Consider the following 72,089-nt stretch of genomic DNA (forward strand, 5'->3'; position numbering starts at 1 on the left):
AGTGTTGCAGTTGCAACTTCAGAGATGATTCGTATTTATTGTTCTATAGCAGTAACCATTTTATTATTATTGTCATATATAGGATTTCCTATTCTTGGCAGATATATTATAAAGAGTATCATACTTTTTAGGCCACTATGTCTTATTCTGGTCATTAATATATCAATTGTGCTGGTTCCCCTTCTTCTAGATGATAACAGGCTATTAAATTCTAGTGCAGAAGCAAGTGGAGCATCTCCATTAGGTGCATTTGAGTTTGGGAAAGCTCTGGAGATTGGCTTGATGCTGCAGTAGTTGATCAGCAAGGTGTAGTTTTGAATTCTTTGACAAAGACAGATGGAATCCTTGGGCTTAGTAGGGCAAAGGTCAACTTGTCTTCGCAATTGGCTAGCCAGAAGATCATAAAACCACTATAGGTGGTCCAAATCTGCAGCACTCAGCTGATGATTTTCCGTAGCATTGTCGTGGACCACATTAGCTGCAACACTCAGCCGATGATTTTCCGGAGCATTGTCCTGGACTACATTAGCTGCATCACTCAGCTGATAATTTTCTGGAGCATAGTAGTCAATATTTTGTGAGTGAATTTCCAGAGCATTGTAATCAATGTTCCCGACTGTTTGTTCAACCGCATTAGATGCAGCATTCAGCGGATTTGCCAGAGCAGTGTACTGAATGTCCGGGACTTGTTGTTCAGCCTCACCAGCTGCTACAACGAACTGATTTTCTGGAGCAGAGTAGTCAATGTGGTGGACTGATTCTTTCACCACATTATCTTCAGTTCTCTGCTGATTTACCAGAGCATAGTAATTATCATTCCAGGATGATTGTTCAACCATATTAGCTGTATCATTCTGCTGATTGTCTATATTAAAAAAATCATAGTACATAATTGATTGTTCCCTACGCTGATCAGCTACACGATTAGTCTGATCATCCTGAGCAAAGAAATCAATATACGAGATTGGTGATTGTTCCACCTTGAGCAAAGAAAATATGGACGCTATTATGGCAAAGCTCATACATTTTGCTTCAGACTTAAATATTCAGCGGTTCCAGTGTGCAATTTCGATCAAGGTGAGTTAAATTTGGGCAGTAACAGATGGTTTTAGCATTTAACCTGGCCACAACTTGTTTTTTTATACGAGTTTCTTCCTTTATTTGTTTCGTAACTTTTCTATTTTAGATTGTTTTTCATTATTTATAAGCTTTCCTTTTGGTAGAATTTGCTAATTGAAACATTGCTTATAGAGGATCTTCTGCTGAACAAGATATGACAATTATCGAACTCGAGTCTAAGGTATCATATTTTTGTCATCTTTGTTATCGAAGTATATAATTTTTAAGGCACTTAATCTTATTACCAGTACTTTTGGGTTTTTCATATAAGCTGTCCATTTACATGTGTGTTTGTCATGAATCTCCTCTTTACATTTTGCGGATTATAAGTTTTTTTGTTATTTTATGCAGGTCGTTTTATTTGTTATGCTTGGAACTTTGTTCTGCTTGTGATTGGTTGTGTTCTTCTACAGATGAACTATTTGAATAAGGGAAGTATAAAAATCACTTATCAGGCATGATGTTTCTACATCAGGAGTTAATGAGATAAAACTTACAAGTAGGCCTGATGACTTTAAAAATGAATGCATATATGTACTTGGCCTTTCATCAGAATTCTTACAGGTAAGCGATCTTTTGCTTTTGGTAATATAGCCAATCCAAACTAGAGAATTATGCGAGCTGTGCTATGTCATGAAGAATATTTTTACAGATTACCACAGTAGCCGACTCCGTATACTGTGTTTGGGCAAAATATCGTCTTCAAATTACAGGTACATTATCTTCATACATGCGTTCAGACTGTTGGTGATGTGCGAATATCTACAGGTGGAATGTATCGTTAAACCAATATTGTCAGGAAGATAACTATGAATTTTGATTTCTGTTTTTGTTTGACATGTGTAGTCCCTTCATTATGCATCTTGATTATGGCGTTGGTGATGTGCGAATGACTGACACTCGTGCAGATGAAGCTGACCATAGTATAATATGTAGTGATTATGTAGTACTTTGGTATTCAGTGCCTTGATTATGTAGTACTTTTGTCGTAGTTGTGATATGTATTGGTTTGGAGAAGTTGATGTTGGCGTAGTTTAAATGTTATGTAGTAGTATTGGTTTGGAGATCAAGGTTGTTATGGATTGGTAATGAAACTGAGTTTATATTTTAAAATTTTTAAAATCAACTGTTACATTTACGTATTCTACTGTAATGTATGTTTTATATACTGTGTAACATTATAAATTTTACTATTGCAAAATTAAAAACATGGGGTTATAATATATAAAAACATTGTTGAAATAGAGTATGTGGGTCCCACTTATGTAATCTTGATCAAGCTATTGTATCATTCATTTTACGTTACATTTGGGCCTTTTAGTGTTACAGTAGTTGCCTATTGTAACATTTTCTTCCTTGTTACAATAGATCAATGAAGTGTTACATTAGGGTGTCTATTATAATGCTCGTATACGTAACGCCCTCTGGTGTTACAATAGACCTAATATAACGTTTTTTGGGCCTATTGTAACACCATTTAGAAAATTACAATATCCCACTTATGGCGTAATGTCTATTTTTAGTTAAAGTTGTTTTGACTAATAGTTTATATCAGTAGTTAATAAATCCTGATACTAGGTATTAAGATACTAATAATGGTCAAACCATGATTGACTGTTATACTTCATTAATTATTTCGAATTTATTTGAAATAAATTGTTAACAGTATTTTTAATTAATCAGTGAGTGAGTGAAATATCTTTTAATTGCTTAAATGGGTTAGCTACTTACTTTTTGCTTGCCTAGATACGCGTAATCGTGTATTTTTATTATGTCTAATTATTGCATGGTCAATCAAAGAGTCACTTCAGTTTCTACTTTCTTTTCTATAAATACAACCTTTCACTCTCAAAGCTTCGCATTACCGTTTCACTCACAAATTCCAAAATACTCATATTCCTCATTGAGAATCTATGGACATCTACTATCTTTCACATGGAGTCTATCGTCCAGTAGCAAATCTTGATTACGGGGGATTGTATTTCGACATTGGTCGACTCAGAGTAGTCTTCAACGACTAAGACTATCATATCTCTGAGATTCCTTAGTCGGTTCTTGATCGACTGAATTCATATGACACTGAGTCCCTTCATCTCTTTAGACTAGACGTTCAGTTTGAAGAGATGAGACGAGCTGATGTGGCTGCACAACGGCGTCTCGAGGAAGAACAACGCCGCCTCGTATGGCTGGCGTTGCAAGATAATATTATTTCTCTTGGAGGTTCAATGTCAAGGATCTCCCATCGTAGGACAATGAAGAAGTTATAAGAAGAAAAAAAGAAGAAGATAGAATAGATAGATTATTTAGGGTTTTAATTTTAAAATTCTATGAAAATCTTGTATTCTACTTCTCTTATGAATGAAATTATTCTATCTTATTTTGCTTCATTAAATGACTTCTTGATTACTTTCTTGTATGTGTGCTTGAATGTTCTTAAATGAAAAACCTGTACTGCATGCTAAATATCAGATATTTTTTATAGTGCATGTGAATAAACTAATCTTTGTTTAAGTTTCATATGATCACTATAGTACAGATTGAGCACTACATGAAGTAACTGTTGTTAAAGAAGAAAATTTAAGGAAAATTTAATTCTTAATCACTAAGAGTTATATCTTTGAGTGTTGCTTACAATTCATAATCTATTAAAACTTTCTTTTCTGATCAAGAAAGTTATCCACATTCAATCTCAAATTCCATATATCTTATATCTTAAATTTCTTCTTACAACTGAAACACTTGAACTCTTTTCTCAAATATTGCCAAAAATCAAGTGACATAAATCTTGAATTATGTTCACCACTCAGAAACAACATTTAGTTGGTTAGAGACTGCTTGTTGAGGTAGATCTTGATGATACTAACACAGAGGTTTCATCTGTCTTTACTGAAGACTCTGTGATAGCTTTCATTAAACACTTTCAAGTGTTAGTTATTTACAAGAAGAACAAAGGTTTGTTTAAGGTGTTCCAAATGGATGTGAAGAGTGCATTCTTAAATGGAGAACTCAAAGAAGAAGTTTATGTTGAACAGCCTCCAGGGTTCATTGATCTAAAGTATCCAGATCTTGTCTACTTACTGGATAAAGCACTCAATGGACTGAAGCAAGCTCCAAGGGCCTGGTATGAAACCCTTGCTATATTTCTGCTAGAGACTGGTTTCACAAGAGGTACAATTGACAAAACTCTATTTTATAAATACCATGATAAGGACTTGTTGTTAGTACAGATAAATGTTGATGATATCATTTTTGGATCTATTAATGATAAACTCTGTGAGAGATTTTCAAAGCTAATGCAGTCCATGTATCAAATGAGTATGATAGGAGAATTGAGTTATTTTATGGGTTTACAAGTTAAACAGACTGATGAAGGGATATTCATAAATCAATTCAAATACACCAGGAATTTACTCAAAAGATTTGGAATGCAAGACTGCTCAACTACATCAACATCTATGACCACTGTAACCAAGTTAGATTTAAATACTAGTTATTTAGTAGATATAACTAACTACAGAGGTATGATTGGCTCACTCCTATATCTGACTGATAGTAGACCTGATATCATGCTACCTGTCTCTGTGCAAGGTTCCAAGCTGATCCTAGAGAACCTCATCTATTAGTTGTGAAGAGAATTTTTAAGTATCTCAAAGCCACCATGAATCTGGGATTATGATATCCTAGAGATTCATACTTTAAGCTAATTGGATATTCAGATGCTGATTTTGCAGAATGTAAAATAAAAAGGAAAAGCAATTCTGGAAGCTGCCAACTTCTTGGTGGCATATTGGTTTCTTGGTATAGTAAAAAACAAAAGTCAATTTTCAGATCAACTGCAGAAGCATAATACATTGCTGCAGGAAGCTGTTGTGTTCAGATTCTATGGATGAAGAATCAACTACTGGATTATGGGTTAACATATTCTTCTATTCCTATATATTTTGATCATCACAGGAAATCCAGTGCTGCATTCAATGACTAAGACATCAGCATCAGGTACCATTTCATAAGGGAACATATGGAAGCAGGTACAGTGGAATTGGTCTTTGTTCCAACAGATCAACAAGTAGCAGATATATTCTCCAATTCTCTCTGTGAAGCTACTTTCACAAGACTCGTGAATGGATTGGGAATGATATCAGGACATTTCTCAAACTCTGATAATTAAGACTGCTGGTATTATTGAAGCATGGTATCTTATTATATGTAAGTACTTGTTAGATACTGATTCGTGTGCTAAATGTTGATGCCATGATAGCATGCAATTATCTTCTATGATCTTATGTGAAAACTTCATGTTGAACTACTAATTATGCTTACATGCTCTGTTATTAGTTAAACTTGTTTTGACTAATAGATTCTGTCAGTAGTTAATAAATTTTGATATTTGTCAGCCAAGTTTTGACTGATAAGTCTTGATAGTCGTGATTAAAATATTGATAATGTTCAAATCTTGATTGACTGTTATACTTCATTGTTTATTTTGAATTTATTCAAAATAAATTATTACGTAGTTTTTTTAATTAATCAATGAGTTAGTGGAATATATTTTAATTGCTTAAATGGGTTAGCTACTGATGTAAGTATCTAGTAATACTTGAGTACTTGCATTGGGAATAGGAATCTGAAGAGAGAGATTGCTTTTTGTTTACTTAGAGACGCATAATCGTGTATTCATATTATGATTAATTATTACATGGTTAATCAAAGAGTCCCTTCAGTTTCTATCTCCTCTGCTCTAAATAAAAACCCTCCACTCTCAAAACTTCTCACTGTCTTTTCATTCACAAACTCCAAATATACTCAAATTCTTCATTCAGAATCTATGGCCACTGTATCTTCTCTTTCCCATGGAGTTTATTATTCAGTTGCAGTTCCTAAATATGGAAGACAGTATTTTGACATCTTTTGCTTCAAGGTAATCTTTAATGGCCAAGATTATCCCCCTTCTAAGATCCCACAGTCGATTCTTGATCGACTTAACTCGGATGACACTCAGTCACTTCATCTTTTTAGAATGGACGTCCACTTTGAAGAGATGAGAAGAGCTGAGGAGGCTGAGCAATGATGCCTCGAGGAAGAACAACGTCGCCTCGAATGGTTGACATTGCAAGAGAATATATTTTTCTTGTAGGTTCTATGTCACGTATCTTCCATCGAAGGTCGATAAAGAAGCTGGAAGATAAAAAGAAGAAGAAGTCCGATTAGCTAGATTGTTTTTAGGGTTTTATGTTTAAAATTCTAAAAAATCTTGTACCCTGCTTCTTGATTATTAATCAAAACGTTTTTGCCTTCTTTGACTCTTTAAGTGAATACTTGTTTACTTTCTTGTGTGTGTGCTTAAATGCTTTTAACTGTTCATATTCAAATCAATACTGCATGTTTGATTTCAGATATTTTTATAGTGCATGTGAAAAAACTAATCTCTGTTTAAGTTCATGTGATCACTTCAGTACAGATTGAGCACACTACAGGAAGTAACTATTATTACAGAAGAAATTTATGAAAGATTTAATTCTTCTCCAATGAGGATTATTATCTTTGAGTGTACTTGACTATCTAAAATGTCTATTTCAGACATACTTTTGAGACTTTCTTTTTCTATTCAAGAAAGTTTTTCACACTCTTTTCATAAAATAACACATCTCATATCTTAAATTTCTTCTCACAACTGAAACACTTGAATCATTTTCTCAAATGTTGCCAAAAATCAAGTGACATAATTCTTGAATTGCAATCACCACTCAAAAATAACATTTAGTTGGTTAGAGACTACTTGTTGAGGTAGATCTTAATGACACTTGTTGTAACCGGTATTTTATTTATCCTTTTATTGATATATATATATATATATATATATATTAATTGAGCTACTCTATAAAAATTTTGTGAATATGTGTTTGTGTGATTAGAATTATGCTAAATAATTGTGGGATAGTAGTTGGAATTTTAGAAAATAATAAATGCCTTATTTTCTATTTATGTAGGTTACAAAATGTATTTTATTATCTAAGAAAAATCATTTTTTAAAATATTGTTTATTAATAATTTCCGAAATTGATCTTATTAAATTCCTAAAAATCTAAATTATTTTATGATGTCACTCTTGTAATTTATAGATTTATGTTTTATTTATAAAATGTATTCTTTGTATTTAATTAGATTAATTATTTTGTGATTACCTAGTTTCCCTTGCATGCATTTCTACCCTTAATACAAATTTAGGGCATTCATGTCATTATCCACCCCACTAACTCCTTTCTACCCGACCAAATTACCACTTTAGCCTTCCATGCATATTGTGCTAGTTTAAGGGAGAAGGACAAAGAAGTAATTACCAACACCACTACCCACTTTATATCAAACAAAATGATAAAAAGGAGACCATTCCCCACTTAAACACACCACCCACCACCATCACCTCCTCCCAACTCTCCTTCCTCTATCTCGGCCGAAGCATACACACACACACACTCCTCTTCTTTTTCATTTCAAAATATCAAGAATTATAGTGTAATTCCACTTTATCAATCTTGTTAAACCCCTTCCATACATATTTGTGTAGAGATTTATATGTTTGTTGAATGGTTTGGTGTTGCATGTAAGAGGTAAGTACAAAACTCAAGTGGAAGACCTTAGTTCTTATGAACTTAAGGTCCAAACTAGGAGTTAAATTAGCAAAAGGGTTGTGAAGGGAAAGACATGAGAGCTTCACTCACATGCAAGTGCCATTACCTCCCTTTTCCATTCGGCATTGACTCAAAAGGAGCCAAATGGAGTAGTTTTTTGTATTGTTGATTGATCTTAGTTGCTATGTGCTTAAATCATGATTTTTGGTGATATTATCTTGGTTCAAACCTTTGCATGTTATAGATTTTTATAAATATAATCATGATAAGGTTGCATGTTAATTTTATGGAATGAAATCTAAGTACTAGTAAGATATCTTTGAGTATAGTCAAGATCATAATTGCATGCTATAGTTTGTGATATTTTGAGCCTTGAATTGATTTGCATGTGATGATAAGTGCTTTATTATGACACTATATATTATGTAAAGTGGTTTAATGAGTATATTTAGTTGGTATTGCATTTGCATGTTGTGGTATATATTCTTTTTGTGCATATGTACTCGAAAATGTGATTTAAGTGTTAGTCTTGTTATTTTGTTTATATAATTCGGTCATGGTACATTAGGGTATGAATTATCTCCACCACTTATTAGTGTGTTAGATGAGAGTATTAGGATAGTAATTATGCTTGGTTGAAGATTGGGTTCATGGTTTATAAGTGGGAGTTAAGGTGGAAGGAGTTAGAATAAATTTTTAGCATTTTCCATATTTGAGGTTTGACTTGTGAGCGAGAAATGAATGAACATTTGTTAGGAATTAGAAGGCCCAAGCTACCAGGGGTTATGAATTGACCTATAGTCGATCCCAGAAGCTTTAAATGAGAGAATCAATCCATTTAGCTAGGTGCACAAGTCAAAATATGAATTCTGCCAGAATAGGGACAGTTTGAGTTAGGAGCAAGTTTGAGCTTAGAAAGTGATATCATGGGTAGGCCCTCATTAGGCCTTGATTATCACTGATACTAGGGAGTATGTGGGAAGTTTTCAAGCCATATTTTTGAGGTTTAGAGTTAAAACCAAGGGTATAAAGTGAGAGCAAAACAGGGTAGTTTGAGTGTTCCTGAACAGGGGAGAGTCAACTTTGAGAGAAGGCCCTGGGAGGCATAGGTAAGGCCCCGGGAGGCCTAGGTTAGGCCTTGGTGTCATTCCAAGTGCAATAGTTCGATTTAGGTTCTCAGATTTCAGTGTAGTAATTCAAATAGCAAACTTTGAGTGAAAGTGGGATCAATGACACTAGAAACCATTCGATGTCACCAAGATGTTGCACTTAGGAACACTTTGACTTTGCACTTAGTTTTTGAGTCCTTAGAGTTAAGGCCTGAGTTGACCCTTGAGTTCTATGATAGGTAGAGGTCAGTAGGAGGTTAAGCCATGGTTGTGGTCAAGTTAAATGAAGTTGGCTTGTCAAGGCACTTCGAGTTTGGAGAGATAGTTGAGTTGCACTAGGCTAGTTAAACACCCGAGTCATTTGTGTTGGTGGAGTGAGATCATTCAATACTTAATCATGCACTATGTTTTAAATAATATATTATATGACTAAATGTGTTATGTGCTCCTAAATGACTACTTGAGACATGATGCTATTATGTGAATACTAAGAGTTGAACGTGTAATTAGGCCTAAGTGCCACTATGACTTGAATTTTCTATAACTAGGATGGAATTTTGTAAGAATATATCATGATGAGGTTTAATATTATTGTGTAGGCTCAAGAGAAGATAGTAAGCTTGTCGTCAAAGTCGAGTAGTGCTCCCGGTTGCATCCACGATCAAGTCGAGTGTTAGTCAAGCCTTCTTAAGGCAAGTTTTTTTGCCCTCACATATCGTTCTAGTGATGATTCCTTAAACTATATATTGAAAGTGTCCTTAAACCTTCTTGAGATATGTTGCAAGTTTATTCTAAATGTTTTAAGATATATTGAAAATGTTATGCCTTGCTTATGATTATTGGAATTGCTTCAAGTCTATTTATGCTCCTATAAGATCATACCCTTATCACTGTTTTGTCTCAACTTGACTTAGTACCCATAATTATTATCCTTTGATTGCTCGTACTATACCAAAATACCCTTATAATCTCCATCATTTCAATTTCCTTGATCACAAAACCCCTATTTATTTGATACTATATCCCTATACCCTTGATAACTTGAGTTATCAACAATCCAACTTCATACTTCTTAAGCGACTTTGGTTTAATTCCAACTTATATGTGGTTTATAAGTTACCAGACTCATCCCAGGACTTTTACCACCCCCAGTCGCTCAGGCAAGTTTTCTACCCATTATACTGTTGTTGTGATGTATATATATGTATATGCATTATCTTGTGATAAATGCATGAAGGTTAATTAGCAAATCTTGCGATATATTGGAGCATGTGATATGGTATATATGCATATCTGTTTCGTAATCTTGATATATATATCTGTTGATTCAGTTGCATAATACCTATGCTAGAGATAAGCAGTAGTTGCGTATACCTTTAGTATAGGGGACCCAAAGGCGAACATTTTATAAAACCGGGAGTCGATGTTCCCGAGTATATTTATATATATATATATATAAATAGTTTTCAAAACTATTAATCGAATAAGGTTTATTCGATAACTTTATTTTTATTAATGAATATTAATTTGAATATTCATTCGAGGACTTATGACTCACTTTATTTTATTTAATGAATATTATTTTGAATATTCATTTGAGGACTTATGACTTCGCTTATTTATTAAGTAATATTCTTTATTTTATTAAAGAATAATGTTTCAATAATCAAACTTATTTTCGATTATTCAAATAAAGATCGTACTTTCGTATAAGTATATCTTTGGTTATTTATTATTCATTTCAAGTATAAGTTTTAAAACTTTTACTTCAATTATTTTTATGAAGATTATCCTTATGGGAATATTATTTAAATAATAATATTCGGATATTCTCCAACATATCGGGACTGATTTATTTTATTAAATCAGCATTACTCCAAACATTCTCAAAAATGTTTTCGAGTCTTCAAAATGATTTTAAAAGTTAGAGCGGATCCCAAAACTCGTTTTCAAATTTAAGATCTTCCTTTCGAAGGGAACTTGAATACTCGCTCAAAAATCTAAGGGATCCGGCTCTGTGGTGTATTTTATATTCGCAACGTGGTTGCTGTTTTGAGACAACAATTTGATTACTTGCCCAATGTTTGGGAAGTAAGTCCATCTGATTGAGTCGGCATAAGCGACAGGCCGGGGTACGGTCTATGAAGGTGTAAGAGGCTGGGTGACAGTCTATCCACGCGTAAGTGGTCGGGTAACGGTGGTCCTAATGCGGCCAGGGTGATGACCGGCGAGGAATTCATCCATCTACAGTAGAAAAGGTTACTTATTTGTATCTTTGCCTGATCAGCAAGATATCAGGTTTATGCCAAAATTCTTTTCTTTCCAAATTCATTGGATACTACAACTCTGTTCATACTTTACATGACAGAGGTTTTCAGGAAATGTATGAGAGATATATATATATGGATATATATCGGGACTTAATGAAGTATCTCGTAACTTCATTTCATTCAATGATATTTCAAAGATTGAATCTATTCAAGTCTTATCTTGTAGTCTCATCTGTGATGAACTTTTGAAACTGATTATAACTTGAACGGTGGTAGTTCAAGTAGTATTCGGAAAAATATAAGTATATTGGAGTATCTTGTAACTTCATCTTTTCAACTTATATCTATTTAATGATTATCTTATGCATGACAAAGATTTTCAGAAAAATGTTGAGACAAGGTTAGATATATGAGATCACCTTGCGACGATATTTTTATACAGTTATAAACTGGAACTCTGTGTATATTATACATGGCAGAGGATTTCAAGATTTTGAAAAGTATATATATACATATATACTAAATATTTTGCGACTTGGTCGCATTAAGAGATCAAACTTGGTTCATATTTGCTTGACCAAGACTTTCATGAGTACTATGAGAATGCTCAAATATTGTAAATTATATTGCATATTATTTCGGTGGGCTTGTTGCTCACTGTAACACCCCCAAATCCGGGGTCGGGGATCCGGGTTGTCACGAGTTCCATTTCCCTTAATAACACCCAATCTTAATAAATAATCAACTACTCTGTACTGTGACCCCACAATAAATACACACACCACAAGTTATAGTCTCAGAGATGAATATCCAAAAATAATCACAAGTCATTTTATTCCAAAATTATATGCCATTACACCTTAAAATGGTTTCTGAATAAATTTACATTTCTTTGCCATTATTACAATTCATAAATATACATAATCTGGTACATCAAAAGTTGAAAGCCTAGCCTATTGGTAGCTCCTACCTCAGCTACGGCGGCATCAACGCTTCCAGAAAACTGCGGAACGTTTCCTAACTGCTTGCGAATTGGAAGCGTGGTCTTGTTCATCTTTTCTATCTGTTGTTGTGTGATGAAGAAGAAAGCAAGGGTGAGCAGCAAGCCCACCAAAATAATATGTATAATGATTTACAATATGCGAGCCTTCTCATAGTACTCATGAAAGTCTTGGTCAAAAGAAATGAACCAAGTTTGATCTCTTAATGCGATGAAGTCGCAAAATATTAAGTATATATTTTGACCTTGTCCTCTTCCATGTATAATATACACAAAGTTCCAGTTTATAACTGTATAAAAATATCGTTGCAAGGTGATCTCATATATCTAACCTTGTCTCAACGTTTTTCTGAAAGTCTTTGATATGCATAAGATAATCATTTACTAGATATAAGTTTAAAAGATGAAGTTACAAGATACTCCAATATACTTATATCTTTTCCGAATACTACTTGAACTACCACCGTTCAAGTTATAATTAGTTTCAAAAGTTCATCACACTGATGAGACTTCAAGATAAGACTTGAATAGATTCAATCTTTGAAATATTTTGAAGGAAATGAAGTTATGATATACTTCATTAAGTCCCGATATATATATACACCTATATATATACATACGTTTCCTGAAAACCTCTGTCATGTAAAGTATGAACAGAATTGCAATATCCAATAAATTTGGAAAGGAAAGAATTTTGGCATAAACCTGATATCTTGCTGATCAGGAAAAGATACCAATAAGTAACATTTTCTACTAGTAGATGGACGAATTCCCCACTGGTCATCACCCTGGTCGCAATAGGACCTTATGCTGGACTGCCACTCAGCTACTTATGCATTTGATGGACTCCCACTGAGCCACTTACACTATCATGGACGCCCACTGAGCCCATGTTGCTTATGCCGACTCGATAGATGGACTTACTTCCCGAACGTTGGGTAAGTAATCAATTCATTTACCAAAACTGCAACCTTGTTGCGAATATAAAATACACCATAGAGCTGGATGCCTCAGGTTTTGAGCGAGTATTTAAATCCCCTTTTATAAAGGAAGATCTTAAATATAAAAATGAGTTTTGGGGTCCGCTCTAACTTTTAAAAATCATTTTGAAGACTCGAAAACACTTTAAAGAGTGTTTGTAGTAATGCTGATTTAATGAAGTAAATCAGTCCCAATATATTTAGAAAATGTCTGAATATTATTATTTAAATAATATTCCCATAAAGAATAATCTTTATACAAATAATTGAAGTAGAAGTTGTAAGACTTATACTTGAAATGAGTATTAAATAACCAAAGATATACTTATACGAAAGTACTATCTTTATTTGAATAATCGAAAATAAGTTTGATTATCGAAACATTATTCTTTAATAAAATAAAGAATATTATTAAATAATAAGCGGAGTCATAATACCTCGAATGAATATTCGAAATAATATTCAATAATAAAATAAAGGAGTCATAAGTCCTCAGATGAATATTCGAAATAATATTCAATAATAAAATAAAGGAGTCATAAGTCCTCGGATGAATATTCGAAATAATATTCAATAATAAAATAAAGGAGTCATAAGTCCTCAGATGAATATTCGAAATAATATTCAATAATAAAATAAAGTTAAAGTTATCGAATAAACCTTATTCGATTAATAGTTTTGAAAACTATAACCATATATATATAAAAATATATATATTATACTCGGGAACATCGACTCCCGGTTTAGAAATATGTTCACATTTTGATCCCCTATACTAAGGGTAAACTCAATACCGCTTATCTCTAGCATAGGTATTATGCAACTCTAAACATTTTAACCAACAGATATATAATCCAAGAATATGAAACAGGCATGCATATATATACCATATCACATGCTATAATATATCACAAGAATTTGCTAATAACAAATATGCATTTATCGCAAGATCATGTATATACACATATACATCACAACAACAGTTATACGGGTAGAAAACTTGCCTGAGTGCTCCCGGATAGACTTAAGCTTAGAGTGGGTCCGATAACCTATGAACAACAACATAAGTCGGAATTAAACCCCGGTCGCTTAAGAAACTAGACTTTAACCATTTAGAGTCCTAACGTTCGCTTCCGCGCTTAACGATTCACTTAAGTCGCTCGAGTACTCTCGGCTCCACCATTTTTAATAAATTAACCATTAAGGGTTTTAAGGCGATTCTTTCGCGAGTGTCTTACCAACTGCCTAACACACTTAACATAATTGTTTCATACTTCAATTAGTCTTTTAAGGTCTTTAACCTATGTTTCGAAATAAGGCGAGGGGTAATGATTCATTCGTGAAACGTCGTTACTTAAAACGGCCGTTTCTCCTAAACCGTACATCAGAATCAAACGAACCACATATCAAAACGAAGCTCGTAACATGAACTATCTAAACATGTCAATGGTCAAAACCTAGCAGGGAGTTCTCGGGTCCTAATGTTATGAACAAAAGCAGTCTAAAGTAAATCGGACATTACGATGGCTATATTTACGCGATTTCCCAAATTTAAACCATTCCAAAACAACCACCAATCAATCCCAATTCACAACCCAATCAAAACTCCATCCTTCCTACATCATAACAGCCCCAAAAACTCCACATTAACAATTTATACTTATTCCCCGCATGAACTAAAAGCTTTACTTAGGTTCCTTAACTAATTATCAAGATTTACAACCCCAAAAAAATACCACAAAACCAACTAATCTCTACAAACTCAACCAAACTTTAAACAATCAAGCATCATGCTTCACATATACTATATCAATCATATTCATTCCTAATTACTCAAAACTAAAGCTAGGGTTTGGAGTTTATACCTTCCTTGGAGAGTGGAGAATCAAGAGAATGGCTTGGAATCACCCTTAAAGTCTTTATCCAAGCTTAAACTAAACAAAACTTCAAGAACAAAAATTTTAGTTCTTGAAAACACTATTCACCATCTTCTTTCATGATTTATAGAAAAAGATTGGCTTGGAATTAGAAGCTTAAACTTATAGGAAGTATACTATCCATGGGGAAGCTTAGATAAATACCTTGCTAAATAGTAAGTGGTGGAGCTTGGATCTTCATTTTGCTAAGAAAGAAGCCGAGAGCTTCATGAAGAAATGGAGGGTTTTGTGTTTTGTTTGGTGAAAATGAAATGTTTGGCTTGGTTGGTTGATTATTGATTTGTTTTGTTTTTGGTTAATTACCTTAATAACCTTGTCTTTGTGTGGTTATCATTCAACCACACTTCCTTCCCTCCTATGTCATGCTTACATCACATTGCTATGTCATCATCCCTTTCTTGCCCTCTTCTCATTGGTTGGATGACATCATCCCCTCTAATTTCTTTGATTAGCTTCTAATTGTTTGCCTAATGACCGCTGATCTGTTATACGGTTCGCTTAACTTTCGTTCTCGTTTCTCGTTTGAGGGATCATACCCGGGATCTTATTACTTAGGTTCCCTTAACCTTTCTCAATATATTATATTCCTTTTATGATCCTGTTACCTTATACTCAATTCTTTCCGTATCTAGTGGATTTCCGGGAAAAATCAAAGTGTTTGGAATTGGATTCTGACGATCTTTACATACACTTATATACCATATAGAGTACTAATAAAATTTCAGAATATGCATAACAGAACCCCTACATAGTGTGGCATGAAAAGTTTTCTCATTCACTATAATCTGCAAAATCACTATTCATAAGGGTTTCAAAAATTTCTTCTTTCATCAGGACTAAGCTCACCCTTGCTTTCTTCTTTCATCACACAACAACAGATAGACAAGATGATCAGGACTAAGCTCCCAACTCGTGAGCGGATAGGAAACGTTCCGCAGTTTCCTATAGGCGTTAATGCCGTTGTAGCTGAGGTAGGATCTACCAATAGGCTAGGCTTTCAACTTTTGATGTACCAGATTTATGTATATATTTATGAATTGTAATAATGGCAAAGAATATGTAAATTATTCAGAAACCCTTTTATGGTGAAATGGTTTATAATTGTGGAATAAAATGACTTGTGTTATTTTTGGATATTCATCTCTGAGACTATAACTTGTGGTGTGTGTGTGTATATTGTGGGGTCACAGTACGCAGTAGTTGGTTGACTGTTAAGATTAAGTATTGATAAGGGAAATGGAACTCGTGACAACCCGAATGCCCGACCCCGGATTTAGGGGTGTTACATTATACCTTGTTGATCATTTGGCTCACTTCTTTTTATTTATTCAAGTTATTTAAGCTAGCAATTATGGTTAGAACCAAGCAGACTGCTCGTAAATCTACCAGTGGAGATACAGAGGCTTACACTATAGCTCAGGTAGTACAATTGGCCTCTGTGTGAGGACCGGTAGTTATATAAAAGTTGTAATAGTGGTAGTGCTGGACTGTTCAAACACTGAACCTTTGCGATCTTGGATTTTGTTAACAACTGTTTGTAATAACTTTATATTAATTAGTTTTATTTTGTTCGTTATATTTTGGGGTTGTGACAATACTAACAGAGACACAGAGGTTTCATCAGTTTTTACTGAAGACTCTGTGATAGATTTAAATAAACACATTCAAGTGTTAGTTCTTTGCAAGAAGAACAAGGTTTGAGATCATGGTACAAGACAGTAACCTGATCAAATCCTCTCCAATTCAAATGAAAGTTCTCATTATTGATGAACAACAATTTCCATAACCACGGTGTTAAATGTGAGCTTAATTGTGATCTTCAGATTCACAAGGTATAAATACTGTTATTATTTTATCAGCATTTATTCTAAATACTTATTTAGTCTTTTCAGCATTTTTTTCGTGATATAAATCCTATTGGTATGATTACTTCTAGACCTTATTTAAGGACTATCTCTAGTAGTATGACCACATATCACCCTTCTTTAGCCACCTCTTATTACTGTAGGAAAATCTTTCCGAGCCTTTTTCTATGAGATGTGTGAAAAGATTGAGAGAAAATCAGAATTAAAGAGAGGAAGTATCCTTCCTGGCAAAAGGTGAGGTAATTGAGGGATAGGATTTTGTAATCCTTGTGAGGAAGCTTTGACTATTAAAAGTCATGAGATGTGTGGTGTGAGGAGTAGTGAGACTAATTTAAAAGAATAGAGAGATTAAGGTTAATTTGCTATATGTTTGCAGGTGCTTAGAGTACTAAAGAAACAGATGTTGAACAACAGTCTGTTGAATCTCAAGTAAACTCTGATGTACCAAGGGCTATTAATCTCCCTACAAGTCTAAATAATGATACTTTCTTGTAGTCCATACATTTTACTATTCCACCACATGAGACAATCCCTGTTTTTGTTGAAAAATAGTCCATTTACTCTACTTTACCATCACCTAAGAAAATCCATGTTGTTGCTCCATATAGGTTACGTCGGGTTGCATGTCTATGCGCTCATATGCCCCTATTTATCTGGCATCCGAATTACACTTCCTTAACATTGATACGTGGAACACGTTATGACTTGCTACATGTTCAGGGGTAGGGCTAGCTCATATGCTCACTTCCCAATATGTCTTAATACCTCAAAGGGTCCAACAATTCGTGGACTTAGCTTTCCTTTCTTTCCTAACCTCATCCATCCTTTCCAAGGGAATACCTATAACAACACTAGGTCCCCTACTTCCTATTCCTTGTCCTTTCGTGTCAAATCAACATACTTCGTGTTCCCATCTTGGGCTACTACCAGCCGTCCTCTGATTAGATCTATTATATCCTTGGTCCTTTGGACTACTGCAGGTCCGAGCATCTTGCGCTCTACAACTTCATCCTAACATAAGGGAGATCGACATTATCTTCCCTCAAGGATCTCATAAGGCGACATCTCAATAATGACATATGATCTATTGTCGTAAGAAACTCAATCCGTGTTAAGTGATCATTCCAATTTCTTTCAAGTCTATTGCACAGACTCTCATTATAACTTTTAGCATTAGAGCTTTTGCTTCTCAATACCCATTCTTTTCCAGTTCGTAATCGCTACTACCTTCCGTTCCTAATATTATACTGGCTATACTTCTGCTCGTTAGCGTTCTATAACCTTTTAATAACCACGTCAACCTTAGTATCACAAATGTGTTTCCATTCCGAATACTACCACAACTTTATTACTCCTTTTTCAGCTGTTTCTATTTTCCAAAATTTGATCAATCATATAGAAGTAAAGGAATTTGTTGAGAGATCACTATGATCATGAATACTTGTTATATCGCATAGTTAGTACAGAAGGTGGCCAGCCTTTAGTACTTGACAAGCAATTAAACAATAGCTGGTATCCTACTCGGCTTCTATCACACAGATAGATAGTCATTCGGCAATACCTCCCCTTCTGGAAGGGTTGTTCTTCTCAGTTTATATGAAATGAAAAGAAGAGAAAAGAACGAACTGAAGAGAATTGTATATACGTAAAAAACATTTTATTGCCATAAAATATCTGGCTTGGAATCTACCTCTGAACTATAGAGGTCTGTCTTAGGAGAACAAAATATATATGTATTTATATCAACATCAAGTATTATAGCATCGTATTTCACATGCCTAACTATTTGCTATTCCGTCCTTCATTCTATGGACCCAGGCTCTTCCTCGAGCTTATACATAATCACCTTTGAAACTCCCTCGATATCGAAAATCGAATTTGGGATCTCATTCTAGACATCATCATTACTAGAATTCTATGCTTGCACCGCAACCTTCCTCGTATAATAATACGACTCTCTATTGATAAGAAAGAATAAATATTCAATAGGTAGATACTCTACTTAATTAGTCTATCAATGATAACTTATACACTACCATGACCCGATAGTGGTACTCAATCTCAACACCCATTCCAATACAACTTTCACGGTTGTAATCAACTCATTACTCACAGAATCATTGCTGCCTTACTATGGTCCACCACTGACCTACTGTAGTCATTCATTTTCCATGAAGTCTTAATAGCTAACCATACGGAGTCCATACATCTCGTATCTAATTCTTCTAAGGAGGTAACATAATCACCATTCATGATTCATGAAGAACACTCCTGATCCTGCCATACATACATGACATGAAGCAGATAAAATTACAGAAGAGTTTCAATCAAAGCAACGATAGCAGGTAAATACCATTCTTAATCATATGCCTTCGATAGAAGACTTAACTCAAAGGTTCGTTTAGTCCTTTTGAAACATGGTCCAGGCTCATTCTCAAGATAGTACCTTCTAAGATAGATAGCCTGCTCATGGCGATTACATGAATTAAACCTTTACCAACTACTATTACGGTTGGGTATTGCACAGTCATCAGAAGGAATGTCAATCTTCCAAACCATAATACAACCTTCAGCTTTAACCATCATCACTGTATTCCTTTGGCACAAGTGCCTATAATTATCCTCTTACCTTTAAAGTGTCGGCCACCTCTTTGGCCCTTCCTGATAGTAAAATTTCCTTACAGTCAATGTCATTTTAACCACCTCCAAATAAATTTTCTACCTCATTTCAATCACAGCTTATGTGAAGATGTTTTCCTTAAAATCTGATGAGTAAAAAAATTCACCATTTTTCCATAAGTTATTGCCTCAGTCTTTAGAGGTTAATCACTGTCACGACTGACTCTCAATCATACTTAGAACATCTTTAATCTTAGGTCCTAATTGCTTGGAACAAATTTGACCTTTACTGGTTCGATCCATACTTTCTCGTGCTTTAACACGTGCCCCACTTGGCATCATTATAATTACGTCATATTTCCTTTATCAACATTTTTATTCTTGAGAATTTTGAATATTACCTTTCTCCTTGTAAAACCTCTAAGGTTATCCTTGAATCGTTCCTCCTGTATTCCCTAGATACAGGGCATATCAAGATACCATTTTTTATACCAGAATCATTGTCTATATACTTCTGAAAAATTTCTCCACTGATTCTTAAAGGTTGTTATTACCTTAATCCTTTCCAATTCATACTGTCAAACTCATACTATCCCTATTAAGGGTGAAATGCCAACCTTTATGCATTCCCCTAGGATTCATTTTAAGTTACCGATGTTCTATCCTTAATTCCACCTTTAAAAAGGTACATGAATCCTTCCATGGATAAATCAAGTCATATATCCCTGATAAGGGTGTCTCATTCAATCATTCCCACCTCGATAGTATATGCCTAATTTCACAATAATATCTGTATTCAAAATGAGGTCAATCAGTATGGCCTCCAAAAGATAACAACGGTTATCCGCTTTTCTTGCCTAATTTGGTAACGATAACAAGGATGTTCTGGAAGATATTGGTCGTGTTCAACGTGAACCTCTTCTTAATAATTCCTTATTTACTTTTGTTGTTTATCTCAACAGTCACCTCAATGTTGGGATATCTTTCATACCTGGCGTCCCCCTTTCTGGGTATCAAGCCACCGGTCTTACACTTCACATTCTTGAAGGTCACTTCCTTCATCCAATTTTCCTAATTTCTTACTTCCTTATCTCCTCAATCTATCCGCGTCTCATTATTTATCCTTCGAACTATTTCAAGGTTTCCTCAAATCCTCCCAACTTATAGGGGATAAAATATATGTATCTCTTATTTCTTCAACCATCAACTTTAACTCATGGTGAATCACCCTCATCCTGACGATTACATACTTTTCTATTTCTATTGCTATGAGTCTTTAGGGTTTCCTCATACCCAACTCCCTTATCATTCCTCAAACTCTATTTCCTTTATATTCCTTTCCACTTCAGTTTCTTTTTTTCTCCTTTCTCTTATCGTTAATTCATGAACCAACACAACATAAGCATTGATTTCAAACATCCCGTCATTCTGGATTCGTGCCCTTAGAACGAATCTTGACAACTTTTACAACTTAGATTCACAATTCATCATACTTATCCACTTTTGTTCTAGCTCCAAAGCTTTTACACTATCTCCTTATCTTTGGGAATTACTTTCCCGAAAACAATTGACTGAACTTAAATCAGTTTATTATAATCTCTTGCTCCGCGCCTTCCTTGGCCTTTCACCAGCGAGTGGTCTCTCTCTTAGGAGGGTAAGTGACAAAAACAGTCTTTTGTGATTCGTCAATCATTTAGAATCTCCAATGATTCCTATATTTCCTTTAGCGAGGTTCTTGCCTCGACTGGTTCAGCTTGTTCCTTGGACTTCTAAGGGCTTAGCGACTTAAAGGCCCTAAAAGAATTTCTCACTGCATTGTTTCCTCAAGGTGGTGGTTGGGGATAGTAGTCTAAGTTCTTTTTAGACAGGTCCATGAATTGCCGTATAGGAGTACCGTCTCGGGTCTCCTTTCCTTACTCGTCTTTCTGTTTCCTTAGTATGAAATGTTTCATCCTTCTCCCATACTTGGGGTTATCTTATACGTTAAAATCCTTATTTTCCACTTCATTATGTTATGGGTTCCTTTTATCTTGATGGCGTCCTCGCTGACTATCACATTCAGGGTTTGCCCTAAATCTTATTCCTCAAACTAGCTTTCATCTAAGATCTCATCTTTAAGCTCTTGAACATTTGGAACCCAAATTCTGTAGGAGTACCTCATTATTCCCTTATCATCTTTCTCGGTATTAATCTTTTATCTAATTGTTAGCTCTCTGCCTTCATTCTTCACTTTTTCTGGCACAATATGTTCTCTTCCGATAATTCGGACTGTATTACAATCTCAAACATCTTTTCGGTACCGGCTCTGGTTACCTTCACTTCTATTTCCATTTTCTCAAAATCTCTTATAAACTCTCTCAAAGACATGATCATCTTGAGTCTCTCCTTTTTACTAAGGGCATCAGCCACCACATGGGCTTTCCCCGAATGATACAGAATCTCCCAATCATAATTCTTGATTAGCTCTAACCGCCTCCTCGGGCATATGTTGAGCTCTTTCTACGTAAAAATGTACTAGAGCTCCTATGGTTTGTGAATCTCGCACTTCTCTCCATACAAGTAGTGCCTCAAATCTTTAGGGCAAAACTATTGCCATGAGCCCAAGCTCATGGGTGGGGATATCGAATTTTAAATTCCCTTAATTGTCTTAACGCGTACGCGATTACCTTGTTGTGCTGTATAAGAAGCACCCTAATTCCTTATGCGAAGCGTCAATACAAATCATAAAATCTCCTTTTTCCATCCGACAATGCCAACATAGGGGACGTCACCAACCTTTGCTTTAGTTGTTAAAAGCTTTTCTCGTATTTCTCTGTCCATTCAAACTTCTCAGTCTTACGAGTAAGCCGCGTTAAAGGGGCTACTATCTTTACAAACTTGAACGAACCTCCGGTAGTGACCGACCAATCCTACCTCTGGTAGTTTCCCTAACCATGGTCATCAATTCGTCACTGGTCCTTTATTCATTCTTGTTAGGATCTTCCACGAGATCCTCCTCAGCAACAATCCCATCTAGGACAACATCCTCAACCATTACATCCTCAATATGAACATCATTCGGTCCTGCGTTAGGACACTCTATCGGATCCACAATCCGATCTCCAATTAGTAATAAAACATCATCGCGCTGTTGCTCCTCAACCTCAGGGTTCGGAGTCCCGCTACCATATACGATAACGAACTACGCTTCTATCGCTACATTTATAAGGGTTCCCATAAGGGTTTTAACTGTCGGTACTACGTTAGGTAGCCCGACTATGAACTTGGCAAGAGTTCTTATTATCTTAGTGAACTTATTATCTTAACGTCACATCATCTCTGAGGTTTATAACGCTTAGCTCTGATACCACTTCTGTAACACCCCCAAATCCGGGGTCGGGGATCCGGGTTATCACGAGTTCCATTTCCCTTAATAACACCCAATCTTAATAAATAATCAACTACTCTGTACTGTGACACCACATGAATACACACACCACAAGTTATAGTCTCAGAGATGAATATCCAAAAATAATCACAAGTCATTTTATTCCAAAATTATATGCCATTACACCTTAAAAGGGTTTCTGAATAAATTTACATTTCTTTGCCATTATTACAATTCATAAATATACATAATCTGGTACATCAAAAGTTGAAAGCCTAGCCTATTGGTAGCTCCTACCTCAGCTACGGCGGCATCAACGCTTCCAGAAAACTGCGGAACGTTTCCTAACCACTTGCGAATTGGAAGCGTGGTCTTGTTCATCTTTTCTATCTGTTGTTGTGTGATGAAGAAGAAAGCAAGGGTGAGCAGCAAGCCCACCAAAATAATATGTATAATGATTTACAATATGCAAGCCTTCTCATAGTACTCATGAAAGTCTTGGTCAAAAGAAATGAACCAAGTTTGATCTCTTAATGCGATGAAGTCGCAAAATATTCAGTATATATACATATATATTTTTCAAAATCTTGGAAGTCCTCTTCCATGTATAATATACACAAAGTTCCAGTTTATAACTGTATAAAAATATCATTGCAAGGTGATCTCGTATATCTAACCTTCTCTCAACGTTTTTCTGAAAGTCTTTGATATGCATAAGATAATCATTTACTAGATATAAGTTTAAAAGATGAAGTTACAAGATACTCCAATATACTTATATCTTTTCCGAATACTACTTGAACTACCACCGTTCAAGTTATAATTAGTTTCAAAAGTTCATCACACTGATGAGACTACAAGATAAGACTTGAATAGATTCAATCTTTGAAATATTTTGAAGGAAATGAAGTTATGATATACTTCATTAAGTCCCGATATATATATACACCTATATATACATACGTTTCCTGAAAACCTCTATCATGTAAAGTATGAACAGAATTGCAATATCCAATAAATTTGGAAAGGAAAGAATTTTGGCATAAACCTGATATCTTGCTGATCAGGCAAAGATACCAATAAGTAACCTTTTCTACTAGTAGATGGACGAATTCCCCACTGGTCATCACCCTGGTCGCAATAGGACCTTATGCTGGACTGCCAAAACTGCAACCTTGTTGCGAATATAAAATACACCATTGAGCCGGATCCCTCAGGTTTTGAGCGAGTATTTAAATCCCCTTTTTAAAAGGAAGATCTTAAATATAAAAATGAGTTTTGGGGTCCGCTCTAACTTTTAAAAATCATTTTGAAGACTCGAAAACACTTTAAAGAGTGTTTGGAGTAATGCTGATTTAATAAAGTAAATCAGTCCCAATATATTTAGAAAATGTCTGAATATTATTATTTAAATAATATTCCCATAAAGAATAATCTTTATACAAATAATTGAAGTAGAAGTTGTAAGACTTATACTTCAAATGAGTATTAAATAACCAAAGATATACTTATACGAAAATACTATCTTTATTTGAATAATCGAAAATAAGTTTGATTATCGAAACATTATTCTTTAATAAAATAAAGAATATTATTAAATAATAAGCGGAGTCATAATACCTCGAATGAATATTCGAAATAATATTCAATAATAAAATAAAGGAGTCATAAGTCCTCGGATGAATATTCGAAATAATATTCAATAATAAAATAAAGGAGTCATAAGTCCTCGGATGAATATTCGAAATAATATTCAATAATAAAATAAAGGAGTCATAAGTCCTCGGATGAATATTCGAAATAATATTCAATAATAAAATAAAGTTAAAGTTATCGAATAAACCTTATTCGATTAATAGTTTTGAAAACTATAACCATATATATATAAAAATATATATATTATACTCGGGAACATCGACTCCCGGTTTAGAAATATGTTCACATTTTGATCCCCTATACTAAGGGTAAACTCAATACCGCTTATCTCTAGCATAGGTATTATGCAACTCTAAGCATTTTAACCAACATATATATAATCCAAGAATATGAAACAGGCATGCATATATATACCATATCACATGCTACAATATATCGCAAGAATTTGCTAATAACAAATATGCATTTATCGCAAGATCATGCATATACACATATACATCACAACAACAGTTATACAGGTAGAAAACTTGCCTGAGTGCTCCCGGATAGACTTAAGCTTAGAGTGGGTCCGATAACCTATGAACAACAACATAAGTCGGAATTAAACCTTGATCGCTTAAGAAACTAGACTTTAACCATTTAGAGTCCTAACGTTCGCTTTCGCGCTTAACGATTCACTTAAGTCGCTCGAGTACTCTCGGCCCCACCATTTTTAATAAATTAACCATTAAGGGTTTTAAGGCGATTCTTTCGCGAGTGTCTTACCAACTGCCTAACACAATTAACATAATGTTTCATACTTCAATTAGTCTTTTAAGGTCTTTAACCTATGTTTCGAAATAAGGCGAGGGGTAATGATTCATTCGTGAAACGTCGTTACTTAAAACGTCCGTTTCTCCTAAACCGTACATCGGAATCAAACGAACCACATATCAAAACGAAGCTCGTAACATGAACTATCTAAACATATCAATGGTCAAAACCTAGCAGGGAGTTCTCGGGTCCTAATGTTATGAACAAAAGCAGTCTAAAGTAAATCGGACATTACGATGGCTATGTTTACGCGATTTCCCAAATTTAAACCATTCCAAAACAACCACCAATCAATCCCAATTCACAACCCAATCAAAACTCCATCCATCCTACATCATAACAGCCCCAACAACTCCACATTAACAATTTATACTTATTCCCCGCATGAACTAAAAGCTTTACTTAGGTTCCTTAACTAATTATCAAGATTTTCAACCCCAAAAAAATACCACAAAACCAACTAATCTCTACAAACTCAACCAAACTTTAAACAATCAAGCATCATGCTTCAAATATACTATATCAATCATATTCATTCCTAATTACTCAAAACTAAAGCTAGGGTTTGGAGTTTATACCTTCCTTGGAGAGTGGAGAATCAAGAGAATGGCTTGGAATCACCCTTAAAGTCTTTATCCAAGCTTAAACTAAACAAAACTTCAAGAACAAAAATTTTAGTTCTTGAAAAACACTATTCACCATCTTCTTTCATGATTTATAGAAAAAGATTGGCTTGGAATTAGAAGCTTAAACTTATAGGAAGTATGTAACTATCCATGGGGAAGCTTAGATAAATACCTTGCTAAATAGTAAGTGGTGGAGCTTGGATCTTCATTTTGCTAAGAAAGAAGCCGAGAGCTTCATGAAGAAATGGAGGGTTTTGTGTTTTGTTTGGTGAAAATGAAATGTTTGGCTTGGTTGGTTGATTATTGATTTGTTTTGTTTTTGGTTAATTACCTTAATAACCTTGTCTTTGTGTGGTTATCATTCAACCACACTTCCTTCCCTCCTATGTCATGCTTACATCACATTGCTATGTCATCATCCCTTTCTTGCCCTCTTCTCATTGGTTGGATGACATCATCCCCTCTAATTTCTTTGATTAGCTTCTAATTGTTTGCCTAATGACCGCTGATCTGTTATACGGTTCGCTTAACTTTCGTTCTCGTTTCTCGTTTGAGGGATCATACCCGGGATCTTATTACTTAGGTTCCCTTAACCTTTCTCAATATATTATATTCCTTTTCTGATCCTCTCTTATTATCCTTTAATTTAAATCCTTTTTATCCTATTACCTTATACTCAATTCTTTCCGTATCTAGTTCATTTCCGGGAAAAATCAAAGTGTTCGGAATTGGATTCTGACGATCTTTACATACACTTATATACCATATAGAGTACTAATAAAATCTCAGAATATCCATAACAGAACCCCTACATAGTGTGGCATGAAAAGTTTTCTCATTCAGCATAATCTGCAAAATCACTATTCATAAGGGTTTCAAAAATTTCCAAAAATTGGGGTTATTACACTCACCCTTGCTTTCTTCTTTCATCACACAACAGATAGACAAGATGATCAGGACCAAGCTCCCAACTCGTGAGCGGATAGGAAACGTTCCGCAGTTTCCTGTAGGCGTTAATGCCGTTGTAGCTGAGGTAGGATCTACCAATAGGCTAGGCTTTCAACTTTTGATGTACCAGATTTATGCATATTTATGAATTGTAATAATGGCAAAGAATATGTAAATTATTCAGAAACCCTTTTATGGTGAAATGGTTTATAATTGTGGAATAAAATGACTTGTGTTATTTTTGGAAATTCATCTCTGAGACTATAACTTGTGGTGTGTGTGTGTATATTGTGGGGTCACAGTACGCAGTAGTTGGTTGGCTGTTAAGATTAAGTATTGATAAGGGAAATGGAACTCGTGACAACCCGAATGCCCGACCCCGGATTTGGGGGTGTTACATTATACCTTGCTGATCATTTGGCTCACTTCTTTTTATTTATTCATATTATTTAAGCTAGCAATTATGGTTAGAACCAAGCAGACTGCTCGTAAATCTACCAGTGGAGATACAGAGGCTTACACTATAGCTCAGGTAGTACAATTGGCCTCTGTGTGAGGACCGGTAGTTATATAAAAGTTGTAATAGTGGTAGTGCTGGACTGTTCAAACACTGAACCTTTGCGATCTTGGATTTTGTTAACAACTGTTTGTAATAACTTTATATTAATTAGTTTTATTTTGTTCGTTATATTTTGGGGTTGTGACAATACTAACAGAGACACAGAGGTTTCATCAGTTTTTACTGAAGACTCTGTGATAGATTTAAATAAACACATTCAAGTGTTAGTTCTTTGCAAGAAGAACAAGGTTTGAGATCATGGTACAAGACAGTAACCTGATCAAATCCACTCCAATTCAAATGTAAGTTCTCATTATTGATAAACAATAATTATCATAACCACGGTGTTAAATGTGAGCTTAATTGTGATCTTCAGATTCACAAGGTATAAATACTGTTATTATTTTATCAGCATTTATTCTAAATACTTATTTAGTCTTTTCAGCATTTTTTTCGTGATATAAATCCTATTGGTATGATTACTTCTAGACTATCTCTAGTAGTATGACCACATATCACCCTTCTTTAGCCACCTCTTATTACTGTAGGAAAATCTTTTCGAGCCTTTTTCTATGAGATGTGTGAAAAGATTGAGAGAAAATCAGAATTAAAGAGAGGAAGTATCCTTCCTGGCAAAAGGTGAGGTAATTGAGGGATAGGATTTTGTAATCCTTGTGAGGAAGCTCTGACTATTAAAAGTCATGAGATGTGTGGTGTGAGGAGTAGTGAGACTAATTTAAAAGAATAGAGAGATTAAGGTTAATTTGCTATATGTTTGCAGGTGCTTAGAGTACTAAAGAAACAGATGTTGAACAACAGTCTGTTGAATCTCAAGTAAACTCTGATGTACCAAGGGCTATTAATCTCCCTACAAGTCTAAGTAATGATACTTTCTTGTAGTCCATACATTTTACTATTCCACCACATGAGACAATCCCTGTTTTTGTTGAAAAATAGTCCATTTACTCTACTTTACCATCACCTAAGAAAATCCATGTTGTTGCTAAAGATGTAGTAGCACAACAGTCCATTCATAAAGTTTCATCCATTTCAGAATCACCACAACATTCTACAGGAACTGAAGTCCTGGAAGTTAATTTCGAAGCTCCAATTCATTTATCTACAATACTTGAAGATATGGAGTTAATTACTGAAGGTGTGGAAGCTTCTGAAGCTACTGGCTCACATACTGCACAAATTTCTTATTCTATTCTACATGCTGAAGCTAGTGATGAAGTTCAGCAATTAGTGCAAAATTCAGTTGCTATTGAAGAATCTAATGATGGTGAAGAAGCTAATATTTCTAATGCTATTATAGATTCCGAGGATGATCTTTTCTTCCCTGAAGATATGCCTATGCATGTGAGACAACAGAAAATAAAAGAGTTAGATGCTAAAAAGGACAAGGATTATTTTGATAATCTCTGGAATGCTCATTGGAAAGATGATATATCCTATTTCTAGAACAAAAGTTGTTGCACATCTGGAAATAGCAGAACAGAAGATTAAGAATCCTGATATGTTGAATCATCTGAAAGGATCAACTTTAGTGTCAGATCCTTACATATAGCTCATGAAGCAACTACTACTCAAATCAATCAGATTAAAGAATCATTGATTGCTTCGAGGATGACTACTCATCGGGAAATTCAAGAACAAATTTCACCAATAGTTTTCAGGAAAACTGCAATTGAAGCCAGTCAAGCTAGATTGGAAGCTAAACAAGCTCAAATGTCTGATCAATTTATAGAATTATAGAATTTAATGGAGCTGATTGTTTATCTACTGCTTGGTAATGATGCCAAAAAGGGGGAGACAATTTTTAAATCTAAATGCAAACAATAGCTGACATTGACAAATACTGATGATGAAAATCTTGATGGAGGTATTAAGAGGGGACAGAAGGATAGTAAAAGGAGAATAGGTGAAGAGCTAGTTGGAGTTAATGGTTCATCAAAAGCAAACACTAGATTTCAATCTAGACAAGGTGGAGAGAGTAAGAGGAATGAAAGAAGAGTAGAAGAATTGAATATGACTACAAATATAAAACAATCTTTACAAGTCACAACTGCTGCTAATGAAGACCAAGGTATTCTAAAGATAGAAGCTGGTACTGAAGCAAGTTAATATCTTCAAACTCTAAAAGTAAAAGGAAGAAAGAAAACTCTATTCTACAAGGATCTAAAGATTCAATTATTTGACTCTGAACTGGGTAGAAGAATCTTTGCAAGAGAAAATCTCGGAGTTGATCTTGAACAGCTAAGGAAAATTGAGGAAGACTTCAAGAATTCCATGAAGATAGTAAATGATGATATTGATGCTATTTCTAAATTACTTTATGAAGATGATCCTTCAAACAGACCAACTAGAGGTGTAGTTATAAGGGAAATCAGTCAGGCAGAAGATGAAAGATCTCTCAGATCATAAGTTATTATAACTGCTGACAAAAAGCTTAAAGGAAAAGAGAAGATAAGTGTTAAGTGGCATTTATCTCCCCTTAGAATGCTATATAAAGGCTTAAATTGATGTTTTGTACTCATGTAACTTGTGTATTTGATGTGTTTTTGTAGTATTTTTGCATTTCAGGCATAAATAAAAGACTTAGGAGATTTAGCATTGTTTTGGTGCTAAATTGGTGTAAGGATGGTGCTCGAGAAGATTGCTCGTGAAAAGGCCAACTCAAACCAGCAAGGAAATAAGAAGTAGAAGTTTTTCCAGAATGTCGGTTCATCCGCGTTGTGCTAGCGCACGGCCGAGCCAGGTTTACAGAAAGACAGCGCGCCCGCGCTGGTGAAGCGCGCGCCTGCGCCACATTGGGATGGCAGAATTCTGTTTCTACTTGGATTCTGGGAGTTTGAAGCCCTGGTTGATTCTATAACTTATATATTAATAATTTATGATCATTTTTCATAACAAGACGTACCAGAGCGTAAGGAGAAGGCATAAGGAGATCGTATAGCACAATTCAACCAAGGCAAAGAGCATCTAGTTTATTCTTGTGAATCTCTGTATTAAGTTTTAATCTTGGATGCTAGTTTTCTTATTTGTTGAACCTATACTCAGAATCATGTTAAGGAATAAATGCTGATACCTTTCAAGTATCTCACTTTTATTTTCTCAGGCGGATCTTTCAACCTTACAACTTTTCAGAAACTTTAACTTGCAATATCAATCATTCCTCAACAGCCTCTTGTTAACATCATATTCTATTTGTTGCTCATATAACTCAACTCAAATCTCTATCTTATATATATAATGGAGCTAAATTACTCTTCCTGAGTATACACATATAAACATTTTATGAACCTGCTATACGGGTGGTGGTGAAGTCAACTCACTTTCACCTATCCATCATATTTTTTTTACTGTCTCAAAAGGACCATCACAACGCGTATTAATTCTCTTTTCTTTCTAATTCTAGTAATTCGTGCTCATGAATGTTTTGAATAGTTACTGGTTGTTGAACCTCATACCCACATGTTTCTTTGTTCAATTAACTTAGTTCGTAATTGTTTCCAATCGCATTTGAGGTTCTTTAATCGTTACTGACACCCTGGCGTATTCGATTTCTAACGTTCTCAAAATTACTTCAAAATTAAGAATTAACGAGAAAATCTCGACGGGATATGATTGATGCACAACGTATCATCATACATTAATTCCTTTGAATCACAATTGAGTAGAGAAAATTTACTAACCTGAAGGTATCACCCGCATATTCTAATCTATATTATCATTTATCCTGGTTCCAAGGAGGTTTCATACGAAACTAACTGCAATGCTCTCCCTTGACGTCTAGTCACATCTAACGTCTATTTTTTTCTTTATGTCATATTATCAGAAAGCCTTTTTTGACATCTATGTCTTGCATCATATTCTTGGAATAACTTGATTCCCTTGAGTTAACGATGTTTAACCAAATTCTTCTCTTTTAGTTCTGCCTTACCTAATGTTCGTTTATTTAGGAGTGGTATATACTATTCTAGTTTGACATAATTCACTGTATTTTAAATATTTTTGTCAAATCTCCAACCAAATAGTATTGATCATTTACAATCAATTCCTGGATCTGATGACGTACCACCATTTCATCAAATAGCAACTAACCCACTTATTGGGCAAGCTGTTCATTAATAAAAGAGAATGACTAGATTTAGGATAACCAATCAATAATGATTCAACTAATGTTTTTCCCCATTTTCTCCTCATGTCTGGTTACCATGTATTTCTTTTAGCCCTTGGTACTTAATCATATTTCTGGGATGCATTCCCTTAATGTTTCATCAAATTCTTCACTTTACTTCTGTTCAAAAAGATTAATAATATCGATCAATTCCAACCAATACTTGAATCTGATAGCGCACCACAATCTCCTTGTAGTGATATCAACTTATTCCTTAGGTAAAGTATTCGTTAATAAAAGAATGGTTGGGTTTAGTTAACCTATCCTTAATAATTTAAATAACGCATGCTTCTTCTCTGGTTTTTAAGTGATTCTCTCTATCATTCCTTAACGAGCTATGCTCATTTTTGAAAAGGTTACGGTAATAGGTTCCTCCTCTGATGCTAGCTTTGACACTTCAATAAATATGACATTTGCTTATATGCCCTTCTATTTCCAGCCTTATGCCATGATAATCTATACCTTCATTTAAATTTCCATATCTAACCGTAGTCTCAGAATGAATTTCTTGTCTCCAAATATAGACATTTCACTCCATTCCTTACATTAGCTCTGGCACCCTGATGTTCATAACTTATTTATATCCTGGACAATCTTATAAAATTTCTTTATCACCCTTTTGATTCCACTTCCCTTTCTAGTTAATTTCTTTATTCTCCTGAATCATTGTCTCTTCTTAACATAAGCGATCCTTTCTCTTTAATTGTACTGATTTGATTATCATTAGATAAGCCATTCTGTGACTAACACTGGAATGAAAGCTTTCTATAAATAATTTGAATTCTTGTCAACCGAACTATCAAAATCCATTGACAGCTATTTCCTTAGCCTTACTCACATAATCACTAATCGCACAAATTTCATTTTGAATCCACTCCAACTATTCTCTGTCACATCTTTGGCTTCTTCATATTGAAGAAATGTTTGAAATTATTGAGGTCTATGCCCGCTATATATCGTCTTTCCTGCCTAATCAAGAAATCTTCTTCTTTCTCTTGGCTCTTCTCTTGACCCTTTAGATCTTGAGAACGTTCTTCTCACTCACATGTGCAAATAACTTTTAATTCTCTTATCTATTACAAAGGGCATATTTATCCAATTAAAGCCTCGCACACTTGCAGTAACATTGCGCTGATTCTGCTAAACTTTTGAATTCTACTGGTGTCCTTCCTCCAAATTTCTCATTGTTTTGATTTCAGATCTGAAAATCACATCAGAAGTTGACTTAATCTAATTGGAATCGATTTCCATCTAACTGACCATAAGTTGATAAAATTAATCAGTTAACTCTTTTAATTGATCAATTAAACCTAGTGATGACTAGCTAAATGAAATCAAAGACCAATTATATGAAGTTGGTTTTGCTACAACAACCTCTTTTCAAGAACCGAGATCGCAATCATTTGGAGTATCAACAGTATTAATAACACACAGAAGTATACTTTTGCCTTTAAAAATAGGGTATTTCTAAAAATTTGGGCAGCATCTCCTCTGTATCATTGACTACCAGTCGGACTCAAGCCAACACCAAAAATCAACCAAACAACCAACAACCATATCAATACACCACAATCAACCAAACCTATCATTTCACCGTACTTCAAAACATATCATGTTGATAACCACACATACTACTAAATAACTGAACATACATCTTTTAATCGAACTAAGGTCATAAATAAATAATTAGTTAATATAACCATAAGTTTCTTTAGTTTTTTCAGAATATCACTAATGAATATAAAATAATTCTACTATTTCTTAAAACTTTATTCATTTATTCCAGAATTTTTTTTGGTCCATGTTTCAATCCAAATGCTCTAATTAACAATTTATATCACTTATACCCGTTCATAAATCCATTTAAGAATATTTTTTAATCTTATTTTCCACTATTAGTACTTATATGAAGATACTTTCAGGAAACTACACTGCATCTTTCAACTGATCAAACAATTTCCTCTATCCTTGAGAAAAACACTTATTCTCATTAGTTAACTTGTCTAACTTCGGATTACCAACACATGGTCTCAACCCATATTATCATAATATTTGAGAATTCATTTAGTTCTAAATCATTACTTCCTAAGAAATTTCGCAATTAGATCCCCATTTCTTCATTTCCACTTATATCTTTCCATATGAAACCTTCGTTGCTGGCTCAGTCATGAGCGTCAAATTCATCCTAACTCGCTTACTTGAGTTGAACAGCCTAATATTTCCTTGAAGAACACGCTCAAATTTATTTGTAACTAAAATTTCTTCGATCTTGAACCTTCATGACAAGTATCTCCCACATGATTGAGGTATGCTTTATCTTCACAATGTATTAATCGATTATTTGGTTATTATTAAGAGTTTCTTCATTCGCTTTTGCTGTCCAATCAATCATTTGTCTTATCTGATATACACAGCTTTACTTTCTTATTACTCTAGTTAATTTATCTCATACGGTTCGCTGACTACTTCAATTCATGCCAAAATCTCAGACTTGAAATGTATCATGTATAGAGATTTCCGCTTCTGGTTTAATGTCACCGTGATAACCGCCTTATTGGCATAATGATTCTTCTTTGCACGTATATGTCCACCATTTATTGGCTTGTAGTTATTCATACCCAACATATAACTCCATCTACTACACGAGGTTGTTTCACTTCTTTTTAAATACTCAAAGAATAGACCTTACATAAGAAGAGAATTTGTGTATATGATTTTGATTTAAAAGCTTTGTAAAGAACAACAGTGTAACAAAATAATTGGAAGAATCCATAGGTTCATAATCATAATTTGAAAAAGGAAGAACAAATTAATGATTTGAATATAAATAAGACAACCATTTTTGTACTCAAGATGGCCAGTCTTTCATACTATATGACATACATCACATGATTAGGTGGCGTCCCACCCGATTCTTCATCATTTCAATAAAGCATCGCATCATAACACTGTTTGTCTCGATCAGAAAGCAATATTTTGAGAAAAGAATTAATTTAGAAGGGATACAATAATTTTCTTCTCTTCTTGTCTCATATACTTATCACTGAAAGAAGCTCACACGTATTCAAGAATCAAGAAGAGTATACGCAGTCGTGGAAAAAAATAACACCGTTGGTCGTCATATACATTTCACTTATACATACTTTCAGGGCTCGTTTGAGTAACAGATTCCAGATCTACGTCAGATGATAGATTCAGAATATCCTTTGGAAATACCTTTAACATTTTAATAATTTGAGCATACTTGTCTTCTCGTTCGATTTTCCGTCATAACTTCTTGCTTCATCCCTACCATGTAAGTCTTGTATTTTTAGCGTCATGCTTCCATGTTTAATACTTTAATAATTCATCAATAATCGCGTTCTTATGGAATTTATAATCATAATTTCTAATTTCTTCTACGCCGCGTAGCGTAATCATTAATCATGCAACACCTCGACTCCGTCGTTAGGGATATTATTCTTCTTCAACCGTCTGGAAGATTCCTCCATTTTCTTTAATCATCCTCTAGCTTCTTTTGGGTCAACGAACCTATTTTAAACTTTAATAATTTTATAAATTGGATAAATAATGTTTCCGCACGTTGATTCGATTGTTGATATTATAAACAAGGTTTGCACTCTCTCTCCGAGAAAATTTTAAACCTCTCCGTATTAGCGGGTCTACTTGGCCCTCTGAACTAACAATACTGAGTCCAATCAAGTATTCTTCCGGGTAATCTAATACCTATAACAACAAGAACTCAAGTAGTAATTTGACAACCAAATTTTCAAAACTCATTTTGTGTAAAGATCTTTTAAATTTTTTGTTAAGAAAGTTTTTTTCGAAAACTTGTATTAGAATTTTAAAAAACCATGCTTCTAGTCATCATTACTATATGAGTTGTTTGTTATTCCCATAATCCACCAATAAGGTACCTAATTAAAAAAATGACTGCATAAGGGTCCATCCACTTCAGTATATCTTCTATCCTTTATTGGGTTCATTTCGCCTTCATTAGTCGGCAAAAACTTCATTTACCATTGCATACCATTTTATTCGTAACTCTAACTCCAATGCTGACATCTAGTACTAGCTTTGATGTTTCCATCATCGTCCCTAATGTCATACTTACAACCAGTTAGCACAATTCAACATTCTATCCGTAGATAAAAGCATATCTTCCTATTAATCTTCTGTATATCTAATAAGGTAGATATCATTCCATGCGCAGCGCCAGAAAAGTGAGATACTTTCGCCATAGTGGTGCCTTTTAAACTTGCGACATTGGCTCTTTGTCCGCTTCAATCAACTCGTTACCTCGAGTCTGAAGCTTGTCCTACTACATAATTCTAAGTTGGATCATACCAAAACTCATCCGTCTTTCCTTATACGAAGTTCTTACGTGAATCAATCTCTTTTTTCTTTAAAATCACATAAAAATAGGGTAATTTATCCATTCTCCGTCGAGCTGTAGAACTTAGAAACTATAGGATCTAGGAACTCAATATATCAATATCGTCAATATATTCACCTTCCACTTATCTTAACAATATCCTACTTACTATTCCATATCAGATCTGTTACTCTTGATTCACACTCAACTTGAACTCAAAATGAGTATACTTAGGGTCTTCCATATCTTATATGACCTGTCAATCCTATTTTACTTCCACCTATTCTTATTTCAGGGACCAATAACCTGTGGCTCTGATACTAACTTGTAACAACCCCAAATCTGGGGCTAGGATTGGGTCTCACCAAATAACTTTAAACAATATAGGTCTATATATTAAAACAAATAAACAAACAACCACTCAATTCTGGATCGAAAAAGTCAAAACACGGAAAATGTCTGGAATTATCAGATTAGGTTAGGAAGGAGTTTTTCAAAGAGTTTTGGGTTGTAAAAATGCAAAAACGGTTGAAGTTGGACGATTCCTGTCTTTATAAAATAAATTTGTAATTATTCAGAAAATAATTAATAAATTCATAAATCATTATAAAATCATATATCATTCCAAAAATTACCAGAAAAATACCATAATTACCTGTATTTTATTCTGAATATAATAAAATTAACATACTTATACTTTACCACATATAAACACCTACATATCAACACCAATCATCAGATAGTTCACCAAAAATTCACATAATAATTAAATATTAATTTTTTATTGCTAAAAATAATTGCACGATATTTCCCGGATATTACAAGTCTGATTATGGGTTAATCGTTATCATGGGGTTCTAGCAGATTTACTTATAGATTTCTTCAGTTAATTTATTTCTATACCTTAGTGTGTGGTGATTATATGATAACCTAATATTGGTTGTGCTTATTCGTCTTATAAGCGTCGCGAACTTATAAGATAGCGTGTTAATCTCTAATGAAGCGGGAGTGAATTTAGGGGTTTAGAACTTGCCATTCTAGCATAGGTTCATGTATGATATGCATGATTCATAGGTAATATTAACCATCTTACTTGCCCTATGTAATCATGCTAGATAACTTGTGAGTTAAACCGTTATATTGTCACATTCTATAGACATATAGGGTCTCAATATAATTGGTATCTATTCAGCTTCTATCTCTTTTGTGAATGTCTGGTAATAGGGTATTCGTACAACGAAAGTTGGCATTTACTAGTTTCGTATTATCTGATTAGTAACATCACCATTGCATGCTAAGGTTAGGAACAAAAAGGTTATTGAATAAAGTAGTAATGAAGTTTGAATCCCAGGTTTGTGTCATATAGTAATCAATCTTGTTAATCTCTTAATTAATGTTCTTTAGTATAATCTCTGAGTTAATTGTAGTTATAAACAACCTCATTTTGTTATTCGTCTTAGCATTGCATAATAACCATACCATTGTTGCATAAGTACATTGATTGAAATTAACTTAAAGAAGTCTCTGTGGGAATGAGCTAGAAATAATTTTATATTACTTGCGATCGCGTATACTTGCGTGAATATTAGCACGTGTTTTTGTCCTAACAATAGGAGAGAAGTCAAAGATTTCAAAATCTAAAGCCAAAGTTGTTGTAAAGAAGAAATCAGTATATAATGAAAGTAAATCTCAAATACTGATAGATCCAATCTATACAGTATCTCAAGGTTTTGATAGTGAAGAAAAATGTGAAAAAGAAGAAATCAGCCAAGCTCCCCAAAGAAGGAAGATTTATGGAGCTAACTAGGGTGAATATCAGACTTTACTCTTCATTCTGAACTGCTTGATTCCTGCATTTAAATAGTTTTGACATCATCAATTGGAACTTGTCCATATTTCTATAATGAACAAGTTGGGGGAGATTGTTAGGAGCAATTGACGATGTCAAGCAAAAACTATCAGAAGTTCACATCAGAACTTATATATCAACGGATGATAATATCAATGGATGATGTAATCAGTATTTGTCACATTAGTTGATCTTCGATAAGGAAAAGAAAATAGGAACTCAAGGCGGCGAAGGATTTTATCTCAGAAGCATTGTATTAGATTTCCTTGTTGTTGATAGAATAGGATTCCTTATACATTGTGTAGTTGTACTCTATATAAAGAACATATTAGGTTCATGCTATAAGCATTGCGACATTGTTATATCTTTCGCATAACCTAACAACTCTCAAGGATATTTGTAGCGACTGGGAATTTCGCGACGTGATTAAGTGAATAAATTATAATTTTATATCATAATTGTAAATTTATGTGAATAAAATAAAAGGTTAAATGATTATGCGGATTAACTGTTATCGTTGTATAATAGTAACTAAGATCGTAAAGTAACTCATTCCAGTTTGATGAGTCAGCTAAAAGGCTAAGCTGTGTTGTCGGGTCGTCAAGTTGAACGGAACCCGTCTTAAAAAGGGATTAAGGTGTTTAAGCATATAATTACGAATTATATGTTAAATAGAAATTTTTAAATGAATATTATATTCCAATTTGACGTGTCAGCTAGTATAGAAAGTATGATTGTGAAGCGTAGTTGAAAACGCTTAGCGTCGGACCGTTTGTCAGGACGAGACCCGTTACGCGAAAAGTGAATATTAATAAAAAGTGGGAATTTTTATGCTTGAGCATATTTCAAAATGAGTCGTGATATGTGAGTCTATGTTGTTGCCTGTTAATGTGCATGATTATGTTATCTGGAAATTTTTAATTGATTTTAAGGGATTTATTTGATTTAAATAAGGTTTATTAAATCTTTATATATTTTTATAAAATTATCTGAGTACGGTCAAGGTGTGAAATTTGCTTTATTATCTTCAAATAATCGTGAAGACTTTCTAAAAATGATAGATGAAATTATTTTATGATCGGCGTATTTTAAAATGATTTTATTGGGTTATAATTCTATTTTGAGCGTAATCTTGTAAAATTCATATAAAATAAACCGTACGCTCAAAATTATTTTAAAAATATGCCTAGAAAGCTAATTTCAAGATCTATATTCTAAAATTATTGTTCATGTCATTTTCACCTTTTTTGAGTGAGTTATGTATATTCCAGATTCGTTTATGAGTTTTTGAATAAAAGAAAAGAAGTTTCTAGAATTAGTTGCCAAAAGACCATTTTGTCCCTCCACTCACTTATAAATACACCACTCTTCCTTCCTTCCTCCCCACTTTCTTCTTCCTCTTGGCCCACTCTTTCTTTCTCTTTTCTTTCCCCCTCTCTCTCCCGAATTCTTTCTTCCTCTCTCTCACCCGAATTCTCTCTCCCTCTTACATGCAACATCAAATTCTACTTGGAATTTAAAGATCTTGCCATTGATCTTTATCTTTTTCAATCCTCTATCTATATACTCTTTGCATGTAAGTGTTTAAGAAGGTTTTTGCATCAACATCTCTTGGTTATATCTAAGGAAACATAATTTCTTACTGTGTGATCTTAAGAGAGTATAGTAAACTAAATTATGTGTTTTTCTATGGTTTTGTTTGGATGTTGGTTCAATATTTTCTAGTAAAAAGAAGGGTTTGATTTTGATTCGAGTTTTACAAAGGTTTTTGGTTTAAAAATCCAATTTTTGGTTCGGTTTTTATTTAAAATGATTTGAATGGATTAGTTGTGGCTTGAATTTAAGTTTATGCTTGATTCTTGAATATCCATTTTGATCATTCTTAGTTAATGGTTAACTTTTGGGCTTGCATGTTGATCATTGTTAGATAATAGTTAATTTTTGGGAATGCATGTTGATCATTGCTAGATGATAGATAATTTTTGGACTTGCATGTTGATGATTGGATTTTGGTTCGATTTTTTACAAAAGAAAAAGAGTTTAAAGGGTTTTCTTGTTAAGAATTGAGTGAAGATAAGCTTTAAAGATAAAATTGACTTTGCATGTTAATTTAAGAGTTTCATGTTGTTTGTTTGATTAGGGCTGAATAAGACTTGGATTTGTAAGAAGAAATAGTTTTTAAACTACTTGATTGATTGATGATATTTGTGATTTGATAACTTGATGCTTATAATTTTTTTTTATTAGAATTTTGTGGTATGAGTGGATGATATGGAAACATTTAATTACTCCTAATAAGGCTAGGATAGAAATCTAGAATAGGCATGATGACAATAAGTGGTTGCATGTTAATTTCTTGGCTTGGTTTCATTATTTTGGTTCAAAGTTTTTAGTTAAAAGGAAAGGAATAAGTTGTTTGGTTGTTGAATTATTTGTTTGGTTTATTATGTGTTTTGGTTCGGATTGTGGGATTAAAAAGAAAAGGATGAGTCGTTTCGATATAAGGTTATATAAAGGGTTTGGAGTATTGAGGTATTGTATGTTATGTGATATCGTTGGGTCGTACTATGAGATTCGATGATTAATTGTAAATTTGGAGTGTACGAGTATATTGTAATGCATGCTATGATAATATGGTTGAGTATACACTTGCTATGTGTTATATGAGTATACTATGATTATGCATGAGTATACGAGTTAAGTGTTATCGTGATATGGGATAATCGTTAGGCGTTCTGAGAAATGTCGAGTGTCGAGTAAGTTGCTGATTAAGGATTCTATTTTGGATTGTAGATCCGGATAGCGGAGGCATTCTGGCTAGAAAAGGGAAAGGAATCCTAGGTGGCAGTAGTTCAGTTTCAGTAAAGCAGGAAAGTGATTTAAGGCAAGTAACTCTGCCTTCTTTTGTGAATTATTTATAGAGAGTAAATTTTTAATTCCATGATTAAATATAGGCTTTTTATTACAATTGTGATATAGTTATTATTGACTCTGAGAACCCTGATATTGTTCTTTTGACAATTTAATATCAGACCCTGTTCGATCCTTTATAGTAACCCTATTGATTCATACCCAGATTATCGTATCATTTCCTTTGTTATCTTATGATATCGTAAACCCTAAAAGAACTTTTACATTCTTCCTTACTTAATGTCTTGATCAATCCAAATTTTTTGTTGACCCGTGAACTCTGTCATGAATTAATTGTTGAAACTCTCTTGAATTGGAACTAGTTAACCCTGTTTATCATTTGATCCAGTTCCTTGGTATTGATCCCTCTTTACGCTTGATCCAAATCCTTGGTATTGATCCCTGTTTACGCTTGATCCATTTCCTTGGTATTGATCCCTGTTTACGCTTGATCTGTTCATTTTCCTCGAAATCTTGAATTGAACTTAAGAATGATTTTTGACTTGAATGAGTCCGAATGATTTTACATTCTTGGTAATGCTAAAATGAATTTCGTCAACTCTTTTCCTTCTTCCAATACAAGGTTTTCCAAACAAATTCCTGATGGATTGGATAGAGACGTAAGAGGCTAGTGGGACTAGTCCAGTCATATAAGAGGCTGGCGGGGATAGTCCAATATAAAGCTATAATGCCATAGGTACCATAACGACCAGATGGAGGTTGGTATGGGCTGATCAACCATATTATAATTTAAATATGGATATTCCAATCAAGGGTTCTATTATACTCTATAGAGATGAAAATGTTTATATACTTGGAGCAGTTGTTCCTTATTCATTAAAAGATGAAATGAAATGAAATGGAACAACTCGAGTCTTCGTTTTGATTGTAATGTTGTAAACCCTATCTCTTTACATTAATGATGAGTTTCAAAGTCTGATTGATTGTTTCCTTCTGTTGAGAAACACTTTTAAGTCATGCTAATGATTTGAGATGAATGTCGGCTTTCACCCTATCTTGAGCCTTGATTCCTGAAAGCCCAAATCTTTCTTCATAACCTTTTTATAGCCAGAAATAGAAATCTGCCATCTAGATATTTAAAGTAAAATGCCTCGTATGTTGATATTGTTACTGCATTATAGAACCGTTTATATGGTTACTTGCTGAGCTTCTTTGCTCGTAAGAGCGTTCTTGGCGGTCCCTACCGTGCTATAGGTTTCCAGATACAAGAGCAGGAAGTAGTGTTTGTGAGCAAGCGTATGAGTTGGAAGGATTGTGTAAATTGGATCAAATACAATGGGTTATCTGTCGGTTCCCTGTCAGAATCGAATAAATTTAAATTTGTTATTAATTTGGGTTGTAATACATTTATTCTGGTTGATTGTTGTAATCTTGTCTAATACTTAATTCTGTTTAGATCCTGTTAGTGTTTAATCGGGGTTTATTATATTCGCTGTTATTATAATAGTTAATGGTGTGTGGGTCCTCATTCCCTACTCTCGAGATTGAGGGCGTCACAAGTTGGTATCAGAGCTACAGGATCTAGTCCCTGAGACAAATTAGGATAAAAGGGTATTTGGGTATATATTTATATTGCGAGAGTGTTTCGACTTATATAGAGTTGAGTAAGACTATTAGGTATAGTCTAAGCAAAGTGATTAGGTCAAGATAGCAACGAGAGTTAAGCGGTGAAGTTAGTTGAACTCTTTATTCACCCTAATGCTGTTTCTCGGTTGATGTTTTGCGATTTATCTCAAAACCCTACTAGTGGTAGTGATTCCGACTCAGAGATTAGTTTGTCCGGTACTCCAATGGACCCTATTCCTCCCTCTTTAGAGGAGCCTGTGTTTGTTAGTTCAGACCCTGAGGATGATCCATCAGAGAATAGTGAGGTCACTATGCATGTTTCTCCCCTTATACCCATTCCAGAGATTTTATCCCCTGAGCGAGAGCCTACTATGCCTGCTAGAACTGTGCGTGCCCAGGTTGGAGGAAAGTTAGCCCATGATCGAGACTTTGTTTACTCTCGCATTCCTAAGTTGGGAGCTTTAGTGGATAGGCTGGCTCGAGAGTCTAGGTAGAGGGCTTCAGTTATGGAGGATGAGTGGAGAGTCCAGATTCAGATGGCGGAGCAGGTTGCCCAGAGGAGGTTGGACGAGGGACCATCTAGTAGTGATGCAGAGGCTGAGGCCAGGAGGGTTCATAAGATCATTCGTTGGATGTTGACTGTGTTGAGGGAGATTCTAGATTATGGTGACGAATGAGTAGGTGATGAGCAAGGGGGACATCTGGTGGAGCCCATAGTAGTTGTTATTTGTTGTTTCTTTTCAACGTCGGTAGGCTTTGGGATACTTGGTCAGATGACGGGGTCCCTTTTAATCTTATGTTGTATTTCAGAACTTAGTAGCAGCAGTAGTAGTTAGGTAGATGTTAGGGGTAGATAAGGGATATTTTCCAGTTTTTCCTCTATTTAACCCTGTTATATTATTGCACCTTATTCCGGAACTTATTGTACTTGAACTTCTCTATTTATGCACTGTTGAAACCTTCCATCTTGTTTTATATTTTGGACCCTAGAATCTTTATAAACTGTTTTACATACCATGTCTCTAAATAACCGTGTTCAATACCTTGTAAGTCATACCCTGTATCATGTGAGAACCCTAACTGATAAGAGAATTATGTAGTAATAGGATTCCTGTGCAACTGGGTAATACTTAAAACCCGCAAAGCTATTTCTAAAAGAATTTCTATTGATATGTATGCCATGCTATCGTATTGCTAAAACCCAAACCCAAACATATGATACACATCACTAAGATACACATCACTGGCCACTTCAATCAGTTTTGTAAGAAATTGCCACTTCACCACATCACTAAGAAGAAGAAACTCAAACCCAAGATCAAGAACAAAACCAAGATACACATATGATAAACCGACTCTTTCAACTTTTGCAATAACCTTCAACCCCTAAAGTCGGTAATTTCAAGCAATTCCAATCCGTACATCCCCCGGAGTTTGTAGGATTGTCCTACCCCATTAAAGCTCAGTCTTGGTTAAGGGAAATGAAGAAAAATTTTGAGTTAGCAGAAGTTATGGATGATAAGAAAACGCAATACGCGACTTATTATCTTAGGGATTAGGCTAGTTATTGGTGGGAATCTTCTAAGGCTTTGCTCGAAGGGAAAGTTATAACCTGGGAGAAGATTACGGAGATATTCTTAGAGAAGTATTTGCCAAGTTATATGCAAAAGCAGTTGGAAATGAGATTTTTGAATTTGAGACAAGAAGACATGACAGTGGAGGAATATGAATGTGCTAAGGATTGCTGGACCACCCCCTGCAGAACTAGAAGCCCAGCCAAGGGCAAGAACATTCATCATGACTATGAAAAAGATGTTGTGCAGGATGTGGATGTGGTAGCGGGTCCTCTTGTTATAAATTCAGTAGAAGTTAAAGGGTTTATGGATTCTGGAGCAACCAGATCTTTTATTGCTGAAAGCGTTATTGATAGATTAAAGTGTGTTGTGTACCCTCTCGAACCTAATTTTACTATAGAAGTAGCAAATCAAGAAAGAGTTAATGCCAATAGAATGTGTCCCAATTGCGATATGGTTATAGAAGGTCGACACTTTTCCGCTGACTTAATCCCTTTTAAGTTAGGAGAATTCGACGTTACATTAGGGATGGATTTGTTGTCGAACCATGATGCACAAGTCGAATGTAAAAGCAAGAAGGTGAAGTTAAGAACCAAAGATGGAGATGAGGTGATATTTAGAGGGAAGAAGCCAGAAAAGAAGTTTCAAACGGCCGTCCAAACGAAGATATTGTCGCGACAAGGATGCGAAGCGTATTTGGCTCATGTAAAGGATTTAGAGGCGGAGTCTTTAAGAATTGAGGATATTCCAGTAGTTAAAGATTTTCCCGATTTGTGTCCAGATGAATTACCTAGACTACCTCCGGTTCGAGAAATCGAATTCACTACTGATTTGACTCCTGGAGCGGAACCAGTTTCAAAAGCTCCCTATCAAATGGCGCTTGTCGAGATGAAGAAATTAGCAACGCAATTACATGAATTGTTGGAAAAAGGAGTTATTCGCCCGAGTGTATCCAAGTGGGGTGCACCAATGCTATTTGTGAAGAAAAAAGATGTAAGTATGAGGCTGTGTATTAATTATCGTGAGTTGAATTATTTAATGTGTCATTGCAGATATCTTAGTCCAAACAATATAATGATATAAACATTTTTATTTGGTTTCAGGGCATTCCAAACCTAGGAACTTAAAACACCAGATGCTAAGGTGCCTGCCTGCCTGCTTCTTTATTTTCATTTGAAACATAATTAATATTTTATATATCTGTGTGTGTTGGTGGATGTATGAAATATTATGTGTTTGATCATGTACATATGTGAGAAGACACTGAGGAGAATTGCTCAGAATCGAGAGGTAGCTAGGAAAAGCAGGCTCAGGAAAAACGTAAGCTACGTACGACGTTTATCTATATAAACACAAATTACTAGAATATCAACCTTTCTAATTATAACAAGTACTAGAATATTGGAAGCAAATATTAAGTTTGATAATCACGAGACGGGATTTGCTACGGCTGGAAGTTCACTTGGAGGATAACAAGGATCACTTCCGCTTGGAATAGGCAACCTCAGCCCCGGTAGCTGTGACTTAATTTGAATATATTAATTAGTCATTTTAATTTACTTAAAGTTATATTGTGTAAGATAATATTAATAATGAGAATGGTTTTAGATGCAGTGGTATTCGATATGGAGTACGTGAGATGGCTGGAAGAACAACAGAGGCTGATGTTTGAGCAGAGAGCAGCAATCCAAGAGCATTTGGGAGATAATGAGCTGCAGATTTATGTAGAGAATTTCTTGTCTTATTTTAATGAGATAATGAATCTCAAGTGCATAATTGCTAAAACTGATGTCTTTCATCTCATTTCTGGTACTTGGAAAACTCTAGCTGAGCGTTGCTTCATGTGGATTGCTGGCTTCCGCCCCTACGACATCATTAAGGTCTCTAAATAACTTGTTTTCTTTTATATTAAATTAAAAGAAATGATAACATAAGTACTTTAAGATTTAGTAGTACAAAGTAAGATAAATTAACATCTATTTAAACTTCGATAAATAAATATCCTTGAGACCGAATAGTTTTACTCATTTATCGAGATTATTTATTTATTGAGGTTAAACATACACTGTCCGTATTATTTTTGTTGTACATGCAACTCTGAGATTGTTGTGAATTATGCATGGTAGATGATCCCAACCCAGATTGAGGCATTGTCATAACAACAGATGATGGGTATATATGGATTAACACAATCCACAATGGAGGCGGATGAGGCGCTATCACAAGGTCTGGATGCTCTAAATCAATCTATATCGGACGTCATGGATTCTGATTTACTCACCTGTCCTGCAAACATGAGCAACTACAGGGGACAGATTGGTCTAACCATGGGAAAGCTCTCCACTCTTGAAGGCTTTGTGAGACAGGTACGTATATATATGATCACTCTTCGACTTTTCAATATTCCCTTAAATTAGCAAGCAACAACTTCAAAAACAATTACCCAACACTTGTTGGTTTAGTGCTATCTCCATCGCTCCCTTTAAGAGATGCCTAGGTTTCTGTTGGACCAGGACAAGACGGCCCAAAGGAATTATAGTTAGAATAATTGCAATACATTATGTAAAGCCCAAGAAGGCCCACTTTGTAAGGATTGAGCCCATTTGGGACTTAGTATAAATAAAAGACAACAATCCCGTTTGAGGGGGTTGGCTCATTAAGTAAAGAAGATCATCTCCTAAAATTATAGTCTAATAATAATAATATTATTGGCACATCATTTGGCGCTAGAAGGAGCTTTGCTTTAACAAGATCCAACCAGAAGATGATTGTAGAAGAGCTTGATCTGGGAACCGCCGGACCGACTCAGGTAAAGGAGTTGACGGCAGAAGTTGCCGCCGACCCCTCGACCCACGGCGATCACGAGCTTCCTAAACAACCGGAATTGAAGCCGAAATGTGTGTTCCCTCCACCTGAGGCTCCTCCAGAAGATCAATTTCTGGGCTTGAAGGACTCACTCCAGAAGGACAGAAAAAGAAAAACTATATCAGATCAGCGTTTTAGGGTTCAAACATCTAAAGGAAAGAAAGTCCTCTCGAGCGACATTCGACTGCATTTGGAAAAGAAAGAAAGGCTAAAAGCCCAAAACCAAGAAAATCCAGAAGACCCACTTGATTCAGACGAAGAACTTGAGTTTCTAGAACACGAAGCTCGGAGATTGCAGGCTAAACTTGAGCGAAAACGCGAAATTCACCATCTCCGTCGAGAGCTCCAACAAACTACAGTTCAAAATGAAGAACAAGACGATGAATTTTATGACGACGACGATGCTGAGTATGAGTATGAACCGTCGGCAGAGTCGACATATTCGCAACCACGCGAACGTCGACAGAGGACAGTGTCATCTGCCGATGTTTCACGGCAGACAGAATCCACAGAATCTATATCTCACGAGGAGTTCGCTAAAATGCAGGAGGAAATCACGCAGATGCGTACCTTGATGAGAAATCAGGCAGGGTTTGAAACCGTTTCCGAGAGCCCCCTATCATTAGTGCTTGAGAAGGCGCGCATCGACAGGACGTTGAAGACGCCTGCTCTCGATCATTTCGACGGATCCTCGGACCCGTTAGCATTTCTAAACACATTTGATGGTCGCATGGCTTTCTTCGGCCACTCGGAGATCGCTAGGTGTCAGTTCTTCTCCACTTGCCTTCAAGGCACGGCTCTCCAATGGTACAGTAACTTGCCACCTCGGTCAATCGACTCGTGGACAACTCTGAAAAGCAAGTTTCAAGCCCGATTTTTCAGCAAATACAAAGGAATCAAAGTTACAGCATCCTTGATGACAATGCACCAACGGTCTGGCGAAAGTCTCAGAAGTTTCCTAACCCGGTTCAGAGAAGAGATAACAGAAATTCCAGACTTAATAGAACAGATGGCTGTCAATTTCCTGACAGCGGGCATCGATAAGTCTAGGCATGGCCATCTTTTAGAAGAGATCTTTGAAAAAAGGCCGAAAACCCTACAGGCCACGTTCCAGATTATAGAACACCGCATGATGCTTCAAGAAGCGGTAAGCTGTATACAATCTCCACGGAGGTCATCAAAATATGAGCGACGCCGAAGCTACAGTCCACGATCCCCCACGAGGGAAAGGCGCCGAGAGCGCCGTAGGTCGCCCCCGCCACGTACTTCAGACCTTCCTCTGAGGGATAGAAGAGAAAGAGATTGGCAGTCCCATAATCGATCTGACAAAGAGTTCACTAAACTCAACACCGAAAAAATGACAATTTTGGCGGTGTTAAAAACAGAACTGGATTATCGCCCTCCAAGACCCATGAAACCAGGAAGACCCCCAAGATCCAGATATTGTGAATATCATGAAGACACTGGCCATACAACAGAGCAATTTTTCAGCTTAGCAATCTCATCGAAAGAAAAATTTGTCAAGGACAACTAGTCCACTATGTGCAGCACGATGATGAACCCAGACATCACCATCGAGGCGAGGACGATCGTGTAATCGACGTTATTTTTGGTGGTGTAGCCACCGGGGGCCTCTCCCATAACTCTCGCAAGATTTATGCTCGAGAAGTCTTTAATGTCAATCCCTCCGCAGCTAAACGCCCTCGAGCGAATCCCTCCCCAGTCATCTCTTTCTCTGATGACGATTATCATCCCGATCTCATCGAAGGCCATCAAGATGCTCTCGTCATCACAATACGTGTGGGAAACAACACGATTAAGAAAATGTTGGTCGATAATGGTAGCTCTGTCGACATGTTATATCATCATGCTTTTTCCCGAATGGACATAGGAGATCGAAGACTCGAAAACTCCCGAACCCCGTTATACGGGTTTACAGGCAATGAGGTTCACGTGGTAGGAACCATCAACATGCCAGTACTTTTCGGTTCCCCACCCTGTCAGATTTGGAAAATGGTCACATTCCACGTGATTAGCGCTTCCTCAAGCTTCAATGCTATTTTGGGACGAACAACGATCACTGCACTCTGAGCTATAACATCTATCTCCTACTTAAAAATGAAATTTCCCATAGATTTCGGCGTGGGAGAAATGATTGGTGATCAAGTAACAGCAAGACAATGCTACCTAACCACTGTTTCTCCAAGAAAAAAGATAGAGGAAGAGTTAGAAGTCAATCAAGTACTTGACATCGACCCAAGAGAATTGATCGACACATCCACAAGCAATTCATGCTCCCCTCCCGAGGAAACAGAAGATATAGAAGTATTTGAAGGAAACCCCGATAAAACAACAAGAATTGGCAAAAATCTCTCATCAGATCTCAAAAAAGAAATCACGAACCTCATCCGGGAATTCTCCGATATTTTTGCTTGGGTCCCGAGGGATATGCCTGACATCCCAGAGACCATTGCTCGACATTCGCTGCACATCAGTAGGGACACCAGGCCTGTGCGATAGAAATAACGCATATTCTCGGCCGAGAAAAGAGTAGCCATCGACCAAGAGGTCGACAGACTCATCGACGCTGGCTTCATCGAGCCTGTGCAATTCCCCACATGGATATCGAACGTGGTTCTGGTTAAGAAAAGCAATGGGAAGTGGAGAATGTGCATTGATTATTCAGATGTGAATAGGGCGTGCCCTAAAGATTTTTACCCTTTGCCCAATATCGACCAACTCATCGACGCCACAGCGGGAAATGAACTCCTGTCCTTTATGGACGCCTTTTCGGGGTATAATCAAATTAAAATGGATTCCTATGACTGGCAACAAACCGCTTTCATCACTCACAGGGGGGTCTTTGGTTACAAAGTAATGTCCTTCAGATTAATCAATACGGGCGCTACTTTTCAGCAGACGATGGATAAAATATTCTCCTCGCAGATAGGAAGAAACATGCTAATATACGTCGATGACATGATCACAAAGTCAAAAGGTACCTTCGACCATGTGACAGACCTTCGGGAAACGTACACCAACGCAAGGGCAAATAACATGCGACTGAACCCGGCAAAGTGTTCATTCGGCCTTACTGCAGGTAAATTTTTGGGGTTCCTGGTTACCCAGAAAGGCATCGAGGCCGATCTAGCTCAGACAAAAGCTATTCTAGAAATGAGCAAACCAATATCCATTAAAGACTTACAAAAGCTCACAGGGTGTATAGCCGCTCTTCGAAGGTTCATTCCTTAATCTTCAAAGAGATGCCTCCCATTTTTCTCTGCAATGAAAAAAGCTTCCAGGTCATCACAGTTTGAATGGAACGAAGATTGTGAAAAAAAATTCACGGAGTTAAAGATGTTTTTGACAAATCCTCCAGTTCTAACACGACCCTTAACATGCGAACTACGAGTATATCTCTCAGCTTCCGACGAAACTGTCGCGACAGTATTGGTCCGTCTCGATGAGGGAAAAGATGTCCCTGTATATTACATCAGTCACTCACTCCGAGATGCGGAAACAAGATACCCTCAAGTCGAGAAACTCGTATACGCTCTCGTTGTCGCGAGTCGTAAGCTACGTCATTATTTTCAAGCGAGAGAAATCCATGTTCTGACCAATCTTCCTCTGAAAAGAATCCTGCACAAGCCCGATATAACAGGCAGGCTCGCAGCTTGGACCATCGAGTTAAGCCAGTTCTACATCGAGTATAAAGCTCGAACGGCGATCAAGGCCCAAGTTCTCTCAAATTTCGTCGCTGAATGCCAGTTCAAATCCAAGACACTTAAACCTAAAGATGATCAGTCTCGCCCGTGGCTTCTGTTTATTGATGGCTCCTCGACATCCAACTCTGGAGGAGCAGGGGTCATACTAATCAGTCCAGGAGGATTCAAAATCCAACAGGCTCTCAAGTTCGGGTTCTCCGCCACAAACAACGTGGCCGAGTACGAGGCACTCATCGACGGGCTAAAGCTCGCATCCGATCTCGAAGCAGAGGTCATTGACATATTTGGGGATTCTCAGTTGGTTTCCAAACAGATAAGTGGCGAATTTAAGACGCATAATGAAAGGATGGCCCGATATTTAACAAGAACACAAGAGCTTCTTAGCAAATTCCCTTCATGGAAAATGTCAAACATCGACAGGGAGGAGAACCAGTGGGCCGACTCTCTAGCCAAACTGGCCTCTTCCAACCTCCTTACTAATCTCAGCCCAACATACATCGACATTTTGGAGACCCCCTCTATCGACGAAGTATCAATCAATCAAATCCAGGCTAGGCTCGATTGGCGCCAACCCTTCCTTGAGTACATTATTGACAACAAGTTGCCAGAGCATAAGTCTGAAGCCCGCACTCTTATGTTCAAAGCCAGGAACTACTGTGTTGTGGGTTCAGAGTTATATCGACATGCCCTCTCCGAGCCTCTACTCCGTTGCTTGTGTCTAGAAGAGGCCCTCCAAGCGATCGTAGAAATTCATACGGGAATCTGTGGTGAGCACCTATGAGGGAAAACATTAGCCCTCAAAATTATCCGACAAGGCCTATTCTGGCCTACAATTCGAAAGGATTGTGAAGATTACGTCAAGAAATGTCAAGCATGTCAGCTTCATGGAAATGTAAACTGTCGACCCACGACTGAGCTAAACTCTATTCTCAGCCCGTGCCCCTTTTTTCAATAGGGAATAGATATTGTGGGTCCCTTTCCAAGATCCAAAAATCAGTGCCAATACATCGTAGTCGCTGTGGATTACGCAACCAAATGGGTCGAAGCAAAGCCCCTTGCTAAAATTCGAGAAAAAGAGATGATAGAATTCTTTATGGAATACATTGTGTTCCGCTTTGGGATCCCCAGAATCTTAGTTTCTGATAATGGCACTCAGTTTATAGGGAAACAGTTTGAGGAAGCCTTGCTTGAATTAAAAGTCCAGCATATCAAAGCATCTGTAGCATACCCCCAAGCAAATGGACTAGCAGAAGTAACAAATAGAACCATCCTATAAGGCTTGAAGAAAAGAATTGAAGAAATACCCCGATGTTGGGTCGATGAACTTCTGAATGTGTTGTGGTCGTATAGGACGACTCTCCGAAGTGCGACGGATGAAACTCCTTTCCGACTTGCATACGAAGTTGATGCTGTCATACCTGTTGAGATAAGTCTCACCTCACCACGGGTCGAGGTATTCAATCCTGCTCTCTCTCTCGAGGGTCTTCGCCTTCACAATGATTTGTTAGAAGAAACAAGGGAAGAAGCCCGAATGCGGATGATCGCCCAGCAAGAAAAAACTGCAAGGTACTTCAACAAAAAGGTCAAACCCAAAGACTTCAAGGTCAACGACCTCGTCTTAAGGGATTCTGCGGCATCGCAACCCAGTGTCTCAGGAAAATTCAAATCAGCATGGGAAGGCCCTTATCGGATCTCGAGACTTATAAGTGCGGGGACCTATGATCTTTCACACCTCGACGGGAAACCGATCAAAAATGCCTGGAATGGGATTCATCTCAAAAAGTTCTATCAGTAATTTGATCTCAGTTGTAACCTGTTATCTTGAGGCAGTAAATGCCATACCAAAGACAAACCCTCGATGCAATGAGGGTCGTTATGAGACCCCCATCGAGGGGTGATTAAGTTATGATAAACAAACTTCTTTAATTTGGTCCAAGTAAAGAACATAGATTTTCGCTTTCTTCATTCCTTACATAATCAACAAAAATAAAAGGATAACCTTCGAAAACTTTCATCGAAGTAAACATTTCAAAAAAAAAGGGGGAGACTCGAAATCACTCATCTCTAGGCAAATATTTATACAATCTCATCACGTCGACGAGCTGGGCTATAAAATCTCTCTCATAATGTAAACACTCAACCATAAACTTGGTAAACGGCTTAATATTTCAAACTCGAGGCAAGTGGATGATAAAACCAGACAATATGCAACTGCTTACAACATGGAAATAAACTTAAACCATGGATCACGTATCCGAAACTTGCTATAAATCCATCATCCGGTGTTATCAATAAAATTCTTAAACACATAAAAACATTCAAATCCAGTTACAAAGATCCACAGGGCATACCCCGCCTTCATGCATTATCACCCTTCGACGCTAGATCACGAAGATAATCATCGAAGGCATGACCCTCGACGACAAAACCAGCATCTTCCATCCTTCGGAGACATCGTCCGTAACCATCGCCCAAAGCATCAGCGATATCTTCAACAACTTTCTCTACTTCTTTTTTCAAGTCTTCATTTTCCTTCACTATCAACTTGTAATAGTTATCCATTCCTTCGATCTGTCGATCCAAGCCTTGACGCTTGCCTTTCTCCTCATCAAGCTCCCTTTCAACCTCGAGAAGTTGACCCTCGAGTTCTCGCACCCTCCCACTCGATGCCTGCTCAGCAACTTCCATCTCAGCAATCTTCCTTGACAATGTAGAATTTGCCTTAGCCAAGTCAGCCACCTTATGCTCGAGTTCCGCAAAACCCACCGCGATTTTCTTCTTTTCCCCCTTCAGGGCAGCAACCTCAGCTTCGAGCTTAGAACAAGCCTCACCACCGACATCAGCCTTGTAATCCTCCAATATATGCATAAAATCGGAAAGAAACTTCAAAAAAAAAAAGAGTGAGAAGGGGGGGTGAATGAATGACTATGAATGAACATGAAGGCAAAAATATATGCACATAGAAAAGAGAGAGAAGAGAATGCACATACTCGCCCAGCCCGGCTTTTACATCGGTCAACAAGATCCTCGCGCTTCCGCCCATCATAAGCAACCAAATCCTGAGGTAGATTAAAAAGATTAAGTGCTCTCAAGGGCACGGTGGATCCACCCGTCCATCGCTCCGTAGGCTGAATCTCGACCCTCACCACCTCCTTCTTTGAACGAGGGTCGACAGTTCTTCCCATATAAACCCTTGTCCCGGCAATGGTCACAGTCTTGTTCACTCCCTCGACATCAGCCTCCCGCCCACCAATAACTACCTCATCATCTTCCCCCCGAAGTCGCTTTCGAGGGTTACCTTCCACGCGGACGAGGTCCGACACAACCCTCTCATTGTCTTCAATCACCTTGTTCCCCTTATCATCGAGCAACTCAATTGAAACCGAATGAGGGACCCCCGACGGTCCAGGCCTGGCCGCATTAGAAGACTTCCTCGTGGCACGTTGCAACAACAACATCATTGCCTTATCCATTCCTCCTCGAATCCCGCCGTCTAAAATCTTTTTAAGGGAAGCGCCTCCCACTACAACGCAAAAAAAAACACACACAAAACAACAAGTCAGTCACCCTATATATAGGCACATACGAAAATAAATAGACAAGAGTCAATGATGACAAGTACAAAAACTAAGCACATAAATAAAATAAGGGCAATAACAAATAAAACATCCCTCTTACAATCGTGCATCTCTAAAAAACTAGAGTCCTTCAAATCTAAATGTGTATACCACGTCCTCGACCCATGAAACTCATCGAGGTAAGCAGTATCGTGCTTCTCCATGTTATTTAAATAATCAATCGTGCCCTGATTAACTTTCCCGCAAGGCTTTACAAATTCCAAATCAGGATCCCCAACGAACAGCCATTGGGAGTGGTAACCGGAGTTCGATGATCTAACGCTAACAATCTTCATCCTTCGATGTCGAGAGTCGAAATATACTTGACCGCCATAGCACCGCACACCGTAAATAGAGAAAAACAATTTCAGAGTCGGCGATCGACCCTTATTACAACACAATGCCACAAAACCACTTAAGTGAGCAATGGAATTCGGTGTCAGGTGCCCTAGGCCACAACCGATAGCCTCATACATCGTCAGGAAGAAAGGATGCATCGGCAAACGAATACCAAATTGAAACATTATCATCGCAACCCCATGCATCCCAAACTCGGGCATCATCCAAACCCTCTCATCTGCTGTCAGCACTCGATACTGGTAACCGTTAGACAAGTCGATGTACCTCTCCAATTTACTCGCAGGGGGGTCGACGGTGATGTAATAACTAAGATAATTTAGACTAGGTTTGCTCTCAAATTCGATCCTACCTAGCCGAAGACTTTCCTCGACTACTCGGTTTCTGAATTCCAGGGTACGAGGGCTCAGGGGAGGAGAAGGAAAAGGTCCGGTAGGCACCCCCTTCAAAAACTCATCGCTCCCTGAGAAATCAAAAGGCCCACACTGACCTAAATCCGGGATCTCTAGATTATCCAAGTTCAAAGCAGACTCTTCATCACCCTCCTCTAAAGGTCGCTTACCGGGGTCTCGATTGGAGGCACTATGCGAAGATGACGATGAAGGAAAGTTGGCCATTCTAAATTTGTAAACTATAGACAGACACGACCGACCCACATATAAAAAAGGGAAAAGAGGGGAGAAAGAGGATAACTTACAGTGTGAACCAAGGACGTACAACAAGCGCTTTTTAGGTATCCTGGGAGGAAGACGAAGAGTTTAGCCCGCCAATCTGCAAAGAAACCTGAGAAAACAAATTCAAAAACACACATGAACGGATATATATCTTCCAAAAAAAAAAGGAGTGAGAAGAGCAACAAGACAAAAAAGCATTGCGTTTAATTCCTTCCTTTTTTCAGGCACACATAGTTGACTCCTATCTCGAATTAACAGTTATTTCTTATTTTTCTTTTGTTTTGTTTATTCATTTTTTCACTATTATTTCCCTTCATTTTATTATCCTATCCGGTCACTAACTTTATTCAGGTATCAAGACAAAAATCTCGAAATTCAAAACGCAAGGGTGAAAAGCACGAAAACGCAAATCTAAAGATATTGCGCAAAACAAGGAGGGGGACAAATGTTGGACCAGGACAAGACGGCCCAAAGGAATTATAGTTAGAATAATTGCAATACATTTTGTAAAGCCCAAGAAGGCCCACTTTGTAAGGATTGAGCCCATTTGGGACTTAGTATAAATAAAAGACAACAATCCCGTTTGAGGGGGTTGGCTCATTAAGCAAAGAAGATCATCTCATAAAATATAGTCTAATAATAATAATATTATTGGCACATCACTTTCAACTTTGTCAAAAGCAAGGGTGACAAATAGAAATTCATGAAATGTGGAATAAGAAAGGGTGACAAAGAAATGCATAGTAGTCTTTCTGCAGATCGAGCGTGCATGTGTACGCATTGCAGGGTTTATGTTTATCATTTCCCCCATACAGTGGATGAGGTCACTGTTGTACCCGTTTATTTGACTTGATTAAACACCTCTGTTGGAATTTGAGACTAAACCAATTTCAGGAAGTTACACTTCTAACCTCCTAACATAAAAGGGCAGAAAATTACAAGAGTCGTTTGAATCATGAAATGACAACCAACTGAATAAGGTTCTAACATATTTTTGTACTGAAACCTCATTCTCATTCTCATTAAACCATCTAAATGGAAGTTATTACTACCTCATCATATCTATTATTTGCTAATTTAATTTTAATATACATTCATTACATGCTATGTACTTGCAATACAGACGGATGGTTTGAGACAGTAGACATGAGGTTATCTCTCACTACAATGGGAAATCATGACTTAAGAAATTAGGAGACTGACTTCTATAATTTTACCCTTTTGCATTCAAAAGCCCTCCTGATTAAGCACACTGCCTAAATTCCTTTATGACTGCAGCCATGGATATTTTGGATTCAAGAAAAAGAAACAGATTCTCGGGAAAAGTTGTGGTAACTGCTAGCATTGTCACCCTTTGTATTATTTATTTCAAGAGCTCAGCCGAATTATTGTGTTGTGTGTCTTCTAAAATTCTGAGTCATTACTCTTATTTGTGTTGTGTTGTGTGTTTGTAATTGAGCATGCCTTTGGGCTTATATACTAGTTACTTCAATATACAAGGTGTCTTCACCATTGGGAGTATCCCAGATAGCCCCTCTGGCAGTGGTGGTTCTCTCCAGATTTCTTTAATGGCCGCTGATTTTAGGGGATTTATTGAAGTTGTATTTGAGAACTCAGAAGTTGTATTTACTCAACTTCTATTTTCTGCAGTGCTGGTAAAGTCTCTTATTTTACCAGTGCTCTCGTTGGGACATCAAATGATTTTATTTATACAAGTTCATAGTATCTTTTAATAGTTGAAGTGATTGGTTTACAATTATGTTGCAGGCACAACTGTAGCATCCTCCGCGACGGACAAGCAGGGAAGGAAGAGTCTATTTGTTATAAGCTTCACGGGAATGGTATTGTAGCGGACAACTACATTTTGTCCTTTTAGGCATGTAGCTAATAGACTTGCACAAACAAATTTTGTAACGTAGATGTTTGTATTTTGGTAAAAGGTAATTATGTCTAATTATGATCATAATGTAAATGTTTGTATTTTGGTGGATGTTTGGATGTAAACTGGTGCTAACACTACAAAATATTAGAATATATTGGATGTTTGGATGTTAAAAAATTGGTGGTATTAAATGTTTGTTGATGAAAATAGATTTGGCTATTGTGATATGGTTTTGGTATATACTTATGTAAGAACATGATATATATACCAATAAAACCTAACAAATAACTTATGTCTTTGGAGGTTTGACATCAGCTTATTATATAGGAACCGATGTCTCTTATGAATAAAACATCAGTTTAGTTTAAGGTGACCGATGTTAAATTACATATTTAACAACAGTTTAAAAGTTATCTTAAATACAAGCTTACATAACTGATGTCTAATATTATAATTTACATTAGTTCATAAAATAACCGATGTTAAAAGTACTTATTTACCACGTCCAAATTTTCATAAACGTTGTCTTTGTCTTTTTTTCTTTGTGTGTCATATGCTTAAATTGATTGAAATTAAAAGATAAACTATTATTGAACTCGTGATCATGTGTTAAAATGTAATATATTAGAAAAAAGACATCAGTTTCTAAGTTAGAACTGTTATCTACTTGTATCTTAGACATCGGTCTAAAACCGATGTCTAAAATTCTGGACCTTTCTCTACACATGCAAAGCCATCGCTTTTAAAATTTTTAACATCGGTTTATAAACAATGTCTTTTGACCCGTTTCTTGTAGTTCTACCTGTTTTTTGGAGATTTATTTGAGATCTAGGTATCATCAGCTTAAAATTAAAGCAGAAGATGTACCCAAGACGACATTTCAAACGAGATATGGACCCTATGAGTTCTTGGTAATGGCATTCGGTTTGACGAATGCACCAGCTGCGTTTATGGATCTCATGAATAGAGTGTTCAAGCAATATCTAGACAAGTTCATAATAGTATTTATCGACGATATCTTGATATACTCCAAAACGGAAGTCGAACATATGGAACACTTCAGGATCTCTTTGGGAATTTTAAGAAAAGAGAAGTTATACGCGAAGTTTTCTAAGTGTGAATATTGGCTAAAGGAAGTTCAATATCTTGGACATGTAGTTAACATTGAAGGTATAAAGTTGATCCCACAAAGATAGAAGCGATGATGAATTGGGATAGACTAAAGACTCCTACAGAAGTAAGAAGTTTTCTCAAACAAGTGCGAGGAAAGTTTTCAAGAGCTAAAGAAAAGGTTAGTAACCGCACCAGTGCTGGTTCTACCTGATGAAAAAGGCGAGTTTGTAATCTACAGCGATGCTTCCTATAAAGGACTAGGTGGTGTACTAGTGTAACACGGAAAGGTAATAGTATATGCGTTAAAGCAGTTAAAGCCGCACGAATAGAAGTATCCTATGCATGATTTGGAATTAGCAGCAATAGTGTTTGCTCTTAAGATTGAAGGCACTATTTATACGGAGAAAAGTGTGAGATTTATACGGATCACAAGAGCTTAAGGTATATCTTTACGTAGAAAGAACTGAACATGAGGTAACGGAGATGGTTGGAATTGATTAAGAATTATGACTGCACGATAAGTTATCATCCCGGGTAGGTGAACATTGTAGCGGATGCGTTGAGTCGCAAGGAAAGGTTGAATGTATTGACTTCGTCTGAAGAGTTGATCAAGGAATTTGAGAAATTGGAAATAGAAGTACGAGTCCCAAAAGTTATAAATGAAGCAATGTATGCGATGGCATTTCATCCTGAAATCTTGGAAAAGATTCGATGTTGTCAAGAACATGTGACGAACTACAAAAAGAGCAAATTATTAGGAGAAGAAGTGAGAGCTCAAAAGGATGAAAAAGGAATATATCACGTTAGCTCACGTATTTGGATTCCTAACGTTGTGGAATTAAAACACGAGATTTTGCACGAAGCGCATAACTCGAAATTTTCTATTCACCTTGGAAGTACGAAAATGTACCAGGATTTGAAAGAATGTTACTGGTGCCAAAACATGAAGAAGGAGATCACGGAATGGATAAGTAAATGTTATACGTGTCAAATTATGAAGGCGGAACATCAGCGACCGAGTGGATTGCTTCAACCACTGGACATACCCGAATGGAAATGGGAGCATATCGTGATGGGTTTCGTGGTAGGATTGCCAAAGACCAAGTCTAATCATGATGCGATTTGGGTAATAGTCGTTCGACTGACAAAATCAGCGCATTTATTGCCTATCAACGAAAGATTCTCATTGGAAAAGTTAATCAAGCTGTACTAGGATGAAATTGTAATGCGTCATGGAGTACCAGTGTCTATCGTATCTGATAGAGATCCAAGATTTAACTCGAGATTTTGGCGACAATTTCATGATCATTTAGGAACGAAGTTGAAAATGAGCACCGCGTATCATCTGCAGACAGACGGACAAAGTGAAAGGACTATTCAAACGATGGAGGATATGCTGAAAACTTGTGCATTGGATTTCAAAGGAAATTGGGACGACCATTTACCGTTGATTGAATTTTCCTACAACAACAGTTATCACGCAAGTATCGGCATGCCGCCCTATGAGGCGTTGTATGGAAGAAATTGCAGATCTCCTACCTATTGGGATTAATTTGGCGAGCGCAAGCTGCTAGGCCTAGAATTAGTACAACAAACGAAAGAGAAAGTGGAAGTGATTCGCAAAAGGCTAATAGCTTCTCAAGATCGACAAAGAAAGTATGCGGACCAGAGCCGAAAGGATGTGCTATTCGAACCCGATGATAAAGTGTTGCTAAAGATATCTCCATGGGAAGGTTTAACCAGATTCGGGAAGAAAGAAAAGTTGAGTCCTAGGTATATTGGACCTTTCGAAGTGCTAAGACAAGTTGGAAAAATGGCATATGAGCTAGCGTTACGTCCGCAAATGCAACATCTTTATAACGTGTTTCATGTTTCTCTTCTGAAGAAATATAAGGCTGATGCCAGTCATGTGATTGAGTTGGAACTAATAGAAATTCAGCAAGATTTGTCTTACATCGAACAACTTGTTCATATTTTAGATCGAAAAGAGAAGACGCTCAGAAATAAAGTTGTACCTCTAGTTTGAGTATTATGGAGAAATCCTAAGATAGAGGAATCGACTTGGGAATTAGAAAGCGAAATGCGAGAAAAGTATCCCTACTTATTTGTTTAAAATAGATTCTGAGGATAAAATCCTTTTAAGGGAGGTAGATTGTAGTGACTGGGAGTTTCACGGCGTGATTAAGTGAATAACGTATAATTTTGTGTCGTAATTGTGAATTTATGTGAATAAAATAAAAGGTAAAATGATTATGAGGATTAACTATTATCGTTGTATAATAGTAATTGGGAACGTATGTAACTCGTTCCAGTTTGATGAGTCAGCTAAAAGGCTAAGCTGGGTTGTCGGGCCGTCAATTTGAACGGAACCCGTCTTAAAAAAGGATTAAGGTGTTTAAGCATATAAGTAAAAATTATGTGTTAAATAGAAATGTTTAAATTAATATTATATTCCATTTTGACGTGTCAACTAGTATAGAGAGTATGATTGTGAAGCGTAGTTGAAAACGCTCAGCGTCGGGCCGTTTGTCAGGGCGCGACCCGTTACACGAAAATTGAATATTAATAAAAAAGGGGGATTTTTTATGCTTGAGCATATTTCAAAATGAGTCGTCATATGTGAGTCTATGTTGTTTCCTTTTAGTGTGCAAGATTATGTGATCTAGAAATTTTTAATTATTTTTAAGGGATTTATTTGATTTATATAAGGTCTATTGAATCTTTATATATATTTTATAAGATTATCTTAGTATGTTCAAGGAGTGAAATTTACTTTATTATCTTCAAAATAGTCCCAGAGACTTTCTAAAAATGATAGATTAGATTATTTTGTGATCGGCGTATTTTAAAATAATTTTATTGGGTTATATTTCTATTTTGAGCGTAATCTTTTAAAATTCATATAAAATAAACCGTACGCTCAAAAATTATTTTTAAAAATATGGCTTGAAAGCTAATTTCAAGATCTATATTCTAAAATTGTTATTCATGTCATTTTCACCTTTTATGAGGGAGTTATGTATATTCCAAATTCGTTTTTGAGTTTTTAAATAAAAGAAAAGATGTTTCTAGAATTAGTTGGAAAAATAGCATTTTGCCCCTCAACTTATAAATACACCAAATCTTCCTTCCTTCCTCCCCACTTTCTTCTTCCTCTTGGCTCACTCTTTCTTTCTCTGTTCGTTTCTCCCTCTCTCTCCCAAATTCCTTCTTCCTCTCTCCCTCTTACATGCAACATCAAATTTTACATATAATTTAAAGATCTTGCCATTAATCTTCATCATTTTCAATCCTCTATCTATATACTCTTTGCATGTAAGTGTTTAAGAAAGTTTTTGCATCAACATCTATTGGTTATATCTAAGAAAACATAATTTCTTAGTGTGTGATCTTAAGAGAGTATAGTGCACTAAATTATGTGTTTTTCTATGGTTTTGTTTTGATGTTGGTTTGAATTTTTCTATTAAAAAGGAGGGTTTGATTTTGATTCAAGTTTTACAAAGGGTTTTGGTTTAAAAATCCAATTTTTGGTTCGATTTTTCTTTAAAATGACTTGAATGGATGAGTTGTAGCTTGAATTTAAGTTTATACTTGATTCTTTAACATGCATGTTGATCATTGTTAGTTAATGGTTACCTTTTGGGCTTGCATGTTGATCATTGTTAGTTAATGGTTACCTTTTGGGCTTGCATGTTGATCATTGTTAGATAATAGTTAATTTTTTGGCATGCATGTTGATCATTGCTAGATGATAGATAATTTTTAAAAATCCAATTTTTGATTCGATTTTTAATAAAAGAAAAAGAGTTTAAAAGGTTTTCTTGTTATGAAATTGAGTGAAGATAAGCTTTAAAGATAAAAATTGACTTTGCATGTTAATTTAAGAGTTGCTTGTTATTTGTTTGATTAGGGTCGAATAAGGCTTGGATTTGTAAGAAAGAAATAGTTTTTAAACTACTTGATTGATTGATGAGATTTTGATTTGATAACTTGTTGCTTGTAATTTGTTTTTGATTCGAATTTTATGGTATGAGTGGATGATATGGAAACATTTAATTAGTTTAAGTCCTAATAAGTCTAGGATAAAAATCTAGATTATGCATGATGAGAATAAGTGGTTGCATGCTGATTTCTTGGCTTGGTTCCATTATTTTGGTTCGAATTTTTGAGTTAAAAGGAAAGGAATAAGTTGTTTGGTTGTTGAGTTATTTGTTTGGTTTACTATGTGTTTTGGTTCGGATTTTGGGATTAAAAAGAAAAAGATAAGTCGTTTTGATATAAAGTTATATAAAGGGTTTGGAGTATTAAGGTATAATATGTTATGTGATATCGTTGGATCGTACTATGTGATTCGATGATTAATTGTAAATCTGGAGTATACGAGTATATTGTAATGCATGCTATGATAATATGGTCGAGTATATACTTTCTATGTGTTATGTGAGTATACTATGATTATGCATGAGTATACAAGTTAAGTGTTATCGCGATATGGGGTAATCCTTAGGCATTTTGAGAAACGTCGAGTGTCGAGTAAGTTGCTAATTAGGGATTCTAGTTTGGATTGTAGATCCGGATAGCGGAGGCATTCAGGCTAGAAAAGGGAAAGGAATCCTAGGTGGCAGTAGTTCAGTTTCAGTAAAGAAGGAAAGCGATTTAAGGCAAGTAACTCTGCCTTCTTTTGTGATTATTTATATAGAGGAAACTATTGATGCCATGATTAAATAGAGGCTTTTATTGCAATTGTGATATACCTATTATTTATTCTAAGAAACCCTGATATTGTTCTTTTGACAATTTGATATCAGACCCTTTCGATCCTTTATAGTAACCATGTTTATTCGTACCCTGAATATCGTATTGTTTCCTTTGTTATCTTATGATATCGTAAACCCTAAAAGAACTTTTACATTATACCTTACTTAGTGTCTTGATCAATCCAAATTCTTCGTTGACCCGTGAACTTTGTCATGAATTGATTGTTGAAACTCTCTTGAACTAGAACTAGTTAACCCTGTTTATCATTTGATCCAGTTCCTTGGTATTGATCCTTGTTTACGCTTGATCCAGTTCCTTGGTATTGATCCCTATTTATGCTTGATCCAGTTCCTTGGTATGGATCCCTGTTTATGCTTGATCTCTTCATTTTTCTTGAAATCTTGAATTGAACTTAAGAATGATTTTCGACTTGAATGAGTCCGAATGATTTCACATTCTTGGTAATGCTAAAAAGAATTTCGTCAACTCTTTTCCTTCTTCCAATACAAGGTTTTCCAAAGAATTCCTGATGGATTGGATAGAGACGTAAGATGCTAGTGGGACTAGTCCAGTCACATAAGAGGCTAGCGGGGCTAGTCCAATATAAGGCTATAATGCTATAGGTACTATAACGACCAGATGGAAGTTGGTACGGGTTGATCACCCGTATTATAATTTAAAGATGGATATTCCAATCAAGGGTTCTCTTATACTCTATAAAGATGAAAATGTTTATATACTTGGAGCAGTTGCTCCTTATTCTTTAAAAGATGAAATGAAATGAAATAGAATAACTCGAGTCTTCATTTTGATTGTAAAGTTGTGAACCCTGTCTCTTTACATTAATGATAAGTTTCAAAGTCTGATTGATTGTTTCCTTCTATTGAGAAACACTTTGAAGTCCTGCTAATGATTTGAGATGAATGTCGGCTTTCACCCTATCTTGAGCCTTGATTCCTGAAAGCCCAAATCTTTCTTTATAACCTTTTTATAGCCAGAAATAGGAATCTGTCACCTAGATATTAATGTAGATAGCCTCGTATATTGATATTGATATTGTTACTGCATTATAGAACTGTTTATATGGTTACCTGCTGAGCTTCTTTGCTCATATATTTTGATAACCATGTCAGTTAAGAAAGAAGATAGCCAGACTTAGGCACACCGCTCATATGAGCGTTCCTGGAGGTCCCTACCGTATTGTAGGTTTCCAGATGCCAAAGCAGGAAGCAGTGTATGTGAGCAAGCGTATGAGTTGGAAGGATTGTATAAGTTGGATCAAATACAATGGGTTATCTATCGGTTTCATGTTGGAATCAAATAAATTTTAATTTATTATTAATTTGGGTTATAATATATTTATTATGGTTGATAGTTGTAATCTTGTCTCATACTTAATCATGTTTAGATCCTGTTAGTGTTTAATCGGGGTTTATTATATCCACTGCTATTATAATAGTTAATGGTGTGTGGGTCCTCATTCCTTAACCCCGAGATTGAGGGCGTCACAATATTTGTTCATCCTTTCGACATGGTACGTTTGTAATCAGTTTTTATCTTTTAATATAAAAACTATTGATTCTGTTGAGCTTTGTCGAATTGATTGTATTAACTGTATTTACTCCCCTCCTCTACGGTTGATTAAGGGCCTAACATACAATCTCAGTACCATAATCATTTAAAATATTAACAATAAAGCGAGTATTTCCGTTATAGGTAAACATTGCATTTATACCATTTCTTTTGGTATTTTTGAAGAAGTACCCCGACATCCTTAAATATTCTCCCCTCCTTATCAAATCTGACACGTGTCTTTTTGTCATTAAAAAACTCGAAAATAGTGGTTTATGTCATCTTGTCTCTATACTATGCTAAAATTCGTGGCGGTGGTTCTGCACAATATTCAAGTAAGATTGCACATCTTATATTTTACTACTAACTATATGCATATATCATATATTAATTTATCATAGAAATTTACTATGCATTGTAGCAAAACCGGGAAATATCAGGTTCATAAAACACGTAATGCGGTTAATTTTGGCATCCACCTCTATAAAATGATGAAGATAAATATGCTATACACTTTGAGCATACACTAGAGTTCCATTAGATAAATTTGACCAATAATTTTGTATATTTAGTCCATATTTTCGTTCCGTCAACATTCCATTCCTATAATACTCAAGTTTTCATAAATAAAGGCATTATGAACTACACCTACTCAACTTTTCAAAATTGAAGCCATTATAAACTACCCAAGTTTTCAAAATCATCCAAACACTACATTACAAATGCATATCTACAAACTCTACAACCTCAATGAAAATAAAATAAATAAATTTGCATTTCCTCAATTTTATCTCAAATCATCAATCAAATATAGCATTTATAATCTAACAATACAAACTAATATACAAACACTACATATATATAAAAATAACTACACTCCAAACTATACCAATACAACAATACAAAGTATAACTTGAATCCCTAAAACTAACATATATAATCCCTAAAACTAACATGAAAACACTATATACATATATATACACATATATAACATAGTGAGAGATATAAAAAGAGATTCATCGGAGTTAAAATAGAAAGATGTTAACGGAGTTAGAAAAGGATTATCGAGGGATAGAGAGTCGAGCAGGATCTAGAGGATAATTGATTTAAAATATTAACAAGATAGAAGTTTTACTCCCAATTTTCTAAAAACACGGGGAAACTACCGACCTCCAAATCAGTTGTTATTAAATGGTCAAATTCGGTCGGTATATTTTCATAAGGTCATTGAAATGGTCGGTATTAGAATGTAACTTTCTAAAAATTAAACCAATGGGCTAAAATTCTTTTAGCCCATATTGGTTCGATTTTTAAAATGTTCAAGTTGCAAACCAACATATAAATTACAAACCAAAGATCCAACTAAAGGTTCTTACTTCAATGTTACAAAACCAACATATAAAATTACATAAATTTACGGAAATCAGTCTTCATGATTATAATGGATCCGCAAACTCCTAATTTCTGCGCGAGTCTTCCTGACTTGGTCTTTGAGGGCCTCCGCACTCACCCTCAACTTAGCGATACTTTCAAGTACCCCTTGCCTTTCAGTGATTATTTTACGTCACTCATGTTCAAGTTTACATTCAGTCTTTTTTGTTTCTTGTAATTCCTCAGAAAAATGTCTATAATAAACATCTCTAAAATCCATGGGCCTACAATAACAAAAAGTAAAGTACGTTCATTATGTATAATCGAAAACTATATATATATATATATATATATATATACACATATTATCTAATATTTATTGAATATGAATGGGTAGATGTGTGTGTGCGCGCGTGTATGTATACTCACCTCAAAAATAAGAAAAAAAATTAAGAGATAAGTAAGAGAGAAGTGAAAAGCTAAGTAAATAATAAATTTTTATCAGATATATGCATGTGTATATAAGAAAAGTTTTTCATGCGTCAAAAATTCGGTCAAAAAATGTTTCATTTATCATAAACTCTACCAATTCCTATAGCCGCACAGAAAATCAGAGATCATCTTTTCAAACCACCAAAACGGACCGACTATCGGTCGGTACAGTGGTTAGAGATAGATGATGTGGAGTAAGGTCAAATGTCAGTCAACAAGTTTTGTCTTTTGGCTTTACCGAATGCCCATCGGTCGGTGTAATTGGTCGATTTGGTTGGCATGTTAGTCAAAATTAGATGTCGTGGAGCAAGTTCAATAGCCAGTCATATAGTTTTCAATTTTACCTTTACCGACCGCTAAGCAGTCGAGCTATTTGGTCGGAATAGTGTGGCCTGAACACCACGTTAACAGGATGTCAAACAATCTTGATTGTGATCAGAATAAGTGGTCGGTAAATACATACATTACAATAAATTTGACATTTACCTACTAATTTTATGTGTAGGTAAAAGTACTTTATTTGTAGGTGAAATTCTTTTACTTATCAATATGTTATTGATAGCGATTAGTAGATAAAAGTTAGTAGAGCAAGACTATTTACCTATATATCTCTCTATTGGTAGATAAATATTATAACGACCCCATTTTATTTATTAATTAATAAATATTGAGTCATCAGTTGACGAGTCTTTAATACATGTGGCTTTGTGGGCCGGTTATGCCAAATAGCAATCTACATGCCACTTCAAAATTGGTCCATGTGGCAACTTCCAGGGAGTACGCCTGGAGCTCTCCAAGAAGTGCATGTGTCACTTCATGACCAATCCACATGGCACCTTATAAGTGGCCCATTCAATATTTATATAATCGGTCCATTTATCGACATTAAAATAGTTCACGTGATCAGCAATATTGACAGATTGATAGTTATTATTGGTAGTGGTCCTAGTGGAACAAAAAATATTTTATTATCTGAAAATTTTAAATAAGTAATAATAAATAAATTGGAAAAAGTAAAATTATCTTCGTATGAAGTTGAAACAGAAGAGCTGGATAATCACACAAAAATAAAAAATATTATATTGTTACCTAAGTATACAAAAGAATTTTGTTAAATTTACATAAGTAAAAATTTGTTAGGTGTGAAGGTCCTGAAATCTTTGCTCCTCGCTTCACTGGCATAAACTCGTCCCAGTGTTATATGTCAAAAAGTTCAAAAACAATTGTAACAAACCAGCAGTCATTGACTTTCACGAAGACAGAGTCATAACTCGTAACCATCTTCAACTACAAAATAGGTACATAGAGAAAAAGTTAATTAATGTAAAAATTCAAGCAAGAACCGCATAAAAGGAAAATAATGCATAACAACTAAGTCTCATAAGTAGGCCACATATAATACAATATTCATACAAAACAACTTATGAATGCTAGGGAGAACTGAAAAGTGCAAATCTTACAGCAATGGATGACAATTAGCTTAATCTAATGCTAATAGATACATAAATATATCCGTAAATTTGAAAATAGTAAACGTGTAAAATGATACTGCCAACACTGAACATGGATACCAATTCTCAGGTTTAGCTAATTAACCCAACTAGCATGATAACACGTGCAAAACACGGTTTCCATTTAAATTATATAATTTGACATTTTGATTTTTAAAATAAATAACTCGTAATTTTTAAAATATCATATGTTATTATTTTTGAAATATTATACGTTATTAATGTGATATATATGGATAAATATATATTTTTAAAAAGTGAAACTAAGTTGAGCTTCTTATATAAATTTCATATGTCATCATAACTATATACTCTAATTTAAGAATTTCTTAGGAATTTTATATATAATTAAAAAAGTGTAACATAGAAAGAAAAAATAATATAAATTTTCAAAAACATATCCCTGAGTAAGTTGACTAACCTGTATGTATGTGTATGTAAGTGCTCAAATTAGAGTTAAGAACTAATCATATATTCTTATATTTTGTTAATATTTTTAATCATAATAATAATACATTTAAATCTAATATACACTTCACCTTCATACTTATGCACCCTCCATATTTTAAACTATTTTTGGCAAGAGTGATGTTATCTTTACATATCCTCCATTTGTACATCATCATTGTCATTATCATTCTTGATACATATACACATATGTATATTATATATACACACATCTTTCCTCTGCCATTCATTCGTATCTTTAAATCGATCATTAATCCAACATTCCAACAACTACTTACGAACAAATTTGTCTCTGAATCCCATCTTCATTCTCAACCAAACCTCCGTAAACTCATTTATTTCATTTTTCATACTGCTATAGTAGATATGAGTTTATAAAACCCCAATAATTGTTGTTTTCATATCCTCTACCATCGACAACTCCATAAATAATATCTCTAAACTCAAAATTTTAGATCTCAAAAATTGTGGTAATTTGTATTTCAGATTTTGTTTATTTGGGTTCACAGTTTAGTTATTTTTGTCATTTTGGTAGTATTGATGTGGTATTCTTAAATATTTTTAGTGATTTCGGCCTGGTTTCTTGATAAATTTTGTAGTGCTGCGTGGCAGGCTGTTTGACAGTGATGGTGATATTGGGGATATGTCGCTAAAGGTAATGATATCGGTATATTGGTAAAAAATGATTTTAGAATATATTACTCAACTTATATATAAGTAATATCATATATTATATATATTATAATATATATTTTTTCTCTAAAACTCTATAGGTGATCATATATATATGCATATGTCATATAATTTTACATTGAAAATTTACTTATATTAACACAAAATTTTAAATTAATAATATAATTAATAAGTTATTTTTAGAATCTGGGTTTTTAAGTACAATCAGTTTCGTTGCCCCTAAATTCCAATCTTCGATTATCATTGTTTATATATTGTTTACAATGTAGTATCGTTTTATCCGGTTTAAACATTAAAGTTGATATAGCATGAAAGTTTTATATGGTTTCACAATTATATTTATATGGGAAGTACATTAATCCTTTTATAATTGGTCGAAAAGTTAAGTTTTAAATTAGTAGAGTGTATAGTAGTATTTTTATAACTGACAAAAAAGATTTTGGTTTATACTAAATACAATATATTGGCTAAATAATTATAATTTTTTTATTAGTGGGGAAGAATTTAATGATACTTTATATTTATTAAATCTTGAAACAATATTAAATTGAATGGAATTAATAAAAAAAATTGTGGATATAGTCAATGATTCTTAAAAGAACATTATAAATTTCTTTGGGGTCGTGGTTAAAGAAATAAATATCTATAACATGTATAACAAATAGATAGATAGATATCTATTTATTCGGAAAAAATATTAAATTAAATAAATGTAGTGAGTTTTTTGTCCATATAGGTAATGAGTTTCTAAAAAATTATCATTAATGTCTTTGGTATAGTGGTTGGAGATGTGACCATAATTCTTTTCTAATGCTAAGCTCAAGGTTTCAATTCTCATGGAAAACATATATTTTCCATTATTAATGTAATAGAGGGTAAATATGTAATTTACTAAATTGATTGAAAACCTATGTTGGCCTATAATAAGTATAATATATATTAAACATGATATATAATAGAATTTATCATACCCGCTCTATAAATTTATCCGAAATTTAAACAGACATATACAGGGACACTTTTTAAGTAAAAAAACAGGATAAAGAGACAAATTTGCAAACACCAACCTTGAATCAAAACAGAAGGTTAGCTCTTGAGAACGATTTCAAAGTCAAAAGAAGCAAAAAAATGAAGATGTACCTTTCAATTCTGAGACATGGCTATAAGCCAATTATTGTCCATGTAAGGACAAACTATCGAAATGGAGATAATAATTATGCAAAAATGGAACATACAGCTTATAAACAAAAAACAAGAAATAAGAAATATAACACAGGAAAGAATTAAGAAAATGATACCATGTATCTATGAAGTTTTTCATTGACGGTTAAAAATACTTGTGGTGACTCTCACGATTGCAAACTTTGTAAGTCAATATCCTAATGTTGAAGTATCTGGCTTTTGGGCACCAATTTGACTAGTAATATAGTCTATAGTCTGTGCTTCGCACACGGGAACTTGTTCCTATATACGAAATTAATTTAAAAATATTATTATTAATTTTAGGCTCGATTTGACTGCTCTTGTGTTTCGTGACTCGATCTGCCTTTAACAAGATGCCTACATACCTTGCTGATTGCCAAGGATCAAGTCAAAAACGTAATTCAGATTTGTGGGGTGAGACCCCTTATATAGATGCTGTGACTCTTTGAATTGGACCAGGATTAGGAGACTTGGTGGACAAGTCTCAGAATTAGAATGGACTTTGGAGTCCTATAATGCAAGAAGTTTATTTCTTATCCTATGGGATTTCTTGGAGGCCAATCTCCAAGAAATTGTCTCCTTATTTGGACTTTATCATCAGCTGATTTATCTCTTATTTATTAATTATGAAATTAATTATTATTCAGGGTTTTGGGCCCTTTCTAATGGGCTTTAATGTCAGCCCAATTCTGGTATAATTAATGCGATACTAATTACGCAATCAGAGTTAATTTTACTCCCTATCATTTGCCCCCCAGCTTCTGGAAAACCGCAAAAGGTTTATCAGAAGTTAAGTTCACTTAATCCCTTACAGGGTATCAATTTTTGTTTAAAGTGTGGAGCGACCTACACGTTTACAACGATTTGCCTTATACCTGGCTTCAGGGTAGTTATGGAACCTCCATATTACCTCCCTTACCTTACTCCCACTTTTTTGGAATTTTCTGGTATTTTCCCCTAATTTACAGGAATTTTCCCTTAATTTCTGGGATTTTTACTTAATTTATAGGAATTTTCCCTTAATTTATGACATTTTTCCTTAATTTACAGGAATTTTCCCTTAATTTCTGGGATTGTTCCTTAATTTACAGGAATTTTCCCTTAATTTCTAGGATTTTTCCTTAATTTACAGGAATTTTTAAGGAATTTCCTTTAATTTTCATAATTTCTGGAAATCATTCCTTAATTTTCAGAAAATATTCATAATTTTTCGATATTTTCTTGAATTTTTAAGGAAATTATCTCAAAAATCATTATTTTCCTGAATTTCCTGAATTTTTCTCTCCTTTTTTTTATATAAATATTTTCGACTAGGAATCCGTTCGACCAGAATCCGGGTCGAATAACGCTCCGTTTTGCTCTGGTCAAAATTCCATTCCATCAGGACCGTTCGATCAGGATCCTGATCGAATTCGGTCAGGATTTTGACCCTGGTCTTACAGTTCTGACCGAATTAAGCCTCCCGTATTCTTGTCATGGCCTATTTCGATCATGGTAGTTCGATCAGAATTCCTGACTGAAATTTGGTCAGGATTTATTGTGTTGACCTTAGTTTTGACCGAATTAAGGACCCTTAATTCCTAATCGAAGCTTCATTCGTCCAAGACCTTTCGATTAAGATCTTGATCGTAGTTCTAGGTCAGAATTTCTTGTTTTTGACCGAATTATTGGCCAATAATTTCTGATCGAAGGTAATTTCGATTAGGATTATTTGATCAGAAATCTTGACCGAATTTAGCTCAAGAATTTTGATGAATAATTTATATCCTTTGGCCCATAATTTTTCTGGGCTTTTTATTGTAGCTTCCCTAAA

At 35.3% G+C, this 72,089-nt stretch overlaps 1 long non-coding RNA gene and 1 pseudogene across 5 annotated transcripts in view; both read left to right on the plus strand.

Moving 5' to 3' along the window:
* Positions 1–2,257, plus strand: part of LOC141665660 (uncharacterized) — a 3,556-nt gene extending 1,299 nt beyond the window's left edge. The window contains exons 3-6 of one of the 5 annotated variants that reach the window (XR_012552104.1): positions 216–1,077; positions 1,224–1,300; positions 1,471–1,887; positions 1,966–2,257. This is a non-coding gene — a long non-coding RNA (uncharacterized LOC141665660). Of the gene's footprint in view, positions 1–190; positions 1,078–1,223; positions 1,301–1,470 lie in introns of all 5 variants that reach the window. The other 4 variants (XR_012552103.1, XR_012552100.1, XR_012552102.1 and 1 more) reach the window with 4 other exon arrangements.
* A 42,960-nt stretch (positions 2,258–45,217) lies between these two features.
* On the plus strand, positions 45,218–46,441 carry LOC141697593 (bZIP transcription factor TGA10-like; annotated as a pseudogene).
* The last annotated feature ends 25,648 nt before the right edge of the window (positions 46,442–72,089 follow it).

Source organism: Apium graveolens, chromosome 1 (assembly GCF_009905375.1).
Source record: "Apium graveolens cultivar Ventura chromosome 1, ASM990537v1, whole genome shotgun sequence".
Classification (NCBI taxonomy): Eukaryota; Viridiplantae; Streptophyta; class Magnoliopsida; order Apiales; family Apiaceae; genus Apium; species Apium graveolens.